Here is a 71,405-nt window from a genome sequence, read left to right on the forward strand (position 1 = left end):
AAGGCCATCCTAACACTTCATCATCCCACAGTAATTGGTTCTGGGCAGGTCTTCCATGATGACCTTCTGTCATAGTCTATTCCTGCTGCTACAATACATTAGAATGTGTGACTTTATACAGAGCACAAATGTATTGATCACAGTTCTGGAGACTGGGAAGTCCAAGATCAAGGCACCAGCAGCCTTAGTTGGTGTCTGGTGAGGACTCAGTCCTCATTTATGGTGCCTTCCCTATGTTTTCTCATGGTGGAAGAGGTGGGAGGAGCTAGCAAATCTTGGAAGCCTCTTTTATAAGGGCATCAATCCTCTTCATGAGCACAGAGCCCTCATGACTTGACCACTTCCCAAAGGCTCCTCTGTTCTGTTATGTTCTATTCCCCTCTCCTCCTTCCTCCTCTTCCTCCTTTTTCCCTCCCACCTGCTCTCTCCTATACTGGAGATTGAACCTAGGGGTGCTGTACCACTGAGTTACATCCCTAGACCTTTTAATTTTATTTTGAGACAGGGTCTAAGTTCTCTTTGTTGGTAGTGATGGTCCTATTTCCTGATAAATCACATAGCCCTGTAGGAGATAAACTCACCTTCTCTCATCAAAAATATAGAAACCTGGGCCAAGGCTACAACTCAGTGGTAGATCACTTGCCTAGCATGTACAAGGCCCTGGATTCAATCCCCAGCAGCACATACACAAAAAAATAGAAACCACTTTAAAAGTGTGTTTACTGCCATATGCAGTGTCACAAGCCTGCAATCCCAGTGACTTGGGAGGGTGAGGCAGGAGGATTGCAAGTTTGAGGCCAGCAACTTAATGAGACCCTGTTTCAAAATTTAAAAAATAAAAAGGACTGGGGATGTGGCTCAGTGGAAAAGTGCCCCTGATTCAATTATCAGTCCACCCCCCCTAAAAAAGTATGTTCAACTTCCTGTCCCCAAACCTGTGAACTCACTTGCATGTGCATTCACTTTTTCCTCCTGCACTCCTGTTATTTGCTTACCATGTTGCCTGGCATGTAATATATTTATGTGTCACCAATTAAGCAAGGTAACCATGCACCAGGCAAAATGGTAAGCATATTATGTCAGCAGACTGAGTTTATGAAGTAGGTACTCATAATGTCACTGGCTTATAGTTAAGGAAACCAAGACTCAAGAAGAGTGAGTTGCTCCAAGGTTTCATAGCTTGAAGGTGATAGAACCAAGTTTTAGTCAGTCTGAGTCCAAACTCTCAAACTGCTAGGCTCTCCTCCTCTGCAAGACAAAGCCCTAGTCCAATCCTCTGACTCATGCTTCCCACCCTTCAGTACTTCCATCCATTGATTATTGATCTCTTCGTCTTAGGGCTTCTCTTTTGTGTCCTTCATGCCATTATAAACAATGTAAACAAACTGTCACTTCCAAGTCAAAACAAAACTCCTCCTATAACCCCACCGCCACCTCCAGTTCATTCCTTTTGTTTCTTTCTCTACCCCACCCCCTTTCTTTTTCTCTTTTTTTGGTATTGGGGATTGAACCCAGTGGCACTTAACCACTGAGGCACATCCCCAGCCCTTTTTATTTTTAAAATTTTATTTAGAGACAAGGTCTCACTGAGTTGCCTAGTGCTCCCCTTTTGCTGAGGCCGTCTTTGAATTCGCAATCCTCCTTTCTCAGCCTCCTAAGCCTCTGGGATTACAGGCGTGCACCACCACACCCAGCTCCAGTTCTTTCTTCACAACTTGCACATCCATATACCCAACTGTCTGTTGGATATCTAGATGTCTTACAGCCATCACAAACTTAATGAATCTCAACTTGAACTCTTTATTTTGGTACAGGGGATTGAACCCAGAAGCACTCTACCACTCATCTCCAGCCCTTTTTTGAGACAGACTCTCACTAAATTGATGATCCTGGCCTTGAACTTGTGATCCTTCTGCCTCAGACTCCTGAGTGCACAGGGGTGCACTATGGCCAAAATTGAACTGTTGATGCACCCATACTGACCCCAAATACCTTATCTTCTCATAGACTTTCCCTGTTCATAAGTAACACTACCAACTGCAATGCTGCACAAGCCAGCACCTGAGTATCATTATTGCCACTTCTTTGCCTTCTCCTCACAGTCAATCACAAACCTGGTTGATCCTACTAAATCTCTCTTATCTGTCCATCTCACTCCATTTCTACTGCCTCTGCCCTATTTCTGGTCACTAGCTATGTCCTTCCATCTGAACTACAAACCACAGCCCCAAATGAGTCTCTACTCTAAGCCTATCCTACCCTATCTCTGGACTGTTCTCATACTAACCTTGATGATTTTTTTTCTCATAGTTCTTGCTTATTACTTTACAATTTTATTTTAGATACTGGAGACTGAACCCTGGGGTACTTTACCACTGAGCAACATCCCTAGCCCTTTTGATTTTTTTTTTTTTCATTTTGAGACAGGATCTCATTAAATTGTTTAGGGCTTCACCAAATTGCTAAGGCTGACCTTGAACTTGCAATCTTCCTGTCTCAGCCTCCTGAGTCCCTGGAATTACAGGCTTGTACCACAGCACCCGCTGCAATTTTATTTTACATTTTACTTCACACATAATAATTGTACATATTAATGGCACAGAGAGTGATATTTTGACATAAGTATACAATGTGTAATGACCAAATCAGTACAATTAGCATATCCATCACCTCAAATATTTCTCCAAGCTCTTTCCTCAAGGATTTTTGGAACCCAAATGTGATAGGCCACTCTTTGAACTCTATTTAATGTTTTTCTTGACCTCAAGGTAGAATTCAAGCTCCCTCTCAAAGCTTGGAGGCTTTCTGGGACCTGGCCCCTCATTGCCTGTCCAGACTCACCCCTCATCACTACTTCCTCTTGGTATCTCCTCCCCTACCCCTAAATATGTCTCTTTTCTAGAATCATGCCACACAGTGACTTTCAGTTCCCCAGTCTCCTGGTTTTCTCTTGCCTGGGCCTTCTTACAATCTATTTCTTTTGCTTAAGACATGAATACTCCACACTCCACTCTGCAGTCCTGCCCCCCCCCCGCCCCCCAATCTAACTCTTCTGCAGCATTCAGGCTCTGCTTGCTCTTCTGCAGCTCTTACCATGTTCAGGACAGTTTCCCAAGTACCTAGTGGCCTCCTTGGCATAGCACTCAGCATTAGGGGCTTGCTGCAATCTGGCTGGGCACAATTCAGGAGCCACTTGTCAAAAGAAACGAACTTTATTTTTAGAACCACACACCACACCACATAGCTCCTCAGGAAAACCCTCAGAGCCCAACTGCCACCACCAGCTTCCCACAAGCCTCTCAACCTCCCCCACTCCTCCTGCTCTTGAGGCAGATTGGCTGGGTCGTGTGGGCGGAGCCAAAAAAAGTCCCCCAATGAGCAGCTCCGTGGTCTGAAAGGGCAGGGAAACAGCCCAATGAGCATCACTGCAGAGGAGCCAATCAGTTGGCAGCTAGAAGTTTGCTGGGCCGCTGTGAGCCAATCATCAGCTGGCAGCTGGAAGTTTGCTGGGGCCCCTTCCGCTGTGGCTTGCAACAGGGGCTGGAACTGTCTGGCCTCCCCTGTACCTCCTAGTAGACTGTGAGCCACGAAAACATGGGCCTATCAGCATGGCTCACTGCTACAGCCCAGCACCCAGCATTGTGTGTTTGCCTCATCATCTGTGATGGGGGTTCATGTAACAAGTGGGAACTGGAGGCTACTGACCTTGAATTTAGATCTGCAGGCTTTCTGATAAAACTATTAGTTGTTGTGTGTGTGTGTGTGTGTGTGTGTGTGTGTGTGTTTGTAGCTTATTTGCGCTCCATGCCCATGCCCTCTCCCTTTGGGGAGCCCACAGAAACTCCATATTAGATGTACATTTAGAATTACAATGTGGCATCATGGGTTCATGATTTTAGAGCTTGGGCATCAAATACAATTTCCTCTTTTCAAATTGAAGAAAACTGGAGTCCCAAAAGCTGACATTATTTGTTTCGTGTCAGGACAGTTGTAGCTGTAAAACTGGAACTAACCCTCAGATTTCCTTTTTTATTTTTGTACCAGGAATTGAACCCAGGGGTGTTCAACCACTGAGCCACATCCCATCCCTTTTTTAAAAATATTTGTTAATATTTATTTTTCAGTTTTCGGTGGATACAACATCTTTATTTTATTTTATGTGGTGCTGAGGATCGAACCCAGCACCCCACGCATGCCAGGCGAGCACATTACCGCTTGAGCCACATCTCCAGCCCCATCCCATCCCTTTTTAAAAATATTTTATTTAGAGATAAGGACTCACTGAGTTACTTAGCACCTCACTTTTTCTGAGGCTAGTTTTGAGCTTGCAACCCTCCTGCCTCAGCCCTGGGATTACAAGTGTGAGCCACCGCATCCAGCTTCAGATTTCTTTTGTCTTTGTATGTGTGTGTGGCACTGGGGACTGAATTCAGGACCCTTTACATGCTGAACAAGAGTTTTATCACTGAACTAAATGCCCAGCCCATTCTTTTTGAAACCAACACAAAAATAAGTATACATAGTTATGGAGTAGAATGTGATCATTTGAAATATGTATACTGATAAATCAGAATAATTAGCATTTCCCTCTCCTTAAACATTTATTTATTTATTTATTTTTAATATTGGGGATGAGATCTAGGCCTCATACATTCTAGGCAAATGGTCTACCACTGAGCTATATCCCCAGCCCCTTTCAATTTTACTTTGAGACATGGAAGCAAAGTTATCCAGGCTGGCCTGGAACTTATAATTCTCCTGGTTCAGCCTCCTGAGCAGCTTACAAGTGGACACCACAACACCTGGCTTCTTTTCTAGTTCTTTATAAAATATCTAACAAATTATTAAGAACTATGATCAGGGGCTGGGGATGTGGCTCAAGCGGTAGCGCGCTCGCCTGGCATGCGTGCGGCCCCGGGTTCGATCCTCAGCACCACATACAAAACAAAGATGTTGTGTCTGCCGAAAACTAAAAAATAAATATTAAAAAAATTTTTAAAAAAGATTAGGTTTTAAGTGCTTTCACCACACAAAAAAATGATAAGTATAGTAAATGAGAGATTTGTTAAATAAGTCAATCCAATCATTCCACAATGTACCAAAGCATCACATTGTATCCCATAAATGTATACAATTATCATTTGTCAGAAGAAGAAGAAGAAGAAGAAGAAGAAGAAGAAGAAGAAGAAGAAGAAGAAGAGGAGGAGGAGGAGGAAGAGGAAAAGGAAGAAGAAGAAGAAGAGGAGGAGGAGGAAGAGGAAAAGGAAGAAGAAGAAGAAGGAGGAGGAGGAGGAGGAGGAGGAGGAAGCAGGAGAAGCAGAAGCAGGAGGAGCAGCAGGAGAAGGAAGAAGAGGAAGAAGGAGGAGGAGGAGGAGGAGGTGGAGGAGGAGGAGGCGGAAGAGGAGAAGAAGAAAGAAGAAGAACAAGAAGACATCTTGGAAGTGGGTCCTCTGGTCCCTTCTGCCCCACTAGTTCAGAAACAAACCACCCACCCATTCAAGGTCATTCCTACTTCTTGACCCACAAGTTGATATATAATATATATCAGGAAACAAAATGTTTTGTTTTGTTTTTTGGCCACTAAGCTTTGAGATAGTCAGTTACACAGAAATGATAATAAGAACATATAATGCATCTACTGTTCTTCAAAATGCCAGTGAAATGCTATCTTTTTACAACATGAACCTTTTGTATAAAACATTGCCATTCAGAGATTATATGTACATGCATATTGCAAATATATATGAATATCATATTGGAGATTAAAATACATAAATATGCACCTCACACTGGGGGCATAGGATTGTTTTGGCATCAGTAGGGATTTTTGTTTCTTTGTTTTTGTACTGGGGATTGAACCCAGGGGCACTTAACCACTGAGCCACATCCCCAGCCCTATTTATATTTTATTTGGAAACAGGGTCTCACTGAGTTGCTTAGGGCCTCCCTAAATTGCTGAAGCTGGCTTGAAACTCGTGATCCTCCTGTCTCAGCCTCTCAAGTCGCTGGGGTTACAGGCCTGGGCCACATTACCCAGCTTGAATATCTTTATCTTCTCAGTACCCTTTACTGTTTCCTAAGAATAGGGCTGGGCTCCAGACTCTTACTTCCTCAATAAACTAGGGAGTCTACTAAGTAGTTTATCTCTTACCCTTTTACTTTCAGTTTTCAGTTTGGGCCTTATTATCCACACCAGTGTGAGCTCTCTGTTAACTGTCTACCTAAAATGAGACTGTTCTCTCCTTGCCTAATTGTGTCAAAAACTCTTTTTAAAAGCAGCTGGGGTTATGACTCAGCGGTAGAGCACTTGCCTTGCATTTGTGAGGTACTGGGTTCAATCCTCAGCATCACATAAAAAAATAAATAAAATAAATAAAGATATTGTGTCCGTTAAAAAAAAAGGAGGTAGGGGGTTGGGACTGTAGCTCTGTGGCAGAGTGCTTGCCTAGTATGCGTGAGGCACTAGATTTGATACTCAGCACCACATAAAAATAAACAAATAAAATAAAGGCATGCTGTCCATCTACAACTACAAATTTTTTTTTTTTTTAAAAAGGAGGCAGGGGGGCTGGGGATGTGGCTCAAGTGGTAGCGCGCTCGCCTGGCATGCGTGCGGCCCGGGTTCGATCCTCAGCACCACATACAAACAAAGATGTTGTGTCTGCCGAAAACTAAAAAATAAATATTAAAAAATTTCTCTCTCACTCTCTCTTTAAAAAAAAAAAAAGGGGAGGCAGGGGACTTGGAGTGTGGGTAGAGCACTTGCCTTGCATGTAAGAGGCCTTGGGTTCAATCCCCAGCACACACACACACACACACACACACACATATACATACACAACCACACACAAACACAAAGGGAAAGGAATAAAGGAAAAAAAGAAAAAAAAATGTCAGTTACACATTTACATTAGAAATACTTAAAGATGAATTGGTACCATTGATTAATAGGCTGGGCACTTTTGATGTACCATCTCAAGTGTCACAGTGAGTGTATTAACACAGTATTTTTAGTCCCATTTTAAGCATTCTCGGGGAGATTAAGTAACTCCCTGAAAGCTACCCAGCTAGTAAGTGAAAGTCATTTGATGTAAACCCAGGCCTGCCCAGCTCCAAAGCTTTGCAAACTTTCCATGTCATGCCTCCATGTAGTAAAAACACCTACAGGAAAAGCTTTTTTACATTTAAAAAAATTAAACATTATTTTTCTTTTTATTATTATTATTATTATTATTATTACAGTACTGAGGATTGAACCCAGGGTGCTCTTCCACTGAGCTACATTCCCAGCCCTTTTTATTTTTTAATTTGAGACAGGGTCTCATTAAGTTGTTAAGGCTGGCCCCAAATTTGCAATCCTCCAGCCTCAGCCTTTCTAGTCACTGGGATTACAAGCATGCACCACAGTGCCTGGATAAATTTATTATTTAACTGATACATAAAAATATAAAACACACACACACACATACTAATGGGGTACCATGTGATGTTATGCTATATGTATACATTGTGGAATGTGTAAATCAGGTTCAACATATTTATTTCCTCAAGTATTTTTCATTTCTGTATAATAAAAACTTTCAAAGTCCTTTCTTCTAGCTTTTTGCATATGAAGGGATTTACTTAGATTGGGCCTCCTATAAATGGAACATTTTCTCTATGTCTATGGGGAACCATCTTGTATGGACATACCTTAAAGTAGGTGTTTACAATGAAGACATGTCAGTGGAATTCAACAACTTTTGGTGACTTGCAAATTCACCAGGAAAACATTCTTCCATCAGAATGCTTCCCTGATTGCCACTCTTCCTTGCTTCTTCCCTCCCTCCCTCCCTTCTTTTTTCCTTCTCTCCCTTCCTCCTTCCCTCCTTTTTTTGTAATGCTGGGGATCAACTCAGGGTTCTTGCATATGCTAAGCTAGCATTCTACTACTAAATCATTCCCCCCAGCCCTGGATAGAACACTTAAAAATTCACACTTCCAGCCACTCAGGAGGCTGAGGCAGGAGGATCTCAAGTTTGAGGCCAGCCTGAGCAAGTTAGAGAGATCATGTCTCAAAATAAAATAACAAAGCATAGCTGATGTAGCTCATTGGTAGAGTGATTATTTAGCATGGATGAAGCTCTGGGTTCAATTCCCAGTACTGCCAAAAGCAGTGCATACTTAATCTATTTCACTCCAGGCTTGGTTGATTATTTAATTTTTTAAAGGAACATTCATTTTTTTAAATTTTTTTTTGTTTTTTAGGTGGACACAATATCTTTATTTCATTTTTATGTGGTGCTGAGAATCAAACCCAGGGCCTCACGCATGCTAGGTGAGTGTGCTACCACTACTAGTTTTTGCAATGCTAGGGATAAAACCCAGGGTCTCCTCTCTCTCTTCCCCCTCTCTCTTCTCTCTCTCTCTTCCCCCCTCTCTTCCCTCTTCCCTCTCCCCTCTCCCCTCTTCTCTCTCTCTCTCTCTTTCTCTCCCCCCCCCCATTTCTCTTCTGCGACTGGCCACTATGGTCCTGCTAATAAAATCTCGGACAGGTTAAAAAAAAAAAAAAAACCCAGGGTCTCTCCCACGCTAGGCAAGGTCTCTACTACTGAGGTGCATCCCTAGCCCTAGAATATTTTTTTTAAATTTATAGAACTTACTTATTGAAATTGATCAAGAGAACACAGTTTAGCTGTGAAAGGTAGTGTGGTATCTGCAGTCCCAGCTACTCAGGAGGCTAAGGCAGGAGGCTAACCCAAGAGTTCAAGGGCAGGCCTGGGCAACAAAGCAAGACTGTCTCAAAGAAAAAAAAAAGAGAGAGAGAGAGAGAAAGAATACAGTTTCATTTAGGGTCAGGACTGAAACAAGAGTTCTCAAAGAGTGCTGGGATTGTAGCTCAGTGGTAAACTATTTGCCTAGCAAGTATAAGGCCCTCAGTCCAATCCACAGCAGCACACATACATCCACACACACAAAAAGTATTACATAGAGTTTCCATATACTCCACATCCAGTTTCCCCTATGGTTATTTTATTTTTTGCTGGGCATAGAACATAGGGTCTTGCCCATGCTAGGCAAACCCTCTACCACTGAGCTATACCCCAGCCCTGTTTACTTTACTTTTTAAAATATTTTGAATTATTAATAATTGGAAATGTTATATCTATCCAGTGCTGTTTAGAACTCATCAGAATAACTATCTCAGAGCCAGGTGCAATGACTGCACGCCTGTAATCTCAGCTACTTGAGAGGCTGAGGCAGGAGGATCACACGTTTGAGGCCAGCTTCAGCAACTTAGGTAGACACTGTCTCAGAAATTTTTTGCGGGGAGGGAAATACTAGGGATTGAACCCAGGGGGCTTCATCAATGAGCCACATCTCTAGCCTTTTTTATTTTCTAGTGATTTTTTTTTTTTTGGTACCAGGAATTGAACTCAGGGGCACTTGACCACTACTGAGTCACATTCCCAGCCCTACTTTATATTTTATTTAGGGACAGGGTCTCATTGAGTTGCTTAGCACATCACTGTTGCTGAGGCTGCCTTTGAACATGTGATCTTCCTACCTCAGCCTCCTGAGCAGCTGGGATTACAGGTGTGTGCCAGCATGCCCAGCTATTTTTATTTTTTAAATATTTTTTAAGTTGTAGATGAACACAATACCTTTCTTTAAATTTATTTTTTATGTGGTGCTGAGGATAGAACCCAGTGCCTCACACATGCTAGGTAAGCACTCTACCACTGAGCTACAATCCCAGCCCACAATACGTTTATTTTATTTATTTATTTTTATGTGGTGCTGAGTATCGAATCCAGTGCCTCACACATGTCAGGCAGGTGCTCTATCACTGAGCCACAACACCAGCCCTTTATTTTTTACTTTGAGACAGGGTTTCACTAAGTTTCTTAGGGCCTCACTAAGTTGCCTAGGCTGGTCTTGAACTTGTGATCCTTCTGCCTCAGCCTCCAGAGTTGCTGGGATTACAGGCGTGCACCACTGCACCCAGCTCCTTTTTTACTTTGAGATAGGGTCTCACTAGTTGCTGACTTGGCCTTGAACTTGGAATCTTCATGTCTCAGCCTCCTGAGTGGAGTTGCTGGGATTACAGGCATCTACTACTGCCTCCCACCTGTCTCAGAGATTTTTTAAAAGGACTGGGGATGTAGCTCAATGGTAGAGGGCCTCTGGGTTCAATACCTAGTACTGCAAGAGAGAGAGAGAGAAAAAAAACACCTCAGAGAATACTCCAAGACATGTGCCAGACTATAATACATAAAGTAGTGACAAAGGCTTCCTCTGGAAGTAGTAGTCCCAGATAAGAACGTGGGAGTCATCCTGAGTCTCTAGAGAGTGGTAACATTTGATTATAACTTAGACTTTTAACTGGCCTGCAGCCCCTGAAACCAAGAATTTGGTTTTTGGTTCAAAGGTTATATTTTGGGGCTGCAGCTGAAATTCAGTGACAGAGCACTTGTCTAGCATGTGGGAGGGCCTGGGTTTCATCTCCAGCACCATGAGGACAACAAAAATAACCTCCTCCAAAACCGAAGATGGGGTAAGTCTTCTCCAAATCTCACAGCTCATAAGCTTTTCTAATTCATTTCAGGATTTACACCTTGTTTATTTAATATGGCAACTTTCCTACTTCTTGTTATCCTTGGAAGCCTCTGAAAATACTGGAAGAAAATCAAAGATAGGCATGGTGGCACACACCTGTAATTCCAGCTATTCTGAAGCCTGAGGCAGGAGGATCAAAAGTTCAAGGCCGGTATTGGCAATTTAGTATGACTTTGTCTCAAAATTTTAAAAAAACTGTGGTACTAGGGATTGAATCCAGGGACACTTAACTACTGAGCCACAAACCCAGCCCTTTATTTAGTATCGAATCCAGTGCCTCACACATGTCAGGCAGGTTCTCTATCACTGAGCCACAACACCAGCCCTTTATTTTTTACTTTGAGACAGGGTTTCACTAAGTTTCTTAGGGCCTCACTAAGTTGCCTAGGCTGGTCTTGAACTTGTGATCCTTCTGCCTCAGCCTCCAGAGTTGCTGGGATTACAGGCGTGCACCAGTGCACCCAGCTCCTTTTTTACTTTGAGATAGGGTCTCACTAGTTGCTGACTTGGCTTAGACACTGGGTCTTGTTAAATTGCTTAGGGCCTCGCTAAATTGCTGAGGCTGGCTTTGAACTTGTGATCCTACTGCCTCAGCCTCCCAAATCACTGGGATTATAGGTTTGTGCCACCACGCCCAGCTGGTTGGTTGATTCTTGGCCAGACACATGACCCAAGTTGGGCCACTGAGGATCTCCTCATGATCTTGCTGTTGGGATTCAGCAATCCAGTCCATTTTTATTTGTTACCTGACTTGAGGGCAGAGAGGAGGCAATGTTTGGCCTTGTATTCAGAGAAGCAGAGGAACAAGAGTGAAGTAGACATGAAGAAAGAACCTGAGTAGGAAACTGAGGCCTACAGAGGAGAGCAGCCTGCCTAGCTTCTCTCAAGACTTTTGGTTTTTTCAGTACTGGGGATGGAACTCATGGTCTAGCACATGCTGGCAAGTGCTCTATCACTGAGCCGCATCCTACATTCCCAGCATTGCCTAGCTTCTCAATGGTTTTCAAAGTCCTTCTTCTGTTTTTTTTTTTTAAGACTGGCTATCTCCTGCCTTTGAAGGACTGTGTTAAATTAACCTCTTTTGCTTAAAAATAATTTTAAAAGACAGTATATGTGAATGACTCATCCTTTCATGGAAAGTTTAATTTTCCTGTTCTTTAAAAATTTTTTGATTATAAATACATACTCATTATGGAAATTTTAATTAGCTTTCTTCTCATAAAACCCATTATCATATGTGTATACACCCTGAGAAGTATAAAAATGAAAAGTAAGTCACTTTTAAAAAATATTTATTTTTTAGTTGTAGTTGGACACCATATCTTTATTTTATTTATTTATTTTTATGTGGTGCTGAGGATCGAACCCAGGGTCTTGCATATGCTAGGCGAGCGACCCCAGCCCCCTAAGTCACTTTTAATGAAATACATACTGGACAAAAGATAAGTACAAAATGTTCATAGCACCACTATTCAAAAAGGCCCCGACTAGACATGGTGGTACACACATGCACTCCTAGCTTCTCGGCAGATGGAGGCAGGAGGATCACAAATTCAAGGTCAACCTGGATAAGTTAGTGATACCTTGTCTCAAAATAAAAATGTTGTTCTGGGGTTGTAGCTCAGCGGCTCCAGTGCTCACCTAGCACACACAAGGCCCTGGGTTTGATCCTCAGCACCACATAAAAATAAATAAAATAAGGGTATTGTGTCCAACTACAATTAAAAAATAAATATTTAAAAAAATGTTGATGCTCCTCCATCATTGTGTACACGCACTTTAAGGCATACATTTTATAATGTTATTGCTCACTTGAAAGCCCATCTGTCTTTCCATTCATTCAATCATACAAACTCATTTACTCATTCAACAAATTTACTTACGTTAGCTTGAGAGCAAATAGCAGCGAGCCAAGCCTATCCTTTTGGTCTATCTCCGTAGGTCCTACAATCTAGTGGGAGAGGCAGATGTCAATTAATTGACCACACATAAAAGTTTCCAGTCACATTTGTGAAGCACAGTACAAGGGTGATTTAAGGGGCTCTAAGCAGCTGGGCACTGGAATGCCATCTAAAATCCTAACAATTCAGGAGGCTGAGGCAGGAGGATTGCAAGTTTGAAGTTAGCCTTAGCAATTTAGTGACACTCTGTCTCAAAATAAAAAGGACTGGGCATATAGCTCAGTGGTAAAGCACCCCTGGGTTCAATTCCTAGTATCATGGCAAGGTGGGAAGAGCTACTAAGTGGAAGAACCTAATTGGATTGGGAGAAGAAGGGGGAAGTCTGGGATTGTTTTCGTGTGGAGGTAAAAAATAGGTTGAGACCTGAAAAGATGAATGGGAGTTAGACAAGTGCAGAGGGAGAACATTCCTGGTCAAGGGAATAGCATGAGATTTTTTGGTTCCAGGGTTTGAACTTGGGGATACTCAACCACTGAGCTACATCCTCAGCCTTTTTATGTTTTATTTAGAGACAGGGTCTTGCTTAGGGTCCCCCTAAGTTGCTGAGGCTGGCTTTGAACCTGTGATCCTCCTGCCTCAGCCTCCTGAGTCACTGAGTGCCGGAGTCCGGCTGGCTGCAGCAAAATAACCGGGGGGTGACGAACAACTTGTGAACGTTGATACAGCAGGAGTAGGAGCCGTTTATTGCAGGACAGGAGCAGTATTTATACATTCCACAGAGATTATCTAATTAGCATAAACTAGATACATCAGTCAACCAATAAGGAATCTCTACACTTAATGGCTCGCTTTTGTTACTTCTCAAACCACTCCCTCTGGCATTTTGCCAGGCACCATCCAGACTTGTTTACGAACTCTAACATTCCCCTGGCTAAATGCCAGGTGTTATTTTGACTTGTTTACAGACTCTAACAACTGAGATTACAGGCATGCACTACTGTGCCTTGTTTACATATGGTGCTTTGAGGGACAGAGACTCATGAAGTTGAATCCAGCTTAGTGAGTAAAGAGGGGTAGGCACCACACTGTGCCCCTTTTGGACTTTTTAAAAATATTTATTTATTTATTTTTAGTTTTCGGTGGACACAACATCTTTATTTGTATGTGGTGCTGAGGATTGAACCCAGTGCCCCACGCATGCCAGGCAAGCACGCTACCGCTTGAGCCACATCCCCAGCCCTGGACTTTTTTTTTTTTTTTAATTGGTACTGGGGATTGAACTCAGGGGCACTGGACCACTGAACCACATCCCCAGCCCTATTTTGTATTTTATTTAGAGACAGGGTCTCACTGAGTTGCTTAGCACCTCGCTTTTGCTGAGGCTGGCTTTGAACTGTCCTCTTGCCTCAGTCTCCCGAGTCCCTGGGATTGCAGGCATATGCCACCACACTGGCCTACATCCCCAGCCCTTTTTATCTTTTATTTTGAGACAGCGTCTCACTAAGTTGCTAAGGCTGATCTTAAACTTTTGATCTTCCTGCCTTGGCCTCCTGAGTCACTAGGATTACAGGCATGCATCACTGCACCCAGCACTTTTGGATAATTTTAAGGACATTTTTCTCAAGTGATGTGAAGCAAGTGGAGGTAGGGGGAGTAGATTTTTATCTCCCAAAGCTCCCTCTGTCTGGCCACAGTGTTACTGGGCCAGGATTTCTCAACCATGGCACTATTGATACTTTGAGCTAGATAATTCTGTTGTGGAGACTGTCCAGTGTATTGTAGAATGTTTAGAAGCATCCCTGGCCACTACCCACTATATGCCAGTGGTACCTCCCCTCTCCCTAGTTGCAACGTAAAAACTGTCTCCAGACATTATCAAACGTCCTCTAGGGGTCAGGTGTGGTGTTGCATGCCTGAAATACAACCTACTTCAGAAGTCAAGACTGGAGGATCACAAGTTTCAGTCAAGCCTCAGCAACTTAGGGAGACCCTGTTGCAAAAAAAAAAAAAAAAAAAAATTAAAAAGGGCTGGGATGTAGTTCAGTGGTAAAGTGCCCCCAGGTTCTATCTCTAGTACTACAAAAAGAAAACAAAATGTCCCCTAGGAACAAAATCACCCCCAATCATCTGACTGTGCCAGATCATTTAGTTTTTTTTTTTTTTTTGAGGGTTTTCTGCTTTCCCTCCCCCTTCAGACACATGTATAGGGTGTGTACACAGGTGCACATACATGTGCACTCTATTGACTGTGACATCTTTGTAGGTCACACTTGCCTATGGCTTCCCAAACCCCTTCTGAGGCTTTGCACACCTAGGAGCTTGACTTCATTGCATAAACACTTAATATTCCACCCTGTTCTTTTCAAGAATTTATAAGGGGGCTGGGGATGTGGCTCAAGCGGTAGCGCGCTCGCCTGGCATGCATGCGGCCCGGGTTCCATCCTCAGCACCACGTACAAACGAAGATGTTATGTCCGCCGATAACTAAAAAGTAAATATTAAAATTCTCTCTCTCTCTTAAAAAAAGATACAAATGCCTCCTGGGTAAGATTACCTTTGGAATTAATTTAAAAAAAAAAGAATTTATAAGATATACTCCATATTTAATCCAGTTCCCATTCCTGCTAACAGTAGCTACCTGGCATGTTAAAGCACTTAAAATGGTGATTAGCAAGAATCAGAGTTCTATAACCTTCTCATTTGCAAAATGGGGGAGAATCTGGTAGAAATGATCCTTTATAGACATTATCAATCAATCCTTATCAACCTGAGGTCGTCAGGTATGATTCTTCTATGTCTCATAAAAAGCATGTATCCACAGCTGGTTCAGAGATGGAACTGGGATTCAACCCTAGACTTGATGCAGAGCCAAGATTTTCTTATTTTTGGTGCTGGGGATTCAATTTAGGATTTCACATATGCTCTCTTGCACTCTAACACTGAGCTATATCCACAACCCCAATGCCCAATCTTTTCTCATGACCCCTGACTCTTTTGCAAGGCCTTGAGGTTTATGCTACTATTCTAAATTAGAATCATGGAATGGAAAAAGAACTGACATCTACCTAGCAGCAGACATTGACTGGACTCCATACCAGCTCTGCCTGACTTCTCCAGAGTGGTCTCCCAATGATACTCTTCTCCCCATGCTAGTTAAGTACCTGTACCTTAAGTAGCATATAGCACATGTGCTGGGGAGGGAATTGACACTAAAACTTTCATCCTGCTCACCACCCCCCTTTTTTGTACCAGTCATTGAACCCAGGGGCCTTAACCACAGAGCCACATCCTCAGCCCTTTTTTATATTTTATTTAGAGACAGCGTCTCCCTGAGTTGCTTAGGGCCTCGCCAAGTTGCTGAGGCTGGCTTTGAACTTGCAATCCTCCTGCCTCAGCCTCCTAGGTCACTGGGATTACAGGCATGTGCCACTGCATCCAGCTTCCTCTCTTTTTCATAGGCCCTGAACTAAGTGGCTTAGTACATTATTATATTTCATCCTCATACCTGAGGCCCCATGGTTTTGCAGACAAGTGAGGCTAACAGCTGGCTTTGAACCCAGACTGCAAACTCTAAACCACCACTCTGCTGCTGCTTGCCTCTCAGTAGGTCAATGGATGGGCACAATCATACACAACACTAGTATCCATATAGTTTTCCATTTCTCTTGATGCTAATCCCTTTTATTCAAAGTCCATAGAGATATTGCCTCAGTGCTTCCAGAAGAGAAGGCCAAGACTGATAACCTAAGAGAACCATAAGATGTTGTTTTAAGCATTCAGAAATTTTGGAGAAAATGATGCAGCAGTGCCCTGGATGTCAATTTAGACTATTAGCTTCCTCAATGCTAGTATCAGTGCTTTGAAATGTGCAAAATATCTTCACTTTTCTCCTGAATTTGTCCTACTTACAAATGGTATTGTAGTATTTAAATATGTTATTCAATTATGCAGTAAGTTCTATATTCACAAAACTTGTTTTCTTTTCAAATATTCTATCATTGCATAATCTGAAGTATAATAACACGAAGAACAAAGCTAATATCATTAAATCAATTGGAAAATTGTATTAATAAAGGATGACTCTGAAAAATTGTATTATCCATGAGAATAAAGATATACTGTCAAAAAAAAAAAAAAGTCCATAGAGAGCTGGGTGTGGTGGTACCCACCTGTAATCCCAGCAACTCAGGAGGCTAACAAGGTCAAAGCCAGCCTCAGCAACTGAGACCCTGTCTCAATATAAAAAAAAAAAATGGCTGGATGTGGCTCAGTGTTCCAGAACCCCTGGGTTCAATTCTCAGTACTAAACAACAAAAAAGTCCATAGAGAAAGCTGGCTCATTAGTGACCTTAGCTTATTTTTTTATTTATTTGGTACCAGATATTGAACTCAGGGGCACTTAACTACTGAGTCACATCCCCAGCCCTTTTTTGTATTTTATTTAGAGACAGGGTCTTGCTGAATTGTTTAGGGCCTCACTAAATTGCTGAGGCTGGCTTTGAACTCATGATCCTCCTGCCTCAGCCTCCTGAGCCACTGGGATCATAGGTATGTGCCACCACGTCTGGATGGAAATTTCCATCATGTGACTTTTGGTTAAGCCCTATCAAGTCCCCCTGTTTTGGACTTAAATAACACCGACTGCTATTTACTGTGGCAGCTATCTTTGCTTTTTTGAAAGTATTTATTTTTTAGTTTTTTTTTGTGGATACAATATCTTTATTTTATATGGTGCTGAGGATCGAACCCAGTGTCTCACATGTGCTAAGTGAGCACTCTCCCACTTGAGCCACAACCCCAGCCCCATGGCAGCTATCTTTGAACATGCAGGTAACACTTATGCACCAAGAGAAAATATTTGAAATAGGGGCTCATGAAGGAAATAGGTTCCAACGATCCGTTTTGAAGTTTCTAGGTTCCTAGGTCACTTGGTGTCCTGCAGCCCACTCTTCCAACTTCAGGAAAGCTGTGGTTCTTACAGATTAGTCAACTGAACCTCCTAATGTGATTGTAGGCAGGGTCTTCTTTGCTGTACAACCCCCACCACTCACTGTGCCCCATAAACAGCATTTTCTACTTGCTGTCATTTGCCTTGTCCAGCGAGCAAAGATCCTTCCCACAACAAACTAGGTAGAGAATTACAAATCAAAGTCTCCTGGCCTTACTGCATGCAGCGGTTTGTCCTAATTCCAGACAATTAGGGAACTGTCCCTCCCACCTTTTTCACAGGTCTGCAAGTGATTGCACATTGGTCTACTGGCTCTTATCTCCAAACATGCCATATAATTTATGTATCAGTCTCATGTACCCAGAATGGTGGCTGACACACAAGTGCCCAATAACTTGCTAAAGACATCTCTATATATTCTAGTAGTTATTAGGCATTAAACACAATTCCCTGGAAACTTGCAAGTCAAGGGTAATACAGCAGTACACTAACGTGGTAAAAAGCTCAACACTGCCAGTAAGATTTTCATTGTGCATATTAACTCAGCTGCAACTATTATGTCAGGTAATGCTGGTAACAATTTGCTACATGGCCAACAATTAAATTTGATCTTTCAGGCCAAGCTGAACTCTTTCCAATCTAGGATTTGAGATTGGCAATCTTTTTGTTAAGAGCCAAGTAGTAATATTTTAAGCTTTCACAAAGGCCAAGTCTGCATCAAGGTGAAAACAGCCATGAAAATGTAAATAAATGCATGTGGTTGTGTTAACCAATTTTTACCATGCGCAGTGGTGCATGCCTGTAATAATCCCAGGTTGGGAGGCTAGGCTGAGGCAGGATCACAAATTCAAAGCCAGCCTCAGGAATTTAGCAAGGCCCTAATCAACTCACTGGGGATGTGGCTCAGTGGTTTATGTGTCCCTGGTTTCAAAAACTTTAAAATGTAAAGACCATCTTATAAATTCTCTCCCTCTCTTTAATCCAATAACCTTAAAAACCAAAAGAGCAGTTCAAATGTTTCACATATTTATTAGCAAACCAACCCAAACCAGTACTACAGCTTCTGTGACACTATCCAGATAGGGCAGACATTTTCAGGTGGATGTGACAAAATGATCACAGCTTTGATAAATATGTGTGCCATTTCATGTCATTCTTTATAGACCCAGCTTGGTTCTCCTCCAGTGTCTCCTCTTGGAATTGTACCTACAGAGAAGGAAACTGACAGTTACAAAGGCAGTCTGACTACAATTTAGCTGTCTCCATTCACCATAAACTTGGTACAACAAAATTCAAAGGTCACAGTTTCTCCTTCAACAAGTTTGGATTGTTCTTGAGAGTAAAATTATTTGTTACATTTTTGTAAGAACTGGGCCAAACCAAATTTTAACCTCAAGATGATTGATCTCAGACTAGGTTCTTAACTGGGACTCAAGTAGAAAGGAAACTCCTTCTTCCCCTCCCCTCCATGGGTACCCACACCCACTTTTGATTCAACACACTGGGGGTAGATGCAAGCATATCTTTAACCCCCTCTTAATGGATCACACACAAAAGCTCCTGCATTATCTTTACAACAAATTAATACTCCATAGTAATAGTGCATTCCAGAGTTAAAGCAATGTCTGAATTGTCCATGTCAATCTGTCATGATTTTACCCCCAGAAGGCAAAATCAAAAATGATCAACATAGCTTTTCTTTCAGCAGGATAATGGCAGTACTTCCACAAAATGAAGCACTGTAATTGCAACCTGCTCTCAATTAATTTTAAAAGTTGAAAGAGGGGCTGGAGATTGTGGCTACATGAGGCCCTGGGCACCAGGCACACACAAAATAAATAAAAGTTGGAAGATAGCAAATATCTCCCCAATTGTATGAGACCAGAGAACCAGGATTATCTATTGAATTAGGCACTCCATTTTATATACATTTTGTTCATTCCCACAACCCAAAACACAGATATCATCAGTTGACAGGAACATGGAAAGGGTCCCAGTTTCTCCTTCAACAGATTTGCTGTACAACCCAGAGAGTTTACACTAGCTTTGTGGTCTTCTCTTTCAAGAGGGACCCACTTCCTAAGCTCACCCTCTACTGTCAGCTTCAACACTCTACCTCCTGTATGTGGTCTTCTGAGCTGTTATTTGGAAAAGCCAGTGAACCTGGTAATTCATTTTAAACAAACAAAAAATGTGAATTTTATTTAACACTCTAGGATTGTCACTGGTTATGGGATCTTGGGGCAAATTTCACATGCTTACTTTTCCTCCCTTCAAGATTTGTCTTAAAGCCCACTTAGTATGAGAAGCAGGCTGAAAAAGGAATATAGGAAACCAGAGTTTTAGTCCTAGTTGACCTTGGAGGTCCTTGACAACAATTCTAGTGACGTCTTTCTTCCAAACTCATCAATTCAACTATTTCTGCAGTAGAGGGCAGTGTTGCAATCTTTAAAAAAAAAAAAAAAAAAGCTGACCACTTCAAAAACTGATTTTGGGGGAGCTGGGCTATAGCTCAGTGGCAGAGTGGGGTGTGAGGCACTCGGTTTGATCCTTGGCACCACATAAAAATGAACAAACCAGCCAGGCACAGTGGCACATGCCTGTAATCCAAGCAGCTTGGGAGGCTGAGGCAGGAGGATCGCAGTTCAAAGCCAGCCTTAGCAAAAACAAAACAAAACAAAAAAACTTCAGAAACAAATCCAAAAACAATAAAAAAGGACTTCAAAATATTGATAGACGACAGATTTGATTACATGTAACTTTCAACTGCATGTTTATGCCCTAAAAGTAATCTGAAACAAAGAATAGTGTGTGTGTGTGTGTGTGTGTGGTGTCTTACCTGATTTTATTACCAGTTTTCATTCGAATCCACTGGGGAATGGGACGATTTTGCTTTTGTTTCTTGGCCAAAAATCGCTTGATCCTGAAAGTCTTGTGAGAAGACTGCAAGGAAATGCAAACAACTTAGTGATACTAGAGCCAGCCCAAAATGATTCAAAATTTTTTTCCTCAATCCAACAAACATCTCAGTGGATATACAAAAAAATTAAAAATCATCATCCACCCTCAAATCCTGAGAGTTCTCAAAAGGCATCAGAAAACTCAGGCAACCAAATTGGGAATTGGCTAGGGCTGGGGAACTTGGCTTAATGGAAAGACCTAGCTTTAGGTTAACCAGAATAACCTATCACTTGTAAGTCAATGAGCCTCAGTGTACCCTCCACCCCCTCAAGGTCAATCCGGCAGAATTGCAGATCTATAGCCTAGCCAACTTAGCCCAACAAACCCTTGCATTATAGGGGCCATTATAAAGGCATAACTACAACTCTCTCCCAGCCCGCAATAGCAGTTGTATATTTTATCAATAAACTAGAAAACATCAAATACCGATCCCCTCCATACCTAGTAACCAACAAACATAGTAATCTGTCACAGAGCAGTGATGGCATTTACTAAAAATCCCCGTATCACACAAAACCCCCATTCTAGGCAATTAAGCTCAAGTCTCTGAACAAATGACTAAAAATTCCTGCAATCTTGTTATGGGTAACACTTCTGGATGCCCCTTCTGATGCCGAGCATATCGTGCACACTACCGGCAGCCTGCCGTTGGTCCAAGTTCAGGCAAGCGGGGGTGCACCTCGATAATCACAGTTTGCAACAGCAGGGAAGCAAAAATCCTTGCGCTCCCCGGGATCAGCCAGACTCTTAGCGCGCTTTGGACTCTTCCGCGCCGGCGCAGCCGCCCCTCCCCGAGTGGTCCTGCTAGACCTGTGGGTTAGAGCAGCGGCCAAACTGGACAGTCCCTTGAAAATACCTTTAAAATACTCCTGCCCCTCGACACTTCACGCGGCCCCGGCCAGCCCTTGGCGGCTTTGTGTCTAGGAAAGCCATCTCCGAGCCGATGGCGGCCGATAGACTTACCATGGTGAGGGACCGAATTCGGTGCTCGCACCACAATGGCCGAAAAAAGGCGAAGAGGAGGAAAGAGGGCGGAAGAACGCGTTTAGAAGGCGCCACTGAGAGGTGGAGCTTAGGCAGTGACGCTTTGCGCCAGCCAGCGACTAGCGCCTCCCTACCCGCCAGCCCAGCCTCCCATGGGGCCCTGGGAACCTGCGCTTCTTAGTGAGGAATGAAATTCACTTGCCTTCACTTCCGTAAGTGGGTTTCCCAGGAGCCCGTCGGTGTGCTAGGGGCACTCCATTTCGTCGGTGAGGTAGACAGCCTGTGATAAGTGCCAAATTAGAACCTCTTCCGAAAGCAGAGGGGGGAGAGTGGGTGGGGCCAACCCCTAGGGAGGGCGTGGGAAGGGACCGTCACCCCAGCCGCCGGCGACTTCGGGCCTAGATTGGGAGCGCGCCACGAGTAGAGGGGCGGGGCTAGAGTTCCCAGACGGGATGGGCGGGTGGGAGCTCTAGGCCTGCTACAGGTAATTTCGAGCTGCCTAGGAAGTGCGGCGGCAGGACTACGTGGGTCCTGTAAGCCTAGGGACGGACTTGGAGTTTTAGACTAAGGAAACCCAACTTTGCTAGGATGTACAGGAATTAACGGCATGCGTTTGGGATGCTAGTGCTTCTAGTTTTCATTTTTTATTTTCCCCATTTATAAACAAAAACCTCGTGCTGAGGGCGTATGTTAGTGGTAGAGCACTTTCCTAGCACTTTCCTGATTCCATTCCCAGCACCGCCAGAGCAAAAACTAGAAAACCTCTGTATATCTTTGCATTCACCTCAAGCATTTTGTTTTTGTTTTTATTTTTTTATTCTAATTAGTTATACATGACAGTAGAATGCATTTTGACAGCCCATACATAAATGGAATGTAACTTCTCATTCGTTTGGTTGTACATGAACCTCAAGCATTTTTGCGCCAATGAATTAAGGCAAGAGTTTTTAGTCTTGGGTCCAGAAGAGTACATTTATACAGTTCAGAGTCCTTGAATTTGGATGGAGAAAAATACACCATATTTTCGCCAAACTGACTGATTTCAACACTTTGTTTAAGAATGTAGCAAGAGACCACAGTGGTGTTGCATATTACCTGTGACTTGGTCACCTATAGAACCACAAATGGTATCACAGTACATTACAGTTAATGTAGATATTTACACACTCACTTTTTTTTTTGAGAGAGAGAGAGAATGAATCTTTTTTGTAGATGGAGACAACACAATGCCTTTTATTTTTATGTGGTGCTGAGACTCGAACCCGGGCCCCTCCGGTACTAGGCAAGTGCTCTACCACTGAGCCACAATCCCAGCCCAACACACTCACTTTTTAAAATACATAGCTGTTAGATCCACAAATAGAACTGTTTAAAAGCTCATGTGTTATTGTAGCACCTTTTTATTTTAAAAATATTCTGATAACTATATTGCAATGTAACTGGTTTTCATTGTAATCTTATATACTTTGTTTTATACATTTAAAAAAATTCTGAAATGGAGCATGCATGTAATCCTAGCTGTTAGAGGCTGAGGCAAGAGGATTGCAAGTTGGAGGCCAGCCTGGGCAATTTAGCAAGATAGTGTCTCAAAAAATTTTTTTGAGGGGGAGTACCAGGGATTGAACTCAGGAGCACTTGATCACCGAGCCACATCCCCAGTCCTATTTTACTTAGAGACAGGGTCTCACTGAGTTCTTAACATCTCATTTTTGCTGAAGCTGGCTTTGAATTTGCGATCATCCTGTCTCAGCCTTTGGAGCCGCTGGGATTACAGGTTTACAGGCGTGCCAGACCGCCATTTTCTTTTTGCTGACTCTAAAAAGAGATAAGCCTTCCCTTGGATATCATTGTCTTCATCATAGCTACCACTTATTGAGAGTTTAGGGTGTGAATGATTCTGTGCTAAGTGCTTATATAAATCATCCTTTTAAATAACCCCCTCCTGCCCCAGGTCAGGGTATTGAACCCCGGGGCACTCAACCACTGTGCCCAGCAAATACTTTTAATTCTTATACAGGTGCTTCTTCCTGGTTTACTCATATTTTGCATGCCACCCCTTCTCAGTCTCCTTTGCTGATTTTTCCTGATCTTACTAATCTTTTAACATTGGATCCCTGAGGTTTAGTTTTGGATCTCTCCGCTTTTCTGTATATATTCAGTCTTTCAATGATCTCATCTAACGTACCTTTAAATATTCTCTTGGTTGATGACACCCAAATGTATTACCTCTAAGGGCTGGGGATGTGGTTCAGGGGTAGAGTGCTTGCTTAACATGTCACAGGAGAGTGGGGAGCTGAAGCTCCAAACCTGAGTTCTTGTGCTCCAACAAAAGAAAATTTAGCCATGCACTGTGGTGCACACCTGTTATTCCAGCAGCTTGGGAGGCTGAGGCAGGAGGATTGCGGGTTCAAAGCCAGCCTGAACAATTTAACAAGACCCTAAGCAACTCAGCAAGACTGGCTCTAAATAAAATATTTAAAAGAGCTGGGGATGTGGCTCAGTGGTTATGTGCCCCTGGGTTCAATCCCAGGTACCAAAAAAAAAAGAAAGAAAAGAAAATTTAAAGTCAGATGTGAAAAGCCAGGCAAGAAAACTTTATTATAAGTGAAAGTTCAGTAAGGCCAAAGCAAAAAACACTCTCAAGAGGGAGAGTGTGGGCTGGGGATGTGGCTCAAGCGGTAGTGCGCTCGCCTGGCGTGCCTGCGGCCTGGGTTCGATCCTCAGCACCATGTACAAACAAAGATGTTGTGTCCGCCAATAAGTGAAAAATAAAATGTTAAAGTTCTCTCTCTCTCCCTCTCTCTCTGCCTCTCTCTCTCTTAAAAAAAAAAAAAAAAGAGGGAGAGTGTGTTGCCTCCTAGCAGAGAACAACAAAGGAAAAAATGCTGCTTCCAAATTTCTTATTGTTTGATATTTACCAGGAGAACTGGGGTCCACCTTCTGCAATTTTTACCAATCAGATGTTTATCTTCTACTTTGGGTAACTGGGAAGAGCTTTTTTTTTAAAGTTTTTAGTTTTTAGTTGTAGTTGGACACAATACCTTTATTTATTTATTTATTTTTATATGGTGCTGAGGATCGAACCCAGGGCCTCGCACATGCTAGGTGAGCGCTCTATCACTGAGCCCCAGCCCCAGCCCCTGCTCCTGGGTGGGGGGGAGAGTTTTTGACCCTTTTTGATCCTCTCTAGAACATCATGGTAACCATCCTATTCAGAGGATATTCATCTACAAGTCAGTCCTATGTTAGCCGGGTACCATAGTGTACGCCTGTAATCCCAGCAATTCTGGAGGCTTAAGCAGGAGGATTACAAGTTCAAAACCAGTCTCGGCAACTTATCAAGGCTCTAAGCAACTTACATGAGACCCTGTCCCCAAATAAAAAGTACTGGGTATATAGCTCAGTGGTAAAGTGCCTCTGGATTCAATCCCCAGTGCCAAAAAAAAACAAAACGAAAACCTCTGTTAATGTGGGTGTTGCGGTTAATTACTGAACAACCTTCATCCAGTTAGTGCACTTGTGCCATTTACGAAATTTCCCTTCTGAAATTCATTGAGAAACCTATGGTCATAAATCCTAACTTTATATCAGTAGACTCTGCCAGGAGTTAGCCCCAGTGATCTTTCTTTTTAAATTTTTTTGTACTTGGGATGTACTCCAGGGGCACTTTATCATGAGCTACATATCTAGCCCTTTTAACTTTTTATCTTGAGACAGCTCTCACACCCAGCTGATCTTTCTTTCTTGACATATTTCTTAATCGGTTCCCTTTGTTTCTACCCGTTTATTCTCTGGGTTAGTACACCTGTTGTTGTTCTACAGGTTACTTGATTATTCATTAAAGGCAATTTCAAAGAAGCCCTGTGACCCTACTGTTATTGGTTCGCATTTCACTGCTCATTACTAACTACTACCTAACAGCGCACTCGAGGCTCTGGGTTCAATCCCCAGTACCACCACCAAAAAAAAAAAAAAAAAAAAGCCAAATGTATTACCTTTAACTTGGATCTCTCTCCAAACTCTACAGTCTCACTTCTCCACTTGGATATCTAGTGCATGCTTTAAATATAGTATGTCTGTTTTATTCAGATTTTGCATTGCTGTGACAACAATGCAGAGGAGGAAAAGTTTATTTGGGATTCACAGTTTCAGAGGTCTCAGTACATAGAAGGCTGACTGCATTGTGCTGGGCCCAAGGTGAAGCAGACATTACATCATGGGGGAAGGGCCCAGCTAAGAAAAGCTGCTCAGCTCATGGTGGGGTTAGGAAGCAGAGAATGGGGAAAGGTCCACAGGGAAGATGTACCCTTCCAGGGCATGTCCCCAGTGACCTCCTCCAGCCATGCCCCACCTTCCTACAGTTACCACCAGTCCATTCAAACTAGAATGGACTAATTAGGTCATAACTGTCACAATCCAAACATTTTACCTCTGAACATTCCTGCATTAATACAGGAGCTTTTGGGGGGCACTTCATATCCAAACAATAACAATGTGCTAAAGAGAACTCCTGATCTTTGGGGGTTCAAACCAAGGGCCTTGTGTATGCTAGGCAAGCACCGTACCACGGAGCTCCACCTCCAGCCCTAGAATTCCAGATCTCTTCACCAACTGGGTCATTCAGAGTCCTTCCAATCTCAGCATGTGGCCACTCCATTTTTCCTATTGCTTAAACCAAAACTACCTTTCTCGTTCTCTGACACACTGCATTCATTCTGTTAGCAAAACTGATAAGCTTGTGGAATTTATCTGGAATCTAGCAACTTGTCACCTCTACCCTGATCCAAGTGACCTTCTCTCACTTAGGTTATTTTGTAGCCTTTCACTGGTCTCTGTGCTTCTGCCCTTACCTCCTACAGTGGCCAGTGATCCCTTCAAAACCCAAGTGTGATCATGTCATTCCTCTGCTCAACAACCTCAATGGCTCCTCATTGCTCTCCCAATAAAAAGTATTTACAGTCACTAAAAAGGTCCTACCAGGCTGGACCCCATTATTTCTCTGACCCAACCTCCTCCTCCTCCTCTCCCTCTTTGTGTGTGTGTGTGTATGTGTTTGTTTATTTTAATTGTCGGTGGAACTTTATTTTATTTCATTTATCTATCTATCTATTTATTTATTTACATGTGGTGCTTGCTGAGAATCAAACCCAGTGCTTCACACATGCCAGGTAAGTGCTCTACCAAGTGCTCAATAGCCACAACCCCAGCCCTCTCCCTCTTATTTTGCTGAAGCCACACTGACCCAATTTTTCCTTCAGAGACACAACAGTCCTCTATGAAGCCTTACTGTTAGGTACCTTCTCTGCTCAGGAATCCATGACTTGTCGCCTCACCTCCTTCAAGTCAGGGCTCAGATGTCACCACTTAAGTGAGACTGAGAACTCTGTATCCCCCTTCCTTTCATGCTTTTTCTTTTTTCTTCAACATGTACTTAATTTTTAAAATTTTTTAAATTTGTGGGCTGGGGTTGTGGCTCAGTGGTAGAGCGCTTGCCTAACATGTGCAAGGCCCTGGGTTCAATCCTCAGCACCACATAAAAATAAATAAATAGGGGCTGGGGATGTGGCTCAAGTGGTAGCGCGCTCGCCTGGCATGCGTGCGGCGTGGTTCGATCCTCAGCACCACATAGAAACAAAGAAGTTGTGTCCGCCGAGAACTAAAAAATAAATATTAAAATTCTCTCTTTCTCAAAAAAATAAATAAAATAAAGGTATTGGGTCCAACTACAACTAAAAAATAAATATTAAAAAAAATTTTAAACTTGTTCTAATTAGTTAGATCTGACAGTAGAATGCATTTTGAAACATCATACATAAATGGAGTATAACTTCTCATTCTTCTGGTTGTTCTGATGTAGAGACAGGTTGTGTAATCATATATTCACATAGGGTAATAATGTCCGATTTATTCTGTGCCTTGTTTTTCTTGATGTCTCTTATCACCTTTTAGCATGCCATGTAATTAATTTATTGTCTAACTTCTGAGTCATTATAATCAAGGAGGAAAGAGTTTTTTTTTTTTGAACCAAGGATTGAACCCAGGGCTATTTAACCACTGAGCCACATCTCCAACCCTTTTTTAATTCAGAGACAGGGTCTCACTGAGTTGCTCAGGGCCTTGCTAACGCTGGCTTTGAGCTCATGATATTCCTGCTCCAGCCTCCTGAGCCACTGGGATTACAGTTGTGTGCCAATGTGCCTAGCAGGGCAGATTTTTAAAAAATGTTTTACTCTGGAACTGAGTATGTAACTTAGTGGTAGAGTGCTTGCCTAGTGAGCATAAGGCCCTGCCTTCTGTCTCCAGCACTGGAGGGGGGAAAAAGTGAGCTGAATTGTATTCCCCCAAACTCATATATTGAAGGCCTAACCCCTAGTACCTACTTGAATATGACAGTATTTGGTGAGAGAGCCTCTAATGCTTTAAATAAGTGATAACTTTAAAATGAGAATTTTTAGGTTGGTGTCCTTATAAAAAGAGTTGATTAGCTAGGTGTATGGTGTATGCTTATAATTTTACTCAGCAACTTGGGAGGCTGAGGCAGGAGGATCACAAGTTTGAGGCCAGCCTGGGCAACTCAGTGAGACTTTGTCTCAAAATAAAAAATAAAAAGGGATAGGGATGAAGCTCATTTGTAGAGTGACCCTGAGCTCAGTCTCATAACCACACACACACATGTACACACAAAGAAGAAAAAAAAGAAAGATTATATGATGACACAGAAATTGGCTTTCAGCAAGTCAAGGATATGGGGTCTTTTTTTTCACTTCATAATTATTTTATTTAAAAAAAATTTTTAATTGATTTTTTAAAAATAAATTACAGTGGAATGCATTACAATTCCTATTACAGGGCTGGGGTTGTGGCTTGGTGGTAGAGTGTTCGCCTACCACATGCGAGGCCCTGGGTTCGATCCTCAGCACCACATATAAATAAATAAATAAATAAATAAAGGTATTGTGTCCAACTACAACTAAAAATAAATATTAAAAAAAAACAATTCTTATTACACATACAGAGCACAATTTTTCATATCTCTGGTTGTATACAAAGTATGTTCATACCAATTTGTGTCTTCATACATGTACTTTGGATAATGATGTTCATCACATTCCACCGTCCTTGCTAACCCCCTGCCTCCTCCCTTCCCCTCCCACCCTTTTGCCCTATCTAGAGTTCATCTATTCCTCCCATACTCCCCCTCCCTACTCCACTATGAATGGATTAAAAATGTGGCATATATATACAATGGAATATATTACTCAGCAATAAAAGAGAATAAAATCATGGCATTTGTAGGTAAATGGATGGCGTTGAGAAGATAATGCTAAGTGAAGTTCCAATCCCCCCCCCCAAAAAAAAACAAATGCCGAATATTTTCTCTGATATAAGGAGAGTGATTCTAAAGGATAGGGGTCTTAAGAGAAACCAAACCTCCCAAACCTCTTGATCTTGGACTTCTAATCTGTAGATGTGTGAGAAAATAAGTTTCTATTATTTAATCTGCTCAATCTGTGCTATAGAAATCCCCCCTTATCTGTGGGAGATACATTCTGAGATCCCCAGGGAGACCTAAAATTGCAGGTAGTACCAAACCCTACGTATACTAATTTTTTTCTCTAAATATATACATATTACATATACATACCACAGCAGTATTTTGCAGTTTTAGGTGTGATAGAAAAATTAGTATGAATTGCTTTTTCCTTCACAGTTTCATGGATAGAAGATTCCTTCTTATTATAGCTCTTACTAACCTCAGGATACAAAGCTATAAAAGTTTCCTAAGTAAGAATCTTCCATTTTTTCACTTAAAAGAAGCAGTTTACAGATTTTCTTTGGTATATCTGAATTGTCAACATCACTGCTCTTGTGGTGTAAGTAAAATAAGGGTTACTCAAAAATAGGTACTATAATATTGCAAGAGTTGATCTATTAACCCAGAAGGCTACTGATTACTGGGCAGGTAGAATATATAGTGTGGATGTGTTAGACAATGGGATAATGCCCATCTTCCATTATGAATAATACACAATTTAAAACTTATGAATTGTTTACTTCTGGTATTTTTCTCTTAATATTTTCTAGGCAAACTTGCTTTATTGTTTTTGGAATTCTGGGGATGGAACCTAAGGCCTTGTACATGCTAGGCAAGTATTCTGCTGCTGAGCTACATCCTCACTCTACCAACTAAGCCACATCCCCAGCCCATGATTACTGCTTTCTGTCCTTCCCTTTAAAACAGAACTCTGGGAAAGATTTGTCTGTACTCATTGTTTCCAATTCCTCACCTCCTGTTCTTTTTTTTTTTTTTTTTAAGAGATAAGCTCTGATAAGCTCTTGCTGTGTTGCCCTGAATGGCCTGGAACTTCTGATTCTCTTGCCCCAGCCTCCCAAAGAGCTGGGACTATAGGTATGTGCCAATATATCTGCCTTATTACTCTTTTTTATTATAGCATTATAATTATACATAGTAGTTGGGTTCATTTTGACAAAAATCATACATGCTGGCTTCCTATTCTATTTTAAAATTGAGGTATAGTTCACATACCATCAAATCACCATTCCCAAACATACCCATTAGTGGATTTTAGTATATTCCAGACATCACCAATTCCAGAACATTTTGCCGGGTTGGGGGGGGGGGTGTGATATAATGGGGATTAACCCAGGGCTGCTCTACCACCTAGTTACATCCCAGCCCTTTTTACTTTTTTTGAGAGAGGGTCTCATTAAATTGCTGAGGTTGGCCTCCAACTTGTGATCCTCCTGCCTCAGTCTGAGTCCCTGGGATTACTGTCATGTCACTGTAGCCAGCTACTTCCAGAACATTTTTGTCATCCAAAAAGATATTCATACCCATTAGCAACTATTCTCCATTCTCCCCCTCCTCCAGCACTAGGTAAGCACTAATCTTTCTATCTGTATGGGTTTTTCTATTTTGAACATTTCATATAAAGGGAATCATATAATGGGTGACCTTTCTGAGCTGATCTTATCCAACATGTCAATATTTGTCTTCGTTGACTCCTGCCTGTAGTATTTTCTTCATTTTGTTTCCAGAACACCATAGTTGCTTGTGTTTTTTTTTTTCCCCTTTCAGACTAATGCTTCGGAATTTCTTTTCTTTTTCTATTTTTGGTACTGGGGATTGAACCCAGGGGTGCTTAACCACTGAATCACATCCACAGCCCTTTTTATATTTAGACTTTATTTAGAGACAGAGTCTCACTAAGTTGCTTAGGGCCTTGCTAAGTTGCCAAGGCTGGCTTTGAACTTACTTTCCTCCTGCCTCGGCCTCCCTAGCCACTGAGATTACAGGTGTGCACCACCACACCCAGCTCTGCTTCAGAATCTTACTAGTTGATTCTTCCCTGTCTCACTTCTAAATGCTTGAGTACCCCAGAGTTCAATCATTGTGGGTCTTCTCTTCAATCTGTACTCATTCTCATGGCGATCTCATTCAGTCTTATGTCTTTACATGTCCAACACTGAACTCCTTATAGCCTCCTCTGCTGATGCATGCTCATACACTTGTGCACACACACATTTTTCTTGCAGATTTCCCTATCTCAGTGACAGCCCCATCCTTCCAGTTGCTTAAGGAACCTTTGACTCTTCTGCCAAACCCCACATCTGGTCAGTCAGCAAATTTTTGGCTCTACCTACAAAATATGTCCAGAATTCAATCACTTCTAGCAGCCTGCACTGCTACCACTTTGTTCCACGCTGCTATCAGCTCTATACTAGATTATCACAATAGCCTGATTTCCCTCCTTTCTTCTCCCCCTTCCCTGCTTTGGGTTCTTCTCAACTGAGTAGCAGAGCAGTCCTATTATTTTGTTGTCAAACCTCTTCTCAAAAACTTTGCAAAGGCTCCTATATCATTTGGAATAAAAGTTCCATGTCCCCCCGCACCAAAGAAGTCTCAATTGCTAACTGTACCACATGGAATCTTGACCTTGTTAGTTCTCTAATTACAGGCTTGCCTAGCTTGCCTATCATACTTCTATGCCAGAACTTTTCCATGTGCTTTGTTCTCTGGAATGCTCTTCCCCTAGAAAGGCACAGGGGTAGCTCCATCATTTTTTTCTCAAAGACTTACATGTGCTTTCCATGTGCATCCCCCCTCCTTTTTTGGGTACTAGGGAATTAACGCAGGGGTGCTTTACCACTGAGCTACATTCCCATTTCTTATTATTATCATTTTGAGACAGGGTCTCACTAAGTTGTTAAGGCTGGGCTTGAACTTGCGATCTTCCTGCCTCAGCCTCTTGGGTGCTAGGTTTACAGGTATGTGCTACTGCACTGTTATTCCATCCCCTTCTACTCTTCCCTGGCTTGCTCTGCAGCCACACAGGTCTCTTTGCCAAGCTGTAACAAGACAGGCATACTACTTTTTTTTTGTTGTTGTTACTGGGGATTAGACCCAGGGGCACTTAACCACTGAGCCACATCCCCAGTCGTTTTTGTATTTGATTTAGAGACAGGGTCTCACTGAGTTGCTTAGAGCCTTACTAAGTTGCTGAACCTGGTTTTGAACTCACTATTCTTCTGTCTCATCCTCTGGAGCTGCTGGAATTACAGGCTTGCACTACTGTGCCTGGCTTGCCTATCATACTTCTATGCCAGGACTTTTCCATGTGCTTTGTTCTCTGGAATGCTCTTCCCCTAGAAAGGCACAGAAGTAGCTCCATCATTTTTTCTCAACGACTTACTCAAAAGTCACCTTCTCATGGAAGTCTTTCAGCCACCACCTGTGAACATCATATTTCCCTGCATGACTTATTTATTTCTCCTATGCACCTGTCACTCTAACAATATGCATTTTGCTTATTTTATTTTCTCTCTCCACTTCAATGAAAGTTCCATGCAAATAGGAATTTTGTTTGTTCACTGATATAATTCCAAAGCCTAAAAGATGAATGGTACATGGTATGTGTTTAAAAAATAGTGAGTAAGGGCTGGGGATGTGGCTCAAGTGGTAGCGCGCTCGCCTGGCATGCGCGGGGCGCTGGGTTCGATCCTCAGCACCACATAAAATAAAGATGTTGTGTCCACCGAAAACTAAAAAAATAAATATTGAAAACAATTCTCTCTCAAAAAAAAAATAGTGAGTGAACAAATGAAAGATGGCAGCCTGAACTAGGTTAGTGAGAGGATGAAGATGAGGGGGCTAGATTTTGCAAACAGAATATAATGATTTATTGACTGTGGGGATTGAAGATGGAATCCAATATGACTATTGGTGCTGAATAGATAGGTGGTTAACATCCTCTGAGAGTCAGGTGCAGTGATGCACACCTGTAGTCCCAGCAACTTTGGAGGCTGAGGCAGAAGGACCTCAAGTTTGAGGCCAGCCTCAGCAACTTAGACCCTGACTCAAAATAAAAAGGGATGAGGATCCAACTTAGTAGACAGCACACCTGGGTTCAGATTCTGTTTCTCTGAGTAATGGGAGTGAGGTTCAGAAGGAACTTGAGTTCAGTTTGCAACCCAAATACCTATGGATCATTTGGGTGTAGATGTACCAAAGAAAGCTAGATCTGAGACCATAGTGGTGGTCAGGGCTGGAAATCCAGAAGGTGACCTTAAGGTCTGGAAATACATGTTATATCATATATTAAAGTTGCAATGAACCAGTTATGTATTTACCAATATTTCCATAGTAGGAGCTTAGGGCAGGAGATATAGCTCAGTTGGTATATGCACAAGGCCCTAGGTTCAATCCCCAACACCACACATACACACACACACACACACACAAAATCCATAGTAGGAGCTTAATAAATATTTGGTGAGTCAATGAGTTCTGCGAGATTTCTAAGGATGGTTAATCCTGTGTTTGTACCTGTCAACATATACTTTCTAAGAATTCACCAAGTATAGGCCTATCTTTGTTAACTTTGCCTTCTCTAATAATGATATGAAGTATAATATACTTCTGTGGTGCAAAGAACAGCCCAGAGGCAGTAAAGAAAATTCTAGGGCCAGGTGCAGGGGACCATGCCTGTAACCTCTGCAGCTTGGCGGGGCGAGGGTCAGAGGCATGAAGATTTCAAGTTCCAGGCCAGCCTGTATAATCTAGTGAGACCCTGTCTCAAAATTTAAAAAGGGCTGGGGGTGTAGCTCAATAGTAGAGTGCCCCTGGGCTCTATCCCTAGTACTTAGGAAGAAAGAAATGGGGTCGGGGGAGAAGAAAGGAAGAAAAACAGACAGACTTGGCATGGTGGTGCAAACCTTTAATCCCAGCAGTTCAGGCAGCTGAAGCCAGCCTCAGCAATTTAGTGAAACTCTAAGCAACTTAGATCCTGTCTTAAAATTTTAAAAAGGGAGGAGGGGGCTGAGGATAGCTCAGTGGTAAAGCACCTCTGGGTTCAATCCCCAGAATGCCACCTCCCCCCTAAAAAAGAGAGAGAAAAAAAAAAAAACTGAAGGCAACCACCATAAAATAGTTCTGCCGGATATGATATTGGCACATGCCTGTAATCCCAGTGGCTTGGGAGGCTGACACAGGAGGATCAAGAGTTCAAAGCCAGCCTCAGCAATGGGGAGGTGCTAAGCAACTCAGTGAAACCCTGTCTCTAAATAAAATTCAAAATAGGGTTGGGATGTGGCTCAATGGTTGAGTGCCCCCGAGTTCAATCCCTGGTACCCACCCACCCCGCCAAAAAAATAAAAAGAAATTTATATTTATACACACACACACACACACACACACACACAGAATATATATATACAGAGTTCTATATACCAACAGAAAGCTGCAGTAGTTTAAAGATAATATCTGTGGATACCATAGAATGTTAGAGCTTAATTTTATCATCAGAGCTAAATTATGATCTTAGGACCACTTTGTATATGCTTTCTGGGGAAGGGGGTAAGTTCCTGATCTGGAAGGGGAGCCTCAGAAATGCCCAAGCCATCCTTTTTCACTGCCACGGAGGTCCCTGCCCTCCATGTCCTCAGTCCTAGAATTTTTCCTGCCTTCCCTCAGAATCATTCCTCTATCACAGCGAGGAACACAACAGTTGGAGGGACTCAATAAAGGCTGATATCCAGTTTCTGAGTTATCTGCATCCCTTTTTTTTTAGGCTGTGGAGGAGACATTACTAGAGGTTGAACCCAGGGCGCTCTACCACGGAGCTGCATCCCAAGCCCTTTTTATTTTGAGACAGGGTCTTGCTATGTTGCTAAGGTTGGCCTTGATCACTTCTGCCTTAGCCTACCAAGTCACTATTGCTAGGTATATAGACATGTGCCACCATGCCCCGCTTCATACTGTCTTTATTTCCAAAGAAATCAGGGGTCAATGATGTAACCTAGTGGTAAAGCACTTGCCTATATATGCAAAGGGCCCTGGGTTCTATCTCCAGCATGGCAAAAACAAACAAACAAAAAAACAAAGAAATCAAACCCAGTCTGAATAAAAATAGAGAAAAAGTGGAATGAACTAATTTTTCTATTATTTATAAGTTTATTTTTTAAATTAATGTTACTACTGAGCTATATTTCCAGTCCCCTTTTTTTCAGCTGGGGCTGGAACCCAGGGTCTTAGGCAAGCAGGCTACCCTTTCAAGCTCAACTCCTGACCCCTATAAGTTTTAGTAAGTATATGAAATTATACTTTGGGCATGGTGATGCATTTCTGCAGTCTCAGCAACTAGGGAGGCTAAGGCAGGAGAATTAGCTGAGTTCAGGAGTTTGAGACCAAATGATATAACATATGGAGACCTTCACCCAGAAAATAAGAAAAAAATATGAAATTATAATAAGGAAGTGGTCCCTACTCTGCTCCCCCAGTACAAGAAGGGAGAGCAAGGAAGCAAACTAGAGAATGGGAAAAAAAAGGAAAGAAAAATGGCACTGTGAAAAAGGATGTCAAGATGTATTAAAAATTTGCTTAGCAAAAGGGAGAGCCCTTGGGCTGGGGTTTTGGCTCAGCGGTAGAGCGCTCGCCTAGCATGTGCGAGGCCCTGGGTGTCCAACTAAAAAATAAATATTAAAAAAAAGAAAATTAAAAAAAAAAGGAAGAGCCCTCCTGTGGTTGGTTTGTTTGCAGTACTGGGAATTGAACCCAGGGGTGCTTAACCACTGAACCACATCCCCAGCCCTTATATATTTATTTATTTATTTTAATTTTGAGACAGGGCCTTGCTAAGTTGCTTAGGGCCTCACTAAGTTGCTGAGGCTGGCTTTGAATTTCATATCCTCCTGCCTCAGACTCCTGAGGTGCTGGGTTTACGGGCATGTAACACAACGCCCAGCTAAGTCAAGGTCTTGCTGAGCTGCTGAGGCTGACCTCAAATTTGGGATCCTCAGCCTGCAAAGTAGCTGGAATTACAGGTGTGCCATCACCATCCAGGTCCTTCCTGTGGTTTCACCAGTTGATCTGGTTTAGGGATTTTCTCTAGCAACACTCCCACACCTTCTTGTCCTACTACAGTCCTTTTCACATTGTGCACTGTACTTTGATTGTTTGTCTCTCACTACCACTGGACCATGAGTTCCTTAAGGACAAGGATTTGTTTGAGTCCTTGACCCCCAGGTCCTGGCACATAGTCAGTCATTAGTAAATATTTGCTAAATAAATAAAGAAGAAATTTAAAGGGGTGGGGTGGGAAGTGTGGTTTATCCAGAGCTGGACTGGCAAGGCAAACAGAAAAGAGGGAGGTGCTGATAGGAAAACTGCTTTGAGTTTACCCAGCTGTTAAGGAGGCTAGCAGTGCCAACTCATGACTGATGGTTCAGGAGGGCCTTTTCTCCTTTTCTCTGACCTCTACTCTGGCTTCCATTTTCACCTGCCTTTTCAAGAAACCTACACTATTGGGTATCACTTCTCTTCTGTATTCATCCTCTTAGAGCTTTTCTTTGGATTTTAAACATAATTTAGTATTTCTCATACTTAATGATCCTTCATCAATATTTACTTATTTATCTCCATTTGATTTCATGGCCAGACTTCTGTAAAGTTATATGCTTTTTCATTCTTAATACAATGGCTTCCATTACCCATAATTCCAGGCCATTAATGATTTATAAGTCAGTGAATCCTGTTGCCCTTTTCAGGCATCAGATTTGAACTTTCACTAGCATCCAGTCCTGCTGGCCAATACTTTTTTTTTCCAGTGCTGGGGATTAATCTCAGGACCTCATAGGTGCTAGGTAAGCTTTCTACCACTGACTACACTTCATTATTTGAAATATTTCTTTAGATTAAGTAGGCTAGACCATTCTCGTTTTTCTCCTACTCACTGGCTATGCCTTCTCTGTCTTTGTAGATACATTTCCTTGCTAGTATAGTAAGTTCTTCAAGACTGGGCCCTATGTCTGCTTCAGTTTTATAATTATATATATATATTTAGTTATTCATGGACCTTTATTTTTATGTGGTGATGAGGATTGAACTCAGTGCCTCACACATGCAATGCAAGTGCTCTACCACTGAGCTACAACCCAGCCCCTGCTTCAGTTCTTACTTCACCTTTTCCCCCTAAGTGATGGAATCCACTCCCATAGCTTCAATTAACAACTAAAAATACATGAGTTCCCAGCTATATCTCTAGCCCAGATCTCTTCTCTGAACTCCAAGATGCATTTATAGAACTGTCCCCATCTTCACTGCCCCCTGCCATTCACCCTTCACCCTAACATGGTTTCTCTCACGAGTTCAATAATGCCAAACTGGATTAACACTTCACAATTCTTGTCTTCCCTAACCTTTCTCTGACACAGGACATTGTCAGCCATTCTCTTGGAAATTTTCTCTTCCCTTATTTTAGTACTCTGTCCTAGTTGAAGACTATTTCATTATCATTTTAATGGCTCTTCTATGTGCTTTTTAATTTAAAAAAAATTTTTCCCAATTTTTTTTATTATGGTAAAATACACATAATGGGGTATGGTGGTACACACCTGTAATCCCAATGATTCAGAAGGCTGAGGCTGAGGCAGGAGGATATCAAGTTTGAAGCCAGCTTCAGCAAGTTACAGAGGCCCTAAGCAACTCAGAAAGACCCTGTCCCTAATTAAATTATAAAAAAGGGCTGGGGATGTGGCTCAGTGGTTAAGTGCCCCTAGGTTCAATCCCTGATACCAAAAAAAAAAAGGGCTGGGGGTATAACTTAGTAGTAAAGCACTCCTGGGTTCAATCTCTGGTACCAAAAAAACAAAGCCACACATAATACAAAAATTTACCTTTAACCATTTGATTTTATTTTTGGTACTGTAGATTTAACTCAGGAGCACTTAACCACTAAGTTTCATCCTCAGTCTCTTTTTTCTTTTTAATTTTGAGACAGGGTCTTGCTAAGTTGCTGAGGCTGACCTTGAATTTGCAATCCTCGTGCTTCAGCCTCCCAAGTTGCTGGGATTACAAGAATGTGTCATTGCAAATCGCCCCTTAAATCATTTAAAAGCACAGTTCAGTGATTTTGAATACCTTCATAATGTTGTATAACCATTGCCACCATGCATCTCCATAAGTTTCTCATCTTATAAAACTGAAATGCTACACGTTAAACAATAACTCCCCATTTCCCACTTCGCCCCTCTTGAAAATGACCAATCTACTTTATGATCTTTGACTACTTTAAGTATTTCATGTAAGTGGAATCATATTTATTTTCTTTTTGTGACTGGCTTATTTCACTTAGCATAATGTCCTCAAGTTTCATCTGCTCTATCTTCTTCTTGGGACTGGTTTCCAAAACCTGAGGAAATATAAAGTACTGACTTATTAAGTAAAGACCAATTTATGCCACATCAGAAAGAGCTGGCTGGAAGAAAATCAAGCCAGAAGCACAAGAATGTTGTCCAAACATTTTGGTTCTTATAGAACAAGATCAGTTAGCCCTGACTTTATCCTCTCCTTTTGGGACTAGTGAAAAACTAATATCAGGTCACCCCCTTTCAAAATTCTCAAAAGGTTAATTCAGTATCAAAGTTCAATTTCTTAAAACCAATAGCTATTGAGTAAACACACTTAGCTTGGGCCTGGGGATGAAGCTCAGTGGTAGAGTGTGTGCTTAGCATGAGGCCCTACGTTTCATCCCCACTACCACAAAAATAAATAAATGAATGAACACACTTAGCTCTATACTTGAGTGCTACTGATATTTATTGAAAGCACTACAAAATAAGCCAGGACTAAAAGCTGCTATTTTACAGGAACAGATATTGGTGTAATTTCCTTCCTGAAGAGAGTATGCACTCAAGTCATGAGACCTAATATAAAACAAAGACTGTATTGTCAAGAATCAAACATGGACTATATTATACCTATTAATAGAAAAAAAATGCTAAAGGCGAAATGAGATGTTTAAAAATATTGATGCTAAGCTCACGTAAGCAAACAAAAACCTAACACTAATCCTAAAATTTTAGGACATAGGATCTAGATATAATGTGACTATTTAAAATTTAAAATTTTTGCATCAAAAGAAATTTTTTTGCATTAGTAAAAATTTGTTCTTCACTGTACTTGTACAATTATGTGCTTGTTGCTCTTACACTACACAAAGTCAATAGTTATCACCAACAATGGAATATAAGTAGATCTGAACAAGACTTCAAAGTGACTCTGCTCCACTCAAATGCAGAAAATTCAATCCAGGATTAGTAACACCTTTTGATTTTAGAGCCAGCTTGCTGTCTCTTTTTTCATGTCATATTAAATTAAGTCCTCACTTAACATTTCCCACCTGTAAATTACAAGGCATATCTACCACCATCTTTTTCTGACACTTTAAAATTAATCTGTAGAAATTGCAAAAACAATGAAATTGTACTTCCAATTCTGAGCCTGCAATCAGATTCCTGCTTTGACACAAAACATACTCCTCTGCAGTGTATCCCACCAGCACAGCGACCCTCTTTCTTTCTCTCTATTCCTTTGCCCTGAAGGCACTTCTGGATTGCTTAATACGTGCTCTTTGGCTGCCTACACAGTCAGGACACCTATGACCATGTGAACTTATCACTCCTCTCCTCCTTCTTTTCTATGGCTAATACCACTTTCCTCCTTTCTTTGTGTGGCTGAATCTGCAGACTTGGTGTTGTCATCAGGGGGACAAAGTCGATTTCGGCTTCGAGCTCCTGGTTGGTAGAGCTGCATTGCTGGACGATCCTGAAGCAAAATAAAATATGTACATATTATAACATTCTGTTAAGCTTTCACATAGGGTTTTCAGAGTCATAAATTATGTATTAATATATACCAAACTAACTGAGCACACAGTACATGACAATTGTCCATCTACTCTCTCCAAACAAAAGCAAACACTTCTGTAAGTATTATTTTATATGCCTAAGGTAAATTTTTGAGAAATCAACTGCCTAATTTTCTTAACCATTTCAACATGAACTAATTACTTTGAATTTTTTAAATCTTCAAAACCACAGCCATCAGCTATTTCTTCTCCCCATCAGTAAGCTGACTTTAAAATGCAACACCACATAAAAGTGTTTAGGAGGGGTTGAGGATATAGCTCAGTGGTAGAGCGTTTAGTTAGCATGTGTGAGGCCTCTGGGTTTGTTCTCTAGCACTAAACACACAAAAATGTTTAGAAGTGAAAACAAATATAAGAATGATGCAATAAAAGAATGAAAACTCTTAAATTAGAAATTTCCCTGAAATTCTGATCTCAGATCCATAGAACATGCTACAAACATGGCATTTTTTTTCTCACTAAATTGCCTAGTCTGGCCTTAAACTCACAATTCTCCTTCCTCAGCCTCTTTTTTTGGGGAATGGGGGGTTGAACTCGGGCACTCGACCACTAAGCCATATCCCCAGCCCTATTTTGTATTTCATTTAGAAACAGGGTCTCACTGAGTTGCTTAGCAGTCTTGCAGTTGCTGAGGCTAGCTTTGAACTCTCAATCCTCCTACCTCAGCCTCCCAAGCAGCTGGGATTACAGGAGTATGCCACTGCACCCAGCCCTCCCTCAGCCTTTTAAGTAGCTAGGATTACAGGCGTGTGCTTCTGTGCCCAGCTAAAGCATTATTGTTATTATTTTTTCATACAGACAGGCATTTACTAGAAAAGTGAGAAATGAGTATAATATACAGTATAGGCACTGTGTGAACCACCTCTTCAGAGAATTGCTTATTTATCTACAATAAATATCCACATGTCCTTCTCCTAGATTACTTCTAACATTTTATCATATTTGCTTTGTCTCTAATGTATGTGTGCACATATTCTTTTCACACACACACAATTATTTCTGCAGAACCATTTGAGAAGTTACGGACCCTTTATCCATAAATAATTCAGCTAGTTATTTTCACCGACATTCTGTTATTATAATCACAGTAAAACTGCTATTGATTAATCATAGCATCACAAAGAAAAGGACACCCAGACACCATGGTTACTGAAGTGATGCAATCGAAAGGAAGTAAAGCATCACCTACAAAGTATTCTTGCCAAAGATTATGGCTGAATATATCCAAGTGTCTAGATTACAGGTGGCCTGGTTTTGTAAATAAAGTCTGACTGGCACAGTCATGCTCATTTTTTTTCTAGGGCTGAAGCCAGCCTTAAATATTTACCATGAGGTCCTTTACAGAAAGTTTGTTGGCCTCTGCCCTAGAAATAACTACTAATTTTCTTTTTTAATTCTTTATTTTTGGTACTGTGGGTTGAACCTAGGTCCTTGTGCACGCTAGGCATGCACTCTGCCACTGAGCTAGAACCTCAGTTGTTTATTACTAGTTTTTTAAAAATATTTTTTAGTTGTAAATGGATCTTTTATTTTACTTTTTTATTTATATGCGGTGCTGAGGATCGAACCCAGGACCTCACATATGCCAGGCAAGTGCTCTACCACTAAGCCACAACTCCAGCACCTGATTACTAGTTTTAAAGGAAAAATGGAAGATACATGTACAATGATACAAAAGACATGTAATTTGCCATTCTAGAATGTGAGAAGCTCTACAAGAAAAATTGGTTTCTGCAACAAGTAAATAAATGGTAGGAAAACAAAAAAGGGAGAACTGTTTAGGTTAAAAGAGAACTCCCAACTACTATGTATAACCGTAAAGTTCTAACAAAAAAGAACTTAAGGAGATATTTCAAGCAAATACAATTTATGGACCTTTATATGAATATATGACATTAATAAAGCAATTAGGAATTGAGAAAATCTGAACTCTGAGTAGATAGGATGTTGAGGAATTATTGTTAGTTCTTTTGGTGTGAAAATGCTGGTGGGAATATATTATTAAGAAAAATACTCAGGCTGGGGCTATAGGTCAGAGGTAGAGTGCTGTTCAATTCCAAGTACAAAAAAAAAAGGGGGGGGGGGGCCTGGGGTTGTGGTTCAGCAGTAGGGCGCTCACCTAGCACGTGTGAGGCCCTGGGTTCGATCCTCAGCACCACATAAAAATAAATAAAGATATTGTGTCCAACTACAACTAAAAAAATAAATATTTAAAAACAAAAGGAAAAAATAAAGACTATTTCTAATATTGAAATATTTAAACAAGAAATTAAATGTTTAGGATTTCCTTGAAAATAATTCAGTAGCAGTAGAGATGGGATAGCCACAAAATGATAACTTGAAGCTGGGTGATGGGTACAAGGGGTTTAATGATATCTTGTTTTTTCTACTTTTGTGAATGTTTGAAATTTCTACAGTCAACAAAAAATCCATCAAAGACTGAAAAAAGTCATGAATAGTTATAATTTTTCTCCCTTAAAAATTCCATAGTAGGGAGAGACAGTAGAATGAATCAGACATAACATTCCTATGTTCATATATGAGTACATGAGCAGTGTAACTCCATATCATGTACAAACACAAAAATGGGAAGTTATACTTCATGTATGTATGCTATGTCAAAATACATTCTAATGTATAACTAAAAAGAATTTAAAAATTCAAAAAAATAAAGGAGATTGTTGTTAGTGTCCAAAATAGGGAAACAATGATATGCATAGGATATATGCTCTGATGTGAAATGTTGAATTTAATAAAGTTATTTCCTAATTGTCTTTTCTCAAAAAAAATTCTACAGTAGGGGCTGGGTGATGTAGCTTAGTGGCAAAGTGCTTTTAAGGCCCTGGATTGGATCCCTAGCACCAGATAAAAAGTATCTACAATAAACTATAAGCTGTCCCCTTTACATTTGCCATAAGAGGAAAACAAATCCTTGTGAAATAAATTTAACAAAAAGCAGTACCTTGTTTCTTATGCGGTCTCTCTTAACCACTTCCTCTTTCTTTTCAGATTTTTCTGAGCTGCCTATTGATTCTGTACTTTCATTCTTCTTTCCTTTATCACGAAGTGCTTCTTTCTCTTTTTTAATCTCTTCTTCTTTTCTTTTAAAAGCTTTCTCTTTCTCATAGCGCTCTTTCTGCCTTCGGCGCTCTTCTTCTTGCCGCTTTAGTCTCTCTCTCTCACGGAAAATGCGCTCCTGATCTCGTTCGTAATCTCGTTCCCTCTCCCTATAGTCTCTGCAACTCTCATCTTCAGATCTGCATGAAAACAGAGACTGAACCCTCAAACATAACCACAAATGCAGGAACACTAATTCTGATTTGGCCCCCCAGTGAGGTTGCACTTTTACAGCAAGGAAAAAAATACTAGTGTTCTAGAAAACAACAAGACCCCAAAATCATTGATCCAAATTAAGTTACCAGAATATTTGACCTTCCTCCTTGTCTCCTTATCCCATATTAAACAGTTTTATCTTAATCCAAATACAATTCCAGGTTATAGCAATGAAATTAGCATCTAGCAATCAAATATAGCCAAGAGCCCTTGACTGACTGACCTCTTTGGCTTTTCATCTTTAAATTCGCCTTCAGAATGCTTGGGCAGTATACAACTTTGCCCACTGGGTCTTTCATCATTCAGATTCTCTTTGTCCAGTTTCTTGGCTTTTTCTCTTTTGTCCAACTCTTTTTCATCTCCTTTTTCTGGTTTCTTGAGTAACTTTAAAGAAAACACGTTGTTTTATTTTGAAGAGTGGGGCACTGTCTTTGGATTCAATTAAAACAATATACTAAATATTTAAAGTTTAGACTGTAGAAGGCCCCCATATTTCTGCAGGTTCTCTTAATCTTTCAGGTGAACAATTAGTGCACGAGAATAGTAATGCTATTAATGTGAAAGTGTTATCCACCCAAATTAAGTGGTTTAATCACTTTGTGGCAATGGGATCAAGACTCCTTTGGCTTTGAATGGGTCAACCTGTAAGTGAACCAATGCACACCTCCAAGTATGCTTTGTAGCACACCAGCATGTCTATCAATATAATTTGATGGGAAAATATTTCACAAATTCAAAATGTTATGTAGATCATTACTATAGAACTATCTATGGGTATGAATTTGGAATGACAAATATCTTGGTCACCAAAGGAGAGATCCATTGCAGGAATAATTCTGCCTTGAGCCTGAGAATAACATATTTATGATGGTAAAATTATCATTAGAGATAAATAGCAAGAATTACCTGGTATTTGATTTAAAAATCCAAATGCCTTATATTATAGATGGGGAAGTTCCATCTCTACTGAGTAGGAACTCCATTCAATGGCATATATACATATATATATATATATATACACACACACACACATAAATATATATAAAATATATATACACACATATACACACACACATATATATATGACACACATATATATATGTTCAAAAATGCTATTCTTTCTCACATCACTGCTATAAATCTCTCTAGAATACTCACACTTAAGTGTAGTCAGAGAGATTCTTAGGCAAAATAGAAGTATTTTAAGTCTCAAAGTGAGGGCTTCATACAAGGTTCATCTCAGGGTAAAGGCATCATACTAGTCACCAAGCAAAAGGCAAAGCATCAGAAGACTTAAGCATGGAGCATTCCAGCACACAGACAGCCACTGCAAATAGGAGTCCAAATTGGACAAGAAGAAAGCACCACTGTAAAGTGAGGATACCATGTGCAGGTTTCATTGGACGTGTTCTTATTTCTTTAATGAACATCTGTATTTGAAGCCAAGATGTTTATTATTCTAATAAGAACATTAATGAATGTCTCTAGCATGGCTGGCTCTACCTTCTGCCTTGCTGATCATCAGGAATAGCAAGTCAAATCACTTGTGGCACGGCAGACAAAGAGATTGCTGGAAAGAATTAAAATGGGAAACTCCCCCTTCCCCTAAGCACCTGTTACCAATAATGAGTCCTGTGCAGACTCAGGGAACCCTAGCCACATAAACTTCTGAGTTTTCAGGAGGTAAAAGGAGACCCTGCTGCCATCTCTATGAGATGTTCTCTGACTTTCTGAAGTACTAGGTACTAGTACTTCCCCAAGAAGTGAGAACTGCCCAAGCCATGCCCTCAGAAGAAAAGCAGCAAGGTTGGGATCTTTCTACAGGGTTTCTCCTTCCTACATGCAATGCACTGATCAGAATCTGCTACTCACAGATTCTCAGATGCAAGAAGATAACATGGGAGTCATGTGAGAGGGGAAAAATACTTAATGCAGGATATTTATCCCTAGTCCTCCCACAAGGCAGCCAGTTATGAGAGGCATATAAGATGATGAGAAAGAGGTATATAGGCCTGGTTGTCCTCTGGCTGTATGTCATTGAAGCAGAACATTAGGAAATCACCTCAGCTTCATTTTAGGGTAGGAATTTAAATAGCTCAGCTTTTAAAAAGACCCACATCAGTCTGAATGGGTTTAATAGGTAACACTACCACCACCACCACCAAAAGGACTGAGGAGCTAAGACCTGTGTGTGTGACATGATACTAGGTGCTCTGTATCATGTAATTGGTCCTTACATTTTTCTGATTCACAGCTTGTAACAGAAACCTGTGTACCTGAAGACAGTGGAAAACAAACAGATGAGGCAACTTCATGTATCAATTATGAAGGAAAAGCTGAATAAAACCCAAAATTCATGCCAGCCAGCCCTGAGCCCTCATTTACTGTGAACTGAGACTAATAGTTCAAATATCAAACATTTTCAATGATTTTTAAAAAAGATATTCATTAAATAATATCATATACAATACTTAATCCTTATAAATTATCATAATTTAAAAAATTATTTTAATAGGAAAGATTTTTACTTGTGTACTACCACCCCCTGCAAAAAAGGACAACCCCCCCAAAACAGCAACAACCAAAAAAACTCATTTACACAAACACAAGATGCATGCAAAAAAAAAAAAAAAAAAAAAAAAACATGCAATTTTAAGCAACATGTAGTTGGTTTCAATTATTTTCATACCTTAATCTTTGGTTCATCCTTTAATCTATCTCTTTCTGGAACTCTATCTATCTTCTTTAGCTTTTCTATATCTTTCCTTTTTCTTTTCTCCTCCTCTTTCCATTTCCTTCTCTCCTCTTCTCGTTGTCTTTTTCTTTCTATTTCTCGCCTTCTTCTTTCTTCCCTCTTTTCTTCTCTCATTCTCTAGAAAGAGACATTGAAACAAGTCTTCAAACAAAACATCACCTAAAACCTAATCAATCCCAAAGGCATGGTAGTCACTAAACTGAATCATCTTTCCTTCCTACTTTCTACCACCTACTCAAACCCCCACCCTACTCAGAAAATGAGAGAGAAAGTAGAGAACCTGCTAAAATCCCACTGCTGCCTTCTATATTTTCAGAATCTTTCAATATGTGTCAAGAATGTCTCTGGGATAAGCTAAGGGCTCTGCAGATTTGCAGAGTGAACCCCTGGTCCCACAACCAGAGTGAAGGAGAAGGCCAAAGTGAGACTAAGGAGCCAATTCTTTAAAGAATAGTTGTGGAAAAAGTGGCTATTTCTCCTATATGAGCCCAATGCTCTTAAAATGTTTATAGAATATGAACTAACGAATTTAAAGAGAAAACTATAAAAACAAAAGATTTACCTGCTTGTTTTTCAGGAAGCTCAATAGTGGGGTTGTCTTTTTAGCTACATAAATATAAACAGATTGTTAATAATACTTGTCAACCCTTAGAAAGGATTCCACTTTCTGACATTTCATGCCACCAAACCAAGATGGGAAAACTATACCCCTTAGACAGAAAGTTCACAATTGTATTATCAAAAAGAAGTTTAATAGTATTTGATTTCAACAATACAGGTTTAAAATACTTTTTTAAAAACTGAAGAAACTCCCATTAAAATAATAAATCAATCTTTTAAGAGTAAATTTGCAGTTAGTGAGAATTATGTACAAAGGTCATTCTCTTGTTTTACTGATAGGAGTACAAATTTGTTCGAGTGGAAACAAATTGAAGAGACTAAAAATATCCAATCCTTTTGACCCCGTATTTCCACTAAGGGAATTTATTGTAAGGATGTTACCCAAAATGGACTTATCTTATGCAGCCATTAATAAAAAACAAGTTTTAGACGAAAAATAAGTCAATTTTTTAACATTCTGAAAAATGCTATGAGCCTTATAGTCATCTCTTTTTTTTTTTTTTTTTTTTTTTTTGGTACTGGGGATTGAAATTGAACCCAGGGGTGCTCAATCACTGAGCCACATCCCCAGCCCTTTTCACTTTTTATCTAGAGACAGGGTGTCACTAAGTTGCTTAGGGCTTTGCTACATTGCTGAGGCTAGCTTTGAATTTGCAATTCTCCTGCCTCAGCTTCCTGAACTGCTGGGATTACAGGCATGTGCCACCACGCCCTCCTACAATTAACTTTTGGAACACATTACTTCCTGAAAACAAATTCCTAGGAGTGGAAATCATAGTCAAAGACTATGCTCCTGTTTAGAACTGCTACTGTAATATCAACCTTACTTAGAACCAACATTCAAGCTACAATTTCTCCAAGAGTTTTTCAATTTTGCAGTAACTAATTTCATTTTTTCATATTTTCAGGTCAAAAAAATTTTAAGAATACCAGGTAATCTTCAAAGACATACCACTGTCTAAACATGCCTTATCAGTCTTTAAACTTTTTTTTAAACATGACATTATGCAGGTAACCAAGAATTTGTCCCATCTTATCAATGCATTCTCATAATTCTGTGAGACAGGTATTATCTCTGCATTTTCCAATAGAAGAAATACTCAGAGAAGGGAGTGACTTCCCCAAGGTCACACAGAGCAAGTGAGGGAAATGGGAGATAGACTTGGGTATCTGATGAAAAAGCTGTTGCCCCAATTCCTTTGCCCACTTACCTATTAATTCTCTGTTTTTGGCTTCTATTTCCTCTAGCAGTGTCTCTGGAGTAGATGTCATTTTCTCATTATCTGTGGCATAAGTCTCCAAAAATTTTCTATATTCTGGATCTAAATAATCATTTAAGAAACCAGAAAACTGAGACTTTAAACAAAAAAGGAAATACTATCTAAGATACTTATTTAGCAAAGAAGATAAGTTTCTACTTCATAAAAGACTGAAAAATACAGAAGATAAGACTATTTGGGGCTTAACTGGTCCCTTACTCTTAGAACTCCCTTTACTAATACCTACTAAGGAAATCTGGGTCAAGAAAAATGAGACACCACACATTTAAACAGACTCACCAGGGGTGTTATAGTTTGCTGTTAAAAATCAACATTCCTACTAATCTGAGTCACACTTGTGGGAGAACTAAATAAAAGTTATATATGTGGAACCTTCAGAGAATATTAGGTATAATATATAAGCAATTCCTATATGAATACACCTCACTTTAAGTAAATTCAACATAGAAAATCGGGTGTTCCAAAAAGATAAACTGGTGAGATGGAGGGAAAGTCCTAGATGTGGTACAGGAGGCAACAATAATTCCTGTAGTTCTTTCCTAGAAACCTCTCAGAAAGAGATATACATCTGGCTCATTTCTACACATTGATCTTGTCTTCTGTATCTAAATCTGTGGTATCATCAATAAGCAGCTATGTTATTGAGTTTTTACTATTTAATAACATATCTTTTATGTTAACAAATGATAGAAATTCAACCAGATGATCCTAAAATATCAATCTCTCATACAAAGTATTTGCAGTAAAAAACCCTTACCCAAAATAACAAAGAGTTATTACACAATACTTGTCCAGCATAACAATACAGAGATCTTAAAATCTGGAGCTGGTCTACCTAACATAGAACTTATTGTAGTTTTTTACTTCCTGTATTTTTATTCAACCTAATTACTACATGTGCGGTTAACTACATATTCAAAGCCTAGAAAATAGTACTACTTCAACAACTTTATATGAAGTTACTTGGGTATGGAAATTTTTCCATCATGGTTCAAACCTTCTTCTTTATAAAGATGATGGAAACTAAAAATCAAATAATTGTAACAATGATAAGGCACCTCAAGGAACAGCTGTACTTGGAAACATCTGATTTTCCCCCATTGTCTTCTACTTAATAAACCCATGATGATTTACCACTCAGTAGTCAATATCATATTGCTCAGTGGTAGAAGAATGAAATGCCACTAGCCAGAAAGCAGAAACTCTGCAAGAAACCCATCTACATTCTAAGAATTAAGCAAAGCTTTCACTGAAATAACATTTCTCATTAACTTTATTCTGTTTGTTTTCTAATTTAAAATACTGGGGTCTAATGAATTCTTAAAATTGACTTAATTTTTTAAAAGTCTATGGCAATAGCATTATGTAACTAAAGCTATACTGTACCATCATCAATAGTCCCAACTTTGGTATCTCTTTTCTTAGTCTTCTTTTTTGCAGCTTTTTGAAAAGGTGCAAATTCTACTATAGCAGGATATTCCTGACCTGTTTAGAGAAAAAAATATATATACTTTCTATAACAAAGAAAATGTAAAAAGTGGATACAAGAGAATCTATCCACCGTTTTCTAGGTCTCCTCAGATGACAGTCATTTGAAGACAGTCTCTCAAATTGCATAAATCACACTGGCACAATTGTAATCAACAGGCTACCAATGGAGCCCCAAATTCACACTAAAAACATAATTAGTGACAATGGCAGCAAGCTGAGTGTGTGGCACACACCTGTAGTACCAGTAGCTTGGGAGTATGGAATGAGCTCAGAAGTTTGAGATCAGCCTGGGCAACACAGCAAAACCCTGTCTCAAGTACATTAATGAAGATATGGCAGGTAAGTAAAATATTCATTTAAATTCAACTTGTAAAATGTGGCACTTTGATATGTAAAAACAAACCCTGTACATTTTTGTTTAAAAAAATTAGAAATCTTGGGCTGGGGTTGTGGCTCAGTGGTAGAGTTCTTGCCTAGCATGTATGAGGCACTGGGTTCGATTCTCAGCACCGAATATAAACAAATGAATAAAATAAAGGTCCATCAACATCTAAAAAAATGTTTTAAAAATTAGAAATCTTGGGCTGGGGCTTAGCAGTAGAGAGCTCGCCTAGCACGTGCAAGGAGTTGGGTTTGATCCTCAGCACCACAATAAGTAAGCAAGCAAGCAAGTAAATAAATAAATAAATAAAGGTATTGTGTCCAATTACAACTAAAAAAAATATTTAAAAAAATTAGAAATCTTGCCAGGCATGGTGGCGTATGCCTGTAATCCCAGCAGGTTGGGAGGCTGAGGCAGGATGATCACGAGTTCAAAGCCAGCCTCAGTAAAAGCAAGGCACTGAGCAACTTAGTGAGACCCTCTCTCTAAATAAAATACAAAATAGGGCTGAGGATGTGACTCAGTAGTCAAGTGCTCCTGAGTTCAAACCCCAGTACTAAAAAAAAAAAAAAAATAGAAATCTCTAGAACAGGCAAATTTAAAGAGAGGTAGAAGCTAGATTAATGGTTGACCAGAGCTTGGGATGATGGTGGTGAGAATAGGAGTTAACAACTAATGGGTATGGGGTTTCTCTTTGGGGTGAGGAACATGTTCTATAATTAGATGGTGGTGATGGTTGCACAACTTTGTAAATATATAAAAAGCCACTGAAGTATATACTTTAAAAGGGTAAATTTTATGATATGTGAATTATATCTCAAAAAAGCTATTACTTTTAAAAAGGTAACTACCTGAGTTGATAGGTGTGTTAACTAAATTCACTGTGATAATTTCACAATACAAATGTATATTAAATTATCATATTGTACAATTTAAACATATATGTTTGTCAATTATACCTCAATAAAGCTGAAAGAAAAACCTGTTAATGGCAAAAAACAAACAAACAAAAACCCCAAGACACGAAAAGCATAAGTAATAAATGTAAAAAGAGGGGCGGATCTCATATGAAGTACTCTCACTACAATAAAACTCTTGTTAAAAAATTAACTGGGGGCTGGGATTGTGGCTCAACAGTAGAGTGCTCGCCTAGCACATGCAAGGCCCTGGGTTCAATCCTCAGCACCATATAAAAAAATAAATAAAATAAAAGTATTTTGTCCAACTAGAACTAAAAAATAAATATTTAAAAAAATTAATTGGGCTTTATCAAAATTAAAAACTGTGCAATAGGGCTGGGGTTGTAGCTCAGTGGTAGAACACTTGCCTAGCATATGTGAGGTCCTGGGTTCAATCTTTAGCACCACCATCGCTTCTCGGCCTTTTGGCTAAGATCAAGTGCAATCTTTAGCACCATGTAAAAATTACTGAATGAAATAAAGGTATTAAAAATAATTTAAGGGCTGGATTGTGGCTCAGAGGTACAGCACTTGCCTACAATGTGTGAGGTACTGGGTTTGATTCTCAGCACCACATAAAAAATAAACAAAGATATTGTATCTACCTATAACTAAAAAATAAATTAAAAAAAAATTTAAAACTGCACCAAAGGACACATTCAACAAAGTGAAAAGATAACTGAAAGAAAATAGTTCCACATCATATTATCTGACAAAGTGTAATATCCAGAATATATAAAGAATTTCTACAACTCAACAACAAAAAAACAATTAAAAAATGGTAAAAGTACTTGAATAGAAATTTCTCAGGGCTGAGGATATGCTCAGTGGTAGGATCCTTGCCTAGCATACACAAGGCCCTGTGTTCAATCCCCAATAATGCAAAAAACAAAAACAAAAAAGAATTATCTCCAATGATGGTATGCAAATGGCCAACAAACTTATGGAAAGATGTTCAACATCACTAATAAGTAAGGAAATGCAAATCATAACCACAACAAGCTATTACCTGTTAAGATGGCAACTATCAAAAAACAAAGATGCTGGGCACAGTGGCTCAAGAGGCTGAGACACAAGTTTGAAACCAGCCTCAGCAACTTAGGCCCTAAGCAACTTAGCTAGACCGTGTCTCAAAATAAAAATTGGGCTGGAGGTGTGGCTTAGTGGTTGAATGCCCCTGGTTCAATCCCTGGTAAAAAAGAAAAAGAAGAAAGGAAAGAAAGAAAAAGAAAATAACGTGCTGATAAGGATGTGGAAAAATCGGAACATTTGTTATTTTATTTGTGGGAATGTAAAATGGTGTATCTGTTAGGAAAAACACTATTTTTTATTCCTCAAAAATAGAGGCTAGGGATATAACTCAGTGCTAGAATGCCTGCTTAGCATGTTTGAAGCCCTGGGTTCAATCCCAAGGAAAAAAAAGAAAAAAGAAATCAATTACCATATGACCCAGAAATTCCACATTTGCACACCCATGTTCATAGCAGTATCATTCCTACTAGCCAAGAGTAGAAGCAACCCAAGTGTCCCTTGATAAATGGATAAACAAAATATGGTGTATATGTACAATAGAACATTCACATTAAAAATGAAATTCTTATACATAATACAACATGGATGAACCTTGAGAATGTTATGCTAAGTGAAGCCAGTCACAAAAAGGTACTGTATGATTCCAATTATTTGAGGTATCTAGGATAGTTCAAATTCATAGAGACAGACAGTAGAAGTGTATGGGGAACAGATGGCTAGTTGTTTAATAGGTAAAGTATCAGTTTTGCAAGATAAAAAAAAAAATTGGCACTGGGAATTGAGCCCAGAGGCATTTTACCACTGAACTACATCCCCAGTCCTTTTTATTTTTGAGATAGGGTCTCACTAAGTTGCTGAGACTGGCTTTGAATTTGTGATCCTTCTGCCTCAGCCTCCCAAGTTGCTGTGATGTGTGCTACTGTGCCTGGTGCAAGATAAAAAAATTCTGGATTGGTTGCACAATATGAGTATACTTAACACTACTGATGTACACTTAACAATGATTAAGATGGAAAATTTTATATTAATTTTGTCACAATTTAAATAATGCAGAAAATAACAATAAAAAAGAATGAAGTGATGATACATGCTATAACATGGATGAACCTTGAAAACATTATGTTAAGTTAAAGAAGTCTGTCATAAAAGACCACATATGTATGTTTATATGAAATGTCCAGAATAAAGAAATTCATAGAGGTACAAAGTAAATTAGTGATTGTCAGGGACTGGGGGAAGGGGAGAATAGGAGATGACTACTAACAGACATATAAGTGTCTTTCTGGAATGATGAAAACATTCTGGAAATAGTTGCACAGCTTTGTGAATATACCAAAAACCACTGAGTCATATACTTTAAGTAGGTGAATTTCATGGTATTCGAATTTATATCTCAATAGAAAAAAGAAAAAAACAAAACAATTACTAGAAAAAATTCACCAGATTCCAGCCATAGAACAATGTCACACAAGGTAAAAACTACTACTTTGATCATTGGCATAAATGAGAATAAGAATTGACCTAAAGGCATCACAAAGCAATCATAGAGGAAATGTGGTTTTAGCAAATGGAGCTGAGGTTATAGTTCAGTGGTTGTGAGCTTGCCTAGCACATGTGAGGCACTGGGTTCCATCCTTAGCACCACATAAAAATAAATAAATAAAATAAAGGTATTGTGTCCATCTATAACTAAAAAATATATTTATAAAAAGAGGGCTGAGTGTGGCTCAGCGGTAGAGCGATCATCTAGCACACGTGAGGCCCTGGGTTCGATCCTCAGCACCACATAAAAATAAATAAAATAAAGGTATTGTGTCCAACTACAACTAAAAATATAAATGTTTTTTAAAAAAGAAATCCTAGCAAATGCAGAATCAGATTAGCTAAATAATTGTGATATATCTGAGAAGGAATGGAATAAATAAACCAGACTAAAGCAGAGGGAAATTGTGGAAGACAGGCTGAAAAAGCAGGAGCAAGGCCAGACTATAGAGGGCTTTGGCTAACAATCTGAGTTCATACTTTCATTCTTTTCCACAACTGTTAACTTAAAAAGATTAATTTTATGACAATACATTGAATTAAATATAAATAGAAAATCCTGTAAATTTACAGACAGTAGTTGTCTAAGCATTAGCTGATAAGGACATAAAATATAAAAGTATAATTAGGTCTAGGAGAATAAGACAATAAAAACATTAAACTGACAAGACTTATCACTTGTATTAAATTTAAGTTTTAAAAAGAAATGTAAAAATCAAACACAACTTGGATTTCCAAGCTAAGTAAATAGGAAATCATTACTATCTATTGGAATAAAAAGATGGAAAACCATCTTTTATTCCAAAAATAGGGTGGATAACTAGATGGTTTGAGGGAATTAATAAATGTGGGAGTAGGGCGGGGATGTAGCTCAGGGGTAGAGCACAAGCTTAGCATGCACAAGGCCCAAGGTTTGATGCCCAGCACAAAAAAAAAAAAAAAAAAGTTGAACACAGGTGGCAATCCTTCTTCAGCTTTTATTGGCATAATCCCTGATAAATTTTACCAAATTGAAGCAATACTAAGAAAACAAAACAAAACAAACCACACCATTTACCTATGATTACAAAGCCCCCCAAAAGGTAAGAAATGGCAACTTGGATATGTTCTGGCTAAATGTTGCAAGCAGCAGGTTTTAAATAAAAAGCAAGTTAAGGCAGAAATATGCCTTCCCTGTAGACTAGACCCTTCTGGATATAATGTAGGAGGATCAAACTTGATGTTTTAATTATATACAACTGTTGGTTTAAAGGATATGAATTAAATAATTAAATAAATGGTCCTTGAAGCAGGGTGAGAAGTAAATATTTAAAACTTGTCATACAAGTTTAAAGAGTCATTTACCAGAATTGCTGCTGTGACTAAACAGTCAAAACAGAAGGTCTAATCCAGGACAAAAAAAAAAAAAAAAAAATCTGTCTCACAAAGAGAAAACTGTGGCAATTTCATTCGGTTGATCAAATTAAAGAAATAACAGGTTAATAAAAATACCCAGGACTACCAATTTATAAGAATACAATAAGCTTATAAAATGTGTAAAGCTTTTTAAATGTTACACATTTTATCACCTAGGATTTTAGAAAAGCTACCTACAAAGTCATGGAGAAAACACTGCCATGTGTATATTGTTTTAAACATAAAAATGACAAACTCCCCTTCTAGTTCAGTTACAAAGACTCACCTTTATTGTCAAGGAATACATAACCATCAAAGCGATCCCTGAACAAAATAATGTCCTCTTGGTTTTTAAAGTTGATGTATGCTCTGGCATACATATGAGGATACAGACTGCAGAGAAGAAAGCAATTATGTAAATATACTTGCATGTGTCTGGCTGAATTACAAGTACACATTTAAAGAGACAGGATCAAAAATCAAATGAAAAACACTAACAAGGTAAAAAGAATGGAAGAAACCTTTTTCATTTACCCCTCCCTCTTTTTTCTTTTACCTAGTGTCATTAGAAAAAAACTCAAAATAATCATGCTCAGGCATAGGTTGAAGATGTTCCTGAAGCTGTTCCTTGGTCAAAGTGGGAGGTAATCTTCGAATTACCACCTTAGGAAATGAATAAGGAAAATAAAATTAGTACAAGTCAACTTTCTATCATACCTGAAAGAATCACAGTCCCTGAAGATCGGCTTTAAAATATAAGATCACTTATTAAAACCCAAGAGAAAATATTCTTCTGTAGTCCAATGCTCAGAATTATTCAAATGTAATACTAACGCGGTTTTTAAAAACTCCTGGAAATGAAAACCGCCTGGGGCAAGGAAAACCTCCAGTTCTGCTGTTATCGCACAGTTTACCAGTTTTGGGAAACACTGTCTACTATTCATTTCCAATAGATCTAGTAGCAAATTAGCATACCATCCCTGGTCTTTTGCCATGAAATTTGAATTTAGTGGTATCTCTCATCCACGTCTAACACACCCTAAAACAAAATCCTTGACCATTCAGCTTAAAGACGTAAAAACTCCATAACGCATACAAAAAATTCGTCCACTGCTCTCAAAACAGTATGTCCTCGATCTGCCTTTCCAGACAATTAATCCTCCTAGCCCTCTCCCCCAATTCACCTCGATTAATATTCCTACCGCAAACTACTCCCACCCCGATGTTCCCTTCACTAATAATTCTCCCCAATTAAACTTTATTCCTCATTCCTTTACTTCCGCTCTCCCCTCCCATTATCATCTAGAAGCTCGGACCTAAACCCTTGTCTGGGGAATTCCCTTTTTCCCTAACCCCACCCCAGAGCTTGGTCAGGAGGGACGCCCCCCCCCCCCATTTAGGGCTAATATACAAGACAAAGTGAAGCGATTTTCATTCAGACGAAGAGAGAGAAGAACCAATAGAGGAAGAAACAACCCCATTCCAGCAACCTCCACGAGCCATGGACCCGTCCCGCCCTCTCGGGCCAGCTGCCGCTGGGCACCTTGCTTAGAGCTTCTTTCTTCTCCTTGTTGCGGTCCTGCTTATCGTCCCCTTTGGCACCTTCCAACGAAGCCCCACCGCTGCTTCCTGTGGCCCCCGGAGGTGTTAACAGGGTTACTCGCTTCTCCTTAGGCCTGTGCTCCTTTTCTTCCTTCATGGCCACGGTTACGCTCCTCCGAGCGGCCGCTCAGCCAACGCCGTTACGCTGGGCACCTACGACTCGCGGGTAGCTCCCGTTGGAGCTCCGCCCCCAACAAATACCCCTAGTGATAAGCCGAGCTGCGTGTTCCATTGGGCCCCCCAAAATCTCGCGATACTTCAGGGTGCTCAGCTTCCCTCAGTGGAAAGGTTCTAATACCTTACTTCCCGCCTGCTGAGTCCCCGCGCCGCCCAATCCCCTCGCGACCCAGATTCCCTAGAGGCCCGCCCCTTCGCGCATCGTGAGCAACTCGGCCATCTTGACTAGAAACAGCTCTTTCGGGGACTACATATCCCGGCATACAAAACGGTTATCCGCTTTTGGTTAGGAGTATGGGAACCTTAGATATCTCATGTTCCTATTTGTAATAAATCGAATCTTTTCACCTTGAAAATTTAGGAATTTTTTAAAGATCAAAATATAGGGGCTGGGATTGTGGCTCAGCGGTAGAGCGCTCGCCTAGCACGGGTGAGGGCCTGGGTTCAATCCTAAATAAATAAATAAAGTAAAGGTAGTGTCCAACTACAACTAAAAAATAAATATTAGAAAAGCCCAGACACATCCAGAGATATTAAAAATTGTGCTCTATATGTGTAGTAAGAATTTTAATGCATTCTGCTGTCATAAATTTAAAAATTATTTTTAAAAAGGCCCTATTTCTTTAAAAAATATATAGGTTTTGTGGGGGGGGGTACTTAGCATAATTCTTTGGATAAATAATATTATCCAAATTTTGCCTCACTCTGGAATAAATTGTGGGTTTTGTGAGATGAGTTGGAGGAGAGTCTCACTGCATTGCCCAGGCTATCTCCAGTGACGCCAGAATTAGACAGGCAGTCAGTATAGGTAGGTAAATCGAGGCAGGTCGGATCAAGGATCATGGAAGCCAATTTGAGTGAGTCCAGGAAGTTGGAGACTGCCCCCTGAGGGATTAAAATGCCTTCGGAGCTCTTCTTCCACCCAATCAAGATAACCTGCCCCGGTTCCCTCCCTACAGGGAGGGAAGTTGTGTCCTGGGCTGCTTCTCTCCTTTTGGCCCTCCCACTGAGCATCTCCTGGGCCTGGTCACTTAGGCAGGAAGCAAAGAGATAAGGGGAAGAGAGCAGGAGAAAAAAGGAAGCCTAAGACATATAAAAAAGGAGGAAGGCCTCACTTATTGGGATACCAGGATATCAGCTATTTACTTGCAGTGCTTCTCTAATGTTATACTTCAACATGTGAGGGAGCAAAACTCATCACCAGTAGCTGGAATTACAGATATACCACTGTGTCCAGTTTTGTATTTTCTATCATGGAATCCAAAGTGTACCTTCAGAGGCTTTAGTTTCTTTTCCATATATTGATTGGGATTTGTAGATACTTAAACACACAAGATATTGGTGTAAAGGAGCAGTATCACCAAAATGTATAGGATTTGTTTTCATCACCATTTTTAAAGTAAAAGGATTCTCTTTTGGTGCTGGGGCTCCACAGGAAGCAGGGGAAAGACCCAACTTGATTTAGTTGGGCTCACCCTCCTTCCCACTTTTAAAGAAAAAGCCAATTTTACATTATTTATAAATTACCGAAAGCTGGAAACAATCCAAATTCCCATCATCAGGTGAATGGATATGCAAAATATGGCACATTTCATAGAATACCACTCAGCAATAAAAATGAACTAATTATATACGCATCAACATGAGTGAATCTCAAAATGATTATATAGCCAGGGAAGGTGACCCATGCCTGTAATCCCAGCAGCTCAGGAGGCTGAGGCATGAGGATCATGAGTTCAAAGCCAGCCTCAGCAACTTAGTGAGGCCCTAAGCAACTCAGGGGTCTCTAAAATACAAAAAAGTGTTGGGGATGTGGCTCAGTGGTCAAGTGCCACTGTGTTCAGTCCCCATTTCCCCCCCTCAAATCAAAATGATTATATGAAAGAATCCAGACACAAAGAGAGTACATGCTGTAAGGATCAATTTATATGAACTTCCAGTAAAGGTAAAAAAAATAGTGATAGCAGATAAGTGATTGCCAGAGCACAGGGTAGGGAAAAGAGATGAACTGAAAAGGGGCTCCTGGCAACTTCTTGGTATGATGAAAACATTCTTTATCGTGATTGTGACGGTTGCATTACTGCACATTTGTGTAAACTCATTGAATTGTCAGTAAAACTCAGCCCTACAAAATGTAAAATTTATTGTCCCAATGAGAAAGGGTTTGCATTATCAAATCTGATACCACTGAAGGTACCACCACTATTTTATATACCAAGAAAGTAAAATACTGCCAATTGAACTGCATTACACCGTAAACCTTTAAATTCATCCTGATTTCAGAAGTGTTAAAATGTGAAAAAAGTCTTAGACTCAATGAAACAAGTTAATTCTGTATCATGAGCAATTAAGGAAAAGGGGTGGAAAAAGCTGCTATTTTCCTTCTTTTTCAGTGAGTGAAATTAAGACATATATTGGTGGCTCAAACCCAAAATTACAGGGTTAGTAAGTAACACAGCTGATTCATAAATTCAAATTATATCTCAAGGTTGGTAGTTTAGATTTCCTGGGGTAACAATAATGTTAATAAAATATTGCATTACAAAAATAGCAAGCAACTCTTCACAAACATTAATCATGTACAGTACATATTCTGTGGATATGGGAAGTAGGGAAAGATTGTTAAAGAGAGAAATAATGGAACATATAGAAATGAGACTCAAGCAGAGGTGTGTGGCACATGCCTGTACTTCTAGCCACTCAGGAGGCTGAGAGAGGAAGATTGCTTCAGCCCAGGAGTTCTAGACCATCCTGGGTAATGCAGCAAGACCCTGTCTAAAAGAAAAGAGAAGAAAAGAAATCAGGTTTGAGGAATTTAGGGCTATAAAAAGCTCCCAAATGCACTGGGTTAGTTTCTCAGCACCACATATAAATAAATAAAAATAAACACCTATCAACAACTAAAAAAACATTTAAAAAAGAAAATTAGTTAATTTTTAAAAAAGCTCCCAAATGGGGGTGGTGGGCATCAAAGAATAATATATAAGACTATAAAAAATTAAGACCATAAATATTTCTCTTTTATGTAAACAACTTCTAATATTAACTTCCAAGACTAAAGGAAAAAATGTTTCAAAATGAGCACTTTCCTATTTCAAGTAGCATAGTGTACTGAAGATTAAAAAAAAAAAAAGGTTTCCAATGTTAAGATAAGGTAGTTTATGTTCCTTTTTTATGAACAGTACAGATACCTTGCCTTTTCATTGTATCAAATACTTCCAACTAGGGCTGGAGCTGTAGCTCTCAGTGGTAGAACACAACACTCCCCCAGCATGCAGGAGCCCTTGGGTTTGAACTCCAGCACCACAAAAACAACAACAACAAAAATGGAAATAAAAACAAATACTTCAAAATGTTGTTCAGATAATCATACAAATAATGAATAATAGTGACTTTTAAATGAACCATTTAGAGTCACTAGCTAAGGACAGGCTGTTCAAAATAAAAAGCTTTATCTTAATGTTAAGATGAGGAATTTTAAATTAATCTTTCTGCTACAATTTTTTAAATTTTTTTCTAAACCTTAAACTCAAAAGGTGGTTTGCCTAATGCCTAATACCTCAAATCCTTCTTTTTTTAAAAAAAAAAATTAGGTGTAGATGGACACAATACCTTTATTTTATTCATTTGTATATTTTGCTTTATGTTACAATTTAGATCTTGAATGTTTCCCAAAGGTCCAGCTGTTGAAAGTTGATGGCGTGGTTCCCTAGCCTGTGGTACTATTGTGGAGCCTTAGGAGGTGGGGCCTAATGGAAAGAAGTTAAGTAGCTGGGGGGCATGACCTTCAAGGAAATAATGGAACTTTGGTTTTTTTCACTTCCTGGTCCCCATGAGATAAGCAGCTTTGTTCCAGCCTTGTTCTACTACACGCTTCCCACCATGTCTTACTGCCTAGCCAGAGGCCCAGAAGTAATGGGACAACTGACCATGGGCTGCATCCTCTGAAACTGTGATTCAAAATAAATCTTTTCTGTTTATATTAAGTATTTTTTTCACAGTAACAGCAGACTAACATACTTTATTGATTTGATTGATTTTCTTGTACTCATTAATATTTTTTCCATCAAACTCCTTCACGAATGTAAAACCCTACTCTATGTGGTCAAATATCATGTATCTATTACTTTTTGTTCTATTTGGAGGCATCTTTCCTTCTGCCATCTCACCTCCTACTTCTATAGGTTTTTTTTCCTAGTAATGGGGGTTGAACTCAAGGTGCTTTACCTGCAATCCTCCTGCCTCAGCCTCTGAAGTTGCAGGGATTACAGTCATGTGCCACTGTGTTCAGCATCATGTTTATTTTTAATTTTTTTTAAATTTCACCATTATTATGTAATCTTTTTAGATATACATGACAGTAGAGTGTATTCTGACATATTATACATACATGAAGTATAACTTAGTCTTATTAGGATCCCATTCTTTCAGCTGTACATGATGTGGAGTTTCACCCTAGTGTATTTAATTTAGTTTTTTTTAAAGAATTATGCTGAGTGAAAAGAAGCTAAATATAATACTATATATACAATATTATTTAATTTGTTCAAAACTCTAGAAAATGAAAAATAATCTATACTGACAGAATCTTGATTAGTGGTTATCTGAAGATTGGGATAAAGACACAGAGAAACTGCTGTGTTTGTTTTTAAATTTTTGCTCTTGTATTATTTTCTTCCCTCTACCTGCTTAAGTTTATTCTGCTCTTTCTCTAGTTTTGTAAATTGAATGCTTTATGTAATAATTTGGAATTTTTCCCCTTGGTGCTGGGGATTGAACATAGAGCATCATGCATGATGCATGCCAAGCTTGTGTTCTACCACTAAACTAAATCACCAGCCTAGAATATTTATTACAGATGCATTCAATACTATAAATTTTCTCCATTGAGCTACATCCCCAGCCCTAATGATTGTGTGTGTGTGTTTGGTTTTTTTTGTGGGGGGGGGTACTGGGGATTTAACCCAGGGGCACTTTACCACTAAGTCACAACTCCATCCCTTTTTATTTTTTAGACAAGGTTTTGCTAGCTTAGGGCCTTGCTAAGTTGCTGAGGCTGGTCTTGAATTTGCTATCCTCCTCCCTCAGCCTCCTGAGTTGCTGGGATTTATAGGCGTGCACCACCACACCTGGAATGATTGCATTTCACATATTTTTATATGTATATTGTTGTCATTCAGTTTTAACCTTATAATGACTTCTTTTATGATGTTTCTGTTAACTCATTGGCTATTTTCTTTTTAGTTTTTGCACATGCTTTACTACTGATTTAAAATTTCAACATGAACACCTAATTTCTAGTAAGTTTAGAGCTAATAAGTTCCTATCATTCTTCCAAGTAATACAAGGAGTTTTCAGTTCTTTAATACTGATATTTCCCATCATGCCATACACTTTTCCATGTAATGATTATAACCATTAAAGGTATTTGGGTTTCGTTGTTTTTTTTTTTTAATATTCTTTTTAGTTGTAGATGGACACAATACCTTTATTATTTATTTATTTATTTTTATGTGGTGCTGAGGATTGAACCCAGTGCCTCAAACATTCGAGGCAAGCATTCTGCCACTAAGCCCCAATCCCAGCCCCTGGGTTTCGTTGTTTTAACCTTCTCTTTTTTTATATTAACAGCTAAGCTAGGTGTAGTGGTATACACCTCTGATCCCAGTGACTCTGGAGGCTGAGGCTGGAGGATTGAAAGTTTGAGGTCAACCTTGGCTACTTAGCAAGACCTTATCTTAAAATAAAATTTAAAAAGGTCTGGATCTATCTCAGAAGCAGAATAGTTCTGGTTTCAATCTTCAGTTTAAATAAATAAAAAGATAAATAAATAGGGTTGAGAATGTAACACAGTGGTAGAGAGCCCTGGGTTCAATCTTCACTACCACAAAAACAAAAACAAGGGACTGGGGTTGTGGCTCAATGGTAGAGCACTGCCTAGCATGTGTGAGGCTCTGGGTTCGGTCCTCAGCACCACATATGAATAAACAGATAAAGTTAAAAAAATCCATTGGCAACTAAAAAAATATTTAAAAAAAACAAGCTAGTTAATACCTATTTAGATTTTGTAAAGTCTTTGTGCACTTTTTTTTTTTTTTTGGTGAAAGTACTGGGAACTGAACACAGGGATGCTTTACCACTGAACTAGCTACATATCCAACCCTTTATTAACTTTTATTTTTTACTTTTTTGGGGGCAGGGTGGGGGGTACTGGGAATTGAACTCAGAGGCACTCAGCTACTGAGCCACGTCCCCAGCTCTATTTTATATTTTATTTAGAGACAGGGTTTCCCTGAGTTGCTAAGTGCCTGGCTTTTGCTGAGGCTGGCTTTGAACTCGAGATACTCCTGTCTCAGCCTTCAGAGCCACTGGGTTTACAGGTGTGTGCCACCCCACCAGGCTTTTTTTTTTTCTTACTTTGAGACAGCGTTTGAATAAATTGCCAAGGCTGGCCTGGAGATTCAGATCCTTCTGCCTCAGCCTATTGAGTTGCTGGAATTATGGGTATGAGCTAGTGCATCTAGTAATATATTTCTTAATAAGATATAACCACATACAATGTGATTGCATTCAATACAATGAAACACATATAAATATACATTTCAGTGAGTTCAGACAAATGTAGACAACCATGTAACAAACACCTCAATTAAGATGTAAAGCAGGGGGCTGGGATTGTGGCTCAGTGGTAGAGCACTCACCTAGCACCACATGAAAATAGGGGTATTGTGTTGTTTCCATCCACACCTAAAAAATAAATATTAAAAAAAAAGATGTAAAACAGGGTTGGGGCTGTAGCTCAGTGGCTGAGTATTTGCCTAGCATGTGTGAGGCACTGGCTTTGATCCTTAGCACCACATAAAAATAAATAATTAAGGGTTGAGGTTGTGATTCAAATGTAGAGTGCTTGCCTAGCACATGTGAGACACTGGGTTCAATCCTCAGCACCACATAAAAATAAAATAAAGATATTGTGTCCACCTAAAACTAAAAAATAAATATTAAATAAATAAAAAGTACTGTGTCCATCTACAACTAATAAAATAAAAGAATATTTTAAAAGATATAAAACATTCCTATTGCTCCCCCAAAATTCAAAAGGATTTGATTTTTTTTTTTTTTTTGCAATACTGGGAATTGAACCCAAGACGTTGTGTATGCTACACAAGTGCTGCTCCTGAGCTACATCCCCATCCCTGAGAAGAATTCTTTTCAAAGCCAGTGTTAACTTATGTCATTCCTCCACTCAAAACTTCCTAGTGGCTTTTCTCACCACTGAGAATAAAAGCCTAAGTCCTTGTAATGGTTAATAAGGCTGTTCATAGTTGCCCCTTCCTCCAACTACTCTGACCTCATTTTAAAGTTCTTTTCTCTTGATTCAGTCCACTCCAATTACATTTCTTCCTCCCTGTCCCTCGCAGACGTCAGGCACTTTCTTGTATCAGAGCCTTTACACTTGGCATTCAATCTGGAATGTTCTCCTTCCAGATACCCACTTCCTTTAGGTCTCTCTTCAAATGTCACCTGATCAGAAGCCCTCTCTGACCACCATATACAAAATAACATTCCCAACCCAGTGTGGTGAAGTATGTCTGTAATCCCAATGGTTCGGGATGCTAAGGCAGGAGAATCATGATTTCAAAGCCAGCCTCAGCAAAAGTGAGGCACTAAGCAACTCAGTGAGACCCTGTCTCCAAATAAAATACAAAATAAGGCTGGGGATGTGGCTTAGTGGTTGAGTGCCCAAGTTCAATTCCCACTGCCCCTCCAAAAAATAACATTCCCCCACTTCCCTGATCTTTTATCCCCTTATCTTGCATTATCATCTTTCCCAATACTTGTCATAATCTGATATTATATATGTACATCTATTTATTTCTCTCTATATATGTATAAATATGTATACATACACACACATATATGTTTAAATCTGTTACTGTCTCTCATGTAAATTCTATGGGAGCTGGGACTTGTGTGCTTGTGTAATGACTCCACTACTTCAAGTCTGTCATGAGGTGAGTGCTCAAAAAAATGTATTAAATGATTGTCCACAGCCACCAGTCTAGCCTACTCCACCATCCTCTCACCTGGACTACATCACCTCCCTCCTAACTGATCTCTTTGCCCAGCCCTTTTTGTCTGGTTTCCTTCAAACCATTTACCACACTGCAGAAATAACTTTTAGAAATTAAAATCAGGCCATCTCACTTTTATTCTTAGAACCCTTTGATGGCCATCCCTTGGCCTTTCAGATAAAGTCCCAAATCCTTGCATGGCAGTGTACTCTCCTCCTTCTCCATAACATCCCCTATGCCAAGTGCAAGGTGTCTACTCTTTGGCTTTGACTACCTGGCCATCTTGGTCTTTTTCCTCCAGTCATGCTGGATCACTTTGAGTTCTTAGCTGAAGCCAGTCTCTCACATCAGGTCCTTAGTATATACTTGTCCCGCTGCCTGGGATACTCTCTCTCCTGTTCACCTTTCAAATCTCAATTTGAGGTTTATTTCCCAAGGGAGGCTCAGACTTTGTAAGCTCCTTCAGAGTCCAGCTACAGCTTCGTCTCTGCAGGGTGCTGAGGTGCTTCCTCCCTCCATCCCATATTTATTTATTTTCAACTTGTAAGAACAAGTATTTAATTTCCACCTATGAAATGAAGTTGTACCATTTAAGTAAAAGTGATAAAATATTTACTTTAAATATGTTGGTCATGGGCTGGGGATGTGGTTCAAGCGGTAGCGCACTCGCCTGGCATGCACATGGCCCTGGGTTTGAGCCTCAGCACCACGTACAAATAAAGATGTTGTGTCTGCCAAAAACTAAAAAATAAATATTAAAAAATTCTCTCTCTCTCTAAAAAAAATGTTGGTCATAAGCTTATAAACATGAAAGATACTTCTGAATACACTATTATGTGCTTTTGTGTACTTATCGCTTTTAAGAAATGAATGCTGTGAATCCCAAGAACAATAGTCGTTTGCAGGTATTTTGTGTACTCTTTCAAGTTTCACATATAAGTACTAAAAAACATTATTCGGGAGCCGGGCATGGTGGTGCACACTGTAATTTCAGTGGCTTGGGAAGCTGAGGCAGGAGGATCGTGAGTTCAAAGCCAGCTTCAGCAACTTAGTGAGGCCCTAAGTAACTCTGTGTCTAAAATGCTGCTGCTGACTACTAACTTCTCTAAAATAAAATACAAAAAGGACTGGGGATGTGGTTCAGTGGGTAAGTGCCCAGTATGTGGAATAGTAAGCAAATGTTATTTCTTCACTTTTTTCTCTTATCTTTTTAAGACTAACTTGATCTGTTTTTTTTTTTTTTTTTGTACCACCTATTGAACCCAGGGGTGCTTAACCACTTAGCCACATCCCAGCCCCTTTTATTTTCGTTTTGAATTTTTTCCCCTTTTATTTTTTGAGACAGGGTCTCACTATGTTGCTTAGGGCCTCACTGAATTATGAGGCTGACCTTGAATTTGCCATCCTCCTGCCTCAGCCTGGGATTATAGGTGTGTGCTGTCGCTATCCTTGGATGATTTGTGCTAATTCCATACCTTCCCAGCTCTACCTTCTAGAAGTTAGTAGTCAGCAGCAGCATTTTCTCTTTCATCTTCTCTATTGTGTTCCTGGATCTTTCTCTCAGTTTATATGATTCAAAGTATACCTTTCCCTATAAAGCTTTATTCTACTTTTGAATACATTGTTAAGTATATATTTTCAGGAATAGTAACCAAAAATTGAGCAATTTTAATACTTCTTTTGCTCCTCATGGCCATATTTCTTTCTAAGCTACTTTTCCTCTACCTTGCATGGCAGTGTACTCTCCTCCTTCTCCATCTGCCTCTAAATGTCATCTTTTCTGTTCCTATTTGGCTGTTTCTTCCTCTACTCTTTTAATGTTTTTTATGGGATGCTTCCTTAAGCCTCTTTCCCTGTAGGCTCTTGTGTATCTCATGATCCCCATGATACTTTATATAATAGAATGTGTCACAATGTATGATGTGGGTTCATGTCTTTGAATTCCTCCACGGCTGGGATTGGGTTAATTCTGGAGATTAAACTCAGTGCACTGATCAGTGTACTAATCACACTTGTTATTATTTAGTGTCCAGTTCTATGAGGGCAGGGTCTGTGTCTATCTTGTTCACTGTTAATATCCCCTGTGACAAGTGCAGTGCAGCTGCTCAAAGAATATCCTTAAATAAGTTAATGTGAATAAAAAAAGAGTTTAATCTTTATTCTTTCATCTGCTTCCTGATCAGTCCAAATTCTAGTTATTTTAATAATATTTACTAATCATTTGGCCTAACTGCTCTCCTGGCCTCTTGTCTTCCATCTCTCTGCAATCCATACCATGACTGCAACATCAGTAACATTAAAACCAAACCAAAACAAACAACAACAAAAACCCCCACAGTCTACTTGTGTTTCCCCTCCCCAATCCTCTGCTATTTCCCCATTACCTACAGAATATAGTCAAAGCCCCTCATCTTGGATTTGAGGGTTTGCCCCCAATCATTCTTCCTAAATCTCTGATCTTATTTATTAAGTGATTACAGTATACCAAATGCTATGCTAGTTACTGAGTTGGGAAGACAAGCACATCTACTAACTTTAAAGGGCATGATCAACTCTATTAGAGTCTGTGATAGATTATAAGTTTTTAAATTTTTTTTTTTTTTTTTAGTTTTCGGCAGACACAACATCTTTGTATGTGGTGCTGAGGATCGAACCCGGGCCGCACGCATGCCAGGCAAGCGCTACTGCTTGAGCCACATCCCCAGCCCCTAAAAATTTTTTTATAGTTGTAGATGGACAGCATGCCTTTATTTTATTTTTCATTTTTTGTTATTTTTATTTATTTATTTATTTTACATATGACAGCGGAATGCATTACAATTTTTATTACACATATGGAGCACAATTTTTCATATCTCTGTTTATATACATAGTATATTCACAACAATTCATGTCTTCATACGTGTACTTTAGATAATAATGTCCATCACATTCCACTTATTTATTTTAATGTGAACCTAGTGCCTGACACATTCTTGGAAGCACTCTACTACTAAGCTACAGCCCCAGCCTGGATTATAAGTTTTTGCCCTATGCAAATACACAAGTTTAGAATTGTAACATTCAATACAGTGACCACTAGCCACATTTCAAGTACTCAATAGCTATGTGGGGCTAGCATCTATGGTATTGGACAGCACAGATCATTTCTATATCCAAGAAATTGGGGATTACCTATAGGTGCTTAGGAGGGCAAGGACCATACTGAGGACATGCTCCCTAACCCTAACCCCAACACTTTGGTTTGGGTGTATTTTCAAGTAGTTCTGGCTCCCAAGAGAGATAATGCATCAGAGTACTTTGTAAACTATAATGTGATAAAGAAATGCGATATAATAAATAGGCTTTCATCACAGCTTTGTGTTACTTCAAAATTCTAGCTCTTTTCTCGAACTTCTCCCATCCCCTTAATTTTTAGTCAAGGTTTCTGAAAACACAGGTGAAATGTTTATCCCAGTGCTAAAAATCTTCATAATACTCACCTTGAAGCTTTTAAACCAGGACCCTATCTCAACACCCACCTTTTCTGTCACTTTCCCTGAAAAGAAAGGACACGAATTAAGATTTTCAAAAGAGCAACAAAATATTTATTTTGAGATTTGAGAATTATGGAAAACCATCTAGGTAATGGGAATTGGACCCTCATCAGGCTCTTCTGGGAAATCCGTAGCACCACCCTCTACTGCAGCTCGCTGCTTTTCCAGTTTAGCAATCAATTCTTTCGCTGGATTGAAGACGCCATTGGTCTGCTGGTCACAGACATAGCAGCGCGGGGTGGTGCGGAAATGCTGCAGTGCACATCTCTCGCAGAAATAATGCCTGCACTTGGTGACAACTGGGTTTTGGAAGGTCTGGCGGCAGATGAAACACTTGAATGGTATTTCCTCATCATCACTTCCTACTTCGTAGTTTTCATCCTCATAGACACCATAGCGACCCTCATCAAGCTCACGTTCGATCTGCCACCCGTGCTTGTAATCTGAACGATCATGGAGGAATTTGCAGCTGTCTCCGAAGCCGCAGAAGCCAGTCTCCTTGTAGTCCTTACAGATATCGGGCTGGTAATCCCAGCGCACGGTGGCACGGAGATGCTCAGGGGCTCGGATGGGGCCCTTCCTCACCATCCCAGAGGAAGCATTGCCCATAGACGTATCTTTGGGCTTCATGTATTTCTGATAATTATTGATTCCCCGATAGATCTTGTCATCTTCCTTGCCCCTCAGCTCCTCCTGGATCTTCTGGCTGCGCTCAAAAATGGCTTGTGCGTCACGTTCCTTCTCTGTGTCTAGCTCATAGACGGCTGTCGCCCCCATATCCTCTGGCCCCACTGGTTTCGCCGAGCGAGTGGACTTGTAGACCACGCCGAGACTCTGAGGCTCATTCTCCTCCTCCTCATCACTACTCAAGTCGCCGTAGGCCGCCTTCTGTTTACCACTGCCGCGGGTCTTCTGTATCATTGGATTGTGGGCCACACGCTTCTTTTCCGGTCGGACCACAGTGTTGCCTTCGTCACTGCTGCTGCTGCTTTCCCCGGGCTCCGGGTCGCAGATCCGGCGTTTTCGCCGGCCTGCTGCCCCTTTCCGCACAGGCTTTTTGAAGAGGAAGGTGCACACTTGGTCTGCCGACTTTCCTGGAGAAAGTTGCTCTGCCATTTTAGAGTCCCGAGCTCCGAAACTGCTGTGGCTGGTGGGTTGCACGGAGTTCTTCACGTCACTGAGCGTCTTACGCTCTGCGGTGAGTCGGAACTGAAAAACCAGAGGGAAGAACCTCGAGAGAGCGATAGTGACAGAAGGCTAGTGCGCGAGCCCCTGACACTCTTGAGCCTTGGCGGACTCCGTCGCTTCTTCCGGAGGAAGACAGGGCACCGCCCCTCTCGCGGGGTGCCGCGGGGTTTCCTGGGAAAGAAGCCGAAACCGGTCACCTCTAAGGAGCCTAAGGGGTAGGGATTTGGTTTAGATAACCGTGCCGAAATGTGGTTCGAAATTCTTCCAGGACTCGGTATAATGGGCGTGTGCTTGCTTGTCCCGGGAGTGGCCACTGCCTACATCCACAGGTTCACTAACGGGGGCAAGGTAAGGCTACTTCCCCCAACCGGGGAACGACTCCACGGACCGCGGTCCCAAAACAGCGGTGGGATAGGGAGATTGTTAGGATATGGAGTCTCTCTCCGAGGTGGGAGATACCAAGGCTGACCCTCCTCTTTCTTGGTGTTGCCTAAAAGTGGAGGCTTGCGGAATGCACATCTTGCTTTAGTTAGAAATAGATAGTTCCTGGAGGGAGAAGAGAGTGCCATAGGGCAGAGTAGCCTATCTGGTGCTGGAAAGATAGAGATGAAAGAGGTAGGTAGGTCAAAATTCCTAGGCAGAGCGGAGAGGCGTTTGTCATGTTCCCATTCCTTTAGACCTCCAATTGTTTTGGTCGATTTTGGTTTTTGTTTCTCATGTTCACATCTCTGTAGCTTCTTAATTTTTTCCCTACCCATAGTCCCCTCCCTCCGCCATGAAGGTTTTATCCCCCACTTTGCTTTGCAAGCCTTTAGGGAATCACATTAGGATTTTCATTTTTTCCTCGTTCTAGTCCTTCACAACATCTTTAAGTACACTCGGAATATATATAGATTTGTTTTTTGGTTTCGTGATTGTCTTTCACCCGTGAAGTACCAGGTTCTGGTGTTGTATGTCAATTTGGCTTTAGTTTAATTAACTAATTAAGTAAATTTTTAGCGATACTGAGTATTGAATCCAGGGGTGCTCTACCACTGAGCTACATCCCCAGTCCTTCCTATTTTTAATTTTAAGATAGGGTCTTGGCAAGTTGCCCACGCTGTCTTTGAACTTTCAAACCGCCCGCCTCAGCCTCCTGAGTCGCTGGGATTATAGGTTTGCCCAACTAATTTGGCTTTTATTTCAGTGATGATTCCATTTTTCTAGCATAGCACTTATTAAAAGTTGTATGATCCATCTGTTGGGTCACTTATCTTTACAAATTGCAATAACGTTTGTCTTATTTGAAGGAAAAAAGGGTTGCCCATTTTCACTATCAGTGGAGTTTGATGGAAAGAGATAGACGCATATCTGGAGTTAATCGCTATTATAAATCAAAGGTAAGATGTTTCTGATGCTAACCATCTGCCAGGCTTGAGGGGAGCTCTGGAACTTAATTTGCATTTTCTTGTCTACTAGTGAGGCAAGCAATCTTTTATGTATTTAATGATTTTTTTTTAAATACTATAGATTGAACCCAGGGGCATTCCTTTTTTAAATTTTGAAACAGGGTGTCTCTGAGTTGCTGAGGCTGGTTTTGAACTTGGTGATCCTCCTGTCACAGTTTCCCAGATCACTGGGATTAAAGGCCTGCACCATGAAGCACGGCTCTACTTAATGATCTTCTGTATTCCTTATTCTGTGGATTGTTTACTTATATCCTTTGCCTATTGGATTTGTCTTTTTTATTTATAGTAGTTCTATATGTACTCTGGATTTTAATTATTTTTTTTAAGAGAGAGAGAGAGAGAATTTTTTTTAATATTTATTTTTTAGTTTTCAGCGGACACAACATCTTTGTTTGTATGTGTTGCCGAGGATCGAACTCGAACCCGGCCGTACGCATGCCAGGCGAGCGCGCTACCGCTTGAGCCACATCCCCAGCCCCTGAATTTTTTTTAATATTTATTTTTCAGTTTTTCAGTGGACACAACATCTTTATTTTATGTGGTACTGAGGATCGAACCCAGCGCCCCGTGCATGCCAGGCGAGCGCATTACCGCTTGAGCCACATCCCCAGCCACTGGATTTTAATTATTTAAAAATTTTATGTATGGGCTGGGATTGTGGCTCAGCGTTAGAGCACTTGCCTAGCATGTGCAGGGCCCTGGGTTCGATCCTCAGCACCACATACAAATAAATAAATAAAAATAAACGTATATAAAAAAAGGAAAACAGCATTCTTATAAAAAATTTTTATGTATGGTGAATATTTTTCCCAGTCTTCTTTTTCACTTTGTGATATTTTTCATCAGATAGTAGTTTTTAATTTTGATGTTTAGTTTATCATTCTGTATTCTGGGTTTTACATTTTCTGTAACAAATGCCTTTTCTACCCAAGATTATAAGCATATATAATTTCCAAATACTGTTACAGT

General features: G+C 40.1%; 4 protein-coding genes, 1 long non-coding RNA gene, 1 other non-coding gene and 1 pseudogene across 7 annotated transcripts in view; 3 read left to right on the top strand and 4 right to left on the bottom strand.

Annotated features, from left to right (window-relative positions):
• Positions 1-18,457: 18,457 nt before the first annotated feature.
• On the bottom strand, positions 18,458-21,520 carry Rpl39 (ribosomal protein L39). The gene is made up of 3 exons (XM_046420923.2): positions 21,373-21,520; positions 20,288-20,391; positions 18,458-18,654 (listed from the first exon to the last, which is right to left on the bottom strand). Exons 1-3 carry the CDS (start codon positions 21,373-21,375, stop codon positions 18,606-18,608), a joined length of 156 nt encoding a protein of 51 aa, XP_046276879.1. The 5' UTR covers positions 21,376-21,520; the 3' UTR covers positions 18,458-18,605.
• LOC124076895 (small nucleolar RNA SNORA69) lies at positions 19,077-19,207 on the bottom strand. The gene has a single exon (XR_006846486.1). It is a non-coding gene; the product is annotated as a small nucleolar RNA SNORA69 (small nucleolar RNA).
• LOC124076847 (uncharacterized) lies at positions 21,501-45,428 on the top strand. Its single transcript, XR_006846483.2, has 3 exons — positions 21,501-21,605; positions 29,711-29,803; positions 45,208-45,428. It is a non-coding gene; the product is annotated as an uncharacterized LOC124076847 (long non-coding RNA).
• Positions 38,487-56,196, bottom strand: Upf3b (UPF3B regulator of nonsense mediated mRNA decay). Of its 2 annotated transcripts, XM_046420920.2 has the most exons (11): positions 55,954-56,196; positions 54,967-55,073; positions 54,697-54,803; positions 48,996-49,094; positions 47,541-47,651; positions 46,271-46,314; positions 45,643-45,825; positions 45,191-45,229; positions 43,177-43,337; positions 42,583-42,877; positions 38,487-39,517 (listed from the first exon to the last, which is right to left on the bottom strand). In XM_046420920.2, the coding sequence occupies exons 1-11, from the start codon at positions 56,107-56,109 to the stop codon at positions 39,368-39,370; spliced, it is 1,452 nt and encodes a 483-aa protein (XP_046276876.1). In that variant the 5' UTR covers positions 56,110-56,196; the 3' UTR covers positions 38,487-39,367. The 2 variants fall into 2 exon arrangements, with proteins under 2 accessions (XP_046276876.1, XP_046276878.1); XM_046420922.2 differs by lacking the exon at positions 45,191-45,229 and having other exon boundaries at positions 55,954-56,195.
• Positions 50,851-51,025, top strand: LOC124076891 (U2 spliceosomal RNA; annotated as a pseudogene).
• An 11,626-nt stretch (positions 56,197-67,822) lies between the features above and the next one.
• Positions 67,823-69,107, bottom strand: Rnf113a (ring finger protein 113A). Its single transcript, XM_046420957.2, has one exon. It carries the CDS (start codon positions 68,914-68,916, stop codon positions 67,885-67,887), a length of 1,032 nt encoding a protein of 343 aa, XP_046276913.1. The 5' UTR covers positions 68,917-69,107; the 3' UTR covers positions 67,823-67,884.
• A 19-nt stretch (positions 69,108-69,126) lies between these two features.
• Positions 69,127-71,405, top strand: part of Ndufa1 (NADH:ubiquinone oxidoreductase subunit A1) — a 4,081-nt gene continuing 1,802 nt past the window's right edge. Inside the window, exons 1-2 of the mRNA XM_046420958.2 lie at positions 69,127-69,336; positions 70,278-70,367. Of these exons, the coding sequence (XP_046276914.1) occupies positions 69,235-69,336; positions 70,278-70,367 (192 nt within the window). The 5' untranslated portion in view covers positions 69,127-69,234. The remainder of the gene's footprint in view (positions 69,337-70,277; positions 70,368-71,405) is intronic.

The sequence above is a fragment of the Marmota monax genome, unplaced genomic scaffold, assembly GCF_021218885.2.
Source record: "Marmota monax isolate L192 unplaced genomic scaffold, Marmota_monax_Labrador192_F-V1.1 WCK01_AAM20220418_F8-fsc00155, whole genome shotgun sequence".
Classification (NCBI taxonomy): Eukaryota; Metazoa; Chordata; class Mammalia; order Rodentia; family Sciuridae; genus Marmota; species Marmota monax.

What these genes read in the sequence shown, in the direction of transcription:
- Rpl39 (XM_046420923.2), bottom strand. An exon ending in AAAACTGGTAATAAAATCAG is followed by an intron (nt 18,655 to 20,287) that starts GTAAGACACCAC and finishes CCTTCTCTGTAG; the next exon opens with GTACAATTCCAAGAGGAGAC.
- Upf3b (XM_046420920.2), bottom strand. Translation starts at nt 56,109, where the DNA reads ATGAAGGAAGAAAAGGAGCACAGGCCTAAGGAGAAGCGAGTAACCCTG. An exon ending in TTTTTTTCTAATGACACTAG is followed by an intron (nt 54,804 to 54,966) that starts GTAAAAGAAAAA and finishes TCTTCTCTGCAG; the next exon opens with TCTGTATCCTCATATGTATG. An exon ending in TGTATTCCTTGACAATAAAG is followed by an intron (nt 49,095 to 54,696) that starts GTGAGTCTTTGT and finishes TTCTCTAAACAG; the next exon opens with GTCAGGAATATCCTGCTATA.
- Rnf113a (XM_046420957.2), bottom strand. Translation starts at nt 68,916, where the DNA reads ATGGCAGAGCAACTTTCTCCAGGAAAGTCGGCAGACCAAGTGTGCACC.